General features: G+C 43.2%; 2 protein-coding genes across 2 annotated transcripts; one reads left to right on the top strand and one right to left on the bottom strand.

Moving 5' to 3' along the window:
- Positions 1-15138: 15138 nt before the first annotated feature.
- On the bottom strand, positions 15139-26728 carry BBS12 (Bardet-Biedl syndrome 12). Its single transcript, XM_089672174.1, has 2 exons — positions 26600-26728; positions 15139-17774 (listed from the first exon to the last, which is right to left on the bottom strand). Exon 2 carries the CDS (start codon positions 17745-17747, stop codon positions 15741-15743), a length of 2007 nt encoding a protein of 668 aa, XP_089528300.1. The 5' UTR covers positions 17748-17774; positions 26600-26728; the 3' UTR covers positions 15139-15740.
- Positions 26715-42736, top strand: LOC149467114 (uncharacterized). Its single transcript, XM_089672176.1, has 5 exons — positions 26715-27020; positions 29436-29588; positions 39739-39867; positions 39950-40087; positions 41416-42736. Exons 1-5 carry the CDS (start codon positions 27018-27020, stop codon positions 41503-41505), a joined length of 513 nt encoding a protein of 170 aa, XP_089528302.1. The 5' UTR covers positions 26715-27017; the 3' UTR covers positions 41506-42736.
- Positions 42737-72089: the final 29353 nt, after the last annotated feature.

Genomic DNA, 72089 nt, shown 5'->3' with positions numbered 1-72089 from the left:
GAAGCTGAACGTCCTCCTGTCCAAGTTGCTGGTGCTGCAGTCCCTCCCTTTCCAAGTGGTGGACTCAGCACCTTTCCGAGAAATGATGGCTTGTGCCGAGCCGCGGTGGAGAGTGCCAAGCCGGCATTTCTTCGCCAAAAAGGCAGTGCCAGCCCTGCATTCACATGTAGAAAAGATGGTGGGCCAGTCTTTGAGCATGTCGGTCTCTGCCAAAGTGCACGGCAGCGCCGACGTGTGGAGCTGTAACTACGGTCAGGGACAGTACATGTCATTTACGGCCCACTGGGTGAACGTGGTGCCGGCACAGCCGCACCAGCAACTTGGACAGGTTTTGCCTCCACGTTTGCACGTCCTTGGTCCAGCAAAGATGTCCGCCTCTACCACCTCTTCTTCCGCCGTGTCCTCAGCCGCCACCCCCGTGCCAAGTCCCATTACCCAACCGGCATATCACATGTGCAGGGCGCAACGGTGTCACGCTGTGCTGCACCTGGTATGCCTTGGCGAACGTAGTCACACAGGGGAGGAACTTCTGAGTGTAATGAACAGAGAAATCGACAGATGGCTGTCTCCACGCAAACTGAAAATCGGAACCATGTTGACCGACAACGGAAAGAACATGGTGTCTGCTCTGCGTCAAGGAAGGTTGTGCCATGCGCCATGCATGGCTCACGTGTTCAATCTGGTTGTCAAGCGGTTCCTAAAATCCACCATCCCACTGCAAGACATCCTTAAAATCTCACGTAAACTTTGCATGCATTTCAGCCATTCCTACACCGCAAAGCACACCCTCCTTGAGCTGCAGCGGGAGAACGGAATTCCACAGCATCGCCTGATCTGCGACGTTGCAACAAGGTGGAATTCAACCCTACATATGTTAGACCGCCTTTACGAACTTAGATGTCAGCCATTGGCAGCTCATGCGTGACACCTGCCGCTTGCTCAGGCCCTTTGAGGAGACCACGCTATTCGTGAGTCGGCAGGACTATGGGATGAACGACGTCATTCCTCTGTTGCACGTCCTGGAACAAATGCTGTTAACAATGGCTGGTCAGGGTGCGGTAGACGTGGCGCACAGATCTCAACGCCACATGACCCCTGTGGGGGCAGGACAGGAAGAAGAGGAGGAGGTAGAGGAGGACATTGGTGCTCAGGAATTATTGAGTGAAATGGGTGGTTTTTCCATTCAGCGGACAGGAGTGGAGGAGCAGGAGCATCTGGTAGAGGAGGAGGAGGAGACAGAGGACCCAGACGCACCGTGGCAGTATGCTGTGGAGATGGAGGCAGGGAGTCCCTCGCATTCCTTGGCACAAATGGCCCATAGCATGCTCGGTTGCTTGCTTAGCGACAGCCGAATAATAACCATCAGACAGAGGGATGACTTTTGGCTGTCCACCTTGTTGGACCCTCGCTACCGTTCAAAAATGGTGGCCTTTTTCACACCTGCTGAGGGGGAGGCCAAAATAAAGTACTATAAAAACCACCTATGTAGTCATGCAGTATATAGCCCTATCGGCCACTTTCTGGCATCCAGTTGCTGTAGCCCCCATCACCACACTGTGCCACGGGCCCCTGTACCGCCTTCTTATACTGCTGCCAGATCCATCCTCTGCCATGTGCGTCTTTGTCGTCTGCTCACGCTGCTGGGTTCCAGTTTTAAACCTAGGCCTGTGTATGGCTTCCGAATACTGCTGCCTCCACCGCCACCCTGCGCCATGTGCCTCTGTCGTCTGCTCACGCTGCTGACGGCTTCCGCTTTTTAAACTAGTCCTGTGTATGTCTTCCGAATACTGCTGCCTCCACCGCCACCCTGCGCCATGTGCCACTTTCAGGTCTCCTTACACTGTTGGTGGGTTCCATTTTGTGATAGGGTGCTGTATGGCCTTCCATTGCTGCTGCCTCCACCGCCACCCTGCGCCATGTGCCTCTGTCGTCTGCTCACGCTGCTGACGGCTTCCGCTTTTTAACCGAGGCCTGTGTTTGGCTTCCGAATACTGCTGCATCCACCGCCACCCTGCGCCATGTGTCTCTGTCGTCTGCTCACGCTGCTGACGGCTTCCGCTTTTTAACCTAGGCCTGTGTATGGCCTTCAATTGAAGCTGCTTCTGCTCCGCCACTCTGCCATTGGACTCTTGATAGTCGTCTCCCCACGCTGCTGCTGGGGGGACTTTTTAACATAGGCCTCTGTATGGCCTTCAATTTTAGCTGCTTACGCTCCGCCACGGGCCCCTGTACCGCCTCCTCATGCTGCTGCCAGGCCCGTAATCTGCCATGGGCCCCCGTACCGACTCCTCATGCTGCTGCCAGGCCCGTAATCTGTCATGGGCCCCTGTACCACCTCCTCATGCTGCTGCCAGGTCCAGAGTGTGTCATGGGTCCCTGTACGGCCTCCCATTGCTGCTGTCTCCATCGCCACACTCTGCCATGTGCCACTTTCAGGTCTCCTCACACTGCTGGTGGGTTCCATTTTGTCATAGGGTGCTGTATGGCCTCCCATTGCTGCTGCCTCCACCGCCACACTGTGGCTCCACACTCTGGTTTTGGCCCCGTGACTGCCCAAATGAGTGAAGTGTGCGGTGATTTTAAGATCGACGGCACTCATCTGCATGTCATACTGACTGACAGTATTATTTCTCTTCCCCAGCAGACTTCAAGGGCATTTAAATTAAAGGTACAGTGTTCTGCACTAATATAAAGGCTCTCTGAAGCCTAGAAACACCCTTTTTATAAGTTAAATTCGCAGCGAATATATTCGGCACGAAGCGAATTTAATCGGCGAATTCGGCGAATCAGCCGAACCGAATTTTTGAATAATTCGCTCATCTCTAACAGCTTTTTGCTGCACTATCCCAACTTTTTTGAGATGTGTTGCTGCCCTCAATTTCAAAATAAGTAATTTTTTTCCTAAAATGGTACAATTTCTCAATTTAAACTTGTGTTATGTTTTCTATTGTGAATAAAATATGGGTTTAAGAGATTTGCAAATCATTGCATTCTGTTTTTATGTAGACGTTACACAGAGTCCCAACTTTTTTAGAATCGAGTTTGTAGACTGCATCTACCTACATCGGCAGCAAAACAACATCCGTAACGTCCAGAAGTCAAGTGCTGTATTTCACAACAACATTGTAAAGGTATCTGTTTCCACACTTAATAAATTGGCATATTGCAACAGACCAAAGGACACCAATTGCTTACTGGAACTATTGCTTCCTATCATCATTAATGTCTTAGGGAATTTTCCATATTCTGTGAAAGATGGAAAAACGCTAAACAGAACATACCAGGAAAGATCATAAGTGAGCTGAAACATCGTATTTTCTTTTTTAATGGTGGAGGGCCCAGTGCTATCATCCTTAATGGGTCAGTGACCAAGTAAACCAAGTATATAGCTGGCACTTGCATCATGTTCAGTTCAAAAAGGTATGTGACAGTTCAGATTGCTTTGTGTTTGTTGGTTTTCTTCTATATGTATATCCAAACCAATTTTTCTAAAGCAGAGCTCCAGCCGAAAATAAACCGGTAGGAGAAACTGGTACAAGTGGGAATCAAAAGGTACCACATCCCCATAAGAGTACATACAATTTACGAATTAAAAAAAGGGCATTTTAAGGGTTCCAGAAACCAAAACCACAATATTTATAAAATAAAGCTTTTATTCATAGCAAATAATAAAAGAGATTTTGTCAGATTAAAAAGGTATAAAATCCAAAGCACTTCCATATGGTTTAGTTATGTAGTCAATCCATCTCTACACGTTTTGCCAGACAAATGGATTCTTCAGGATATTTTTGTATACTACACAGTAAACCTCTAGAGTGAAAAAAGCATTATGTATATATATACATATATATATACATATACATACACACACATTCACAATAATTTACAACATATGGAATTTGGTGAAGGGCATATCCCCGAACCAAAAAAGATGTCCATAAGAAATTGTATTGGTAGGGAAGATCTCACCCATTCAGCGTACACCTGACTACAATCCAGGGAAGTACTGTATTTAGTGAGCCACAGGAGAGGCACTAGGGTCACAGAGAACACTCACAGAGCCCAGTTTTCCAAATGGGATGGTGCCCATAAATTAAATAATGAAAACTAAACATACCTCAAAACACAAACCACCGGATCACAAAATCTGGCTAAATAGGACTTTGTAGCACACCTACTGTATTCCAACTGCCTTGAAGGGCCCATGGTAAAGATGCTCAGCATTGCCAATAAAAAATTGTTGTTTTGTATTTTGCTCTGAAAAAGGATTTAAAAATATCTCCATGAGATGGAAGAAAACTGAAAGAAAAAAACTGACCAATAAAACCCAAATACTAATTACTTATAAGGCAAGTTTTGCGGTGCAATGTTTGCTGATGCTTCAGTGAAAGATGGCCACCAACAGGACAACCTTAAATACTCCTCCCATCCCGCTGGCATCTGAACCCCCCCCACCCGAAGTGACGTCACACAATTGCACACAGTGCATCTTGAGCCGTTGTTAACCAAGCCTCAATAGCAGGCATGGAAGCAGGCAGATCATGGGTGGTTATGAATGCCTCTACGCCCTCTGGTAGAAAGGCCAGATGAAACGAAAATACAGAGGATTGCACAACCCCGCTGTAGGCCTAAATTGATATCTCCTCCTGAAGGTGAAAAATAAGAAAAGAGTGCAAATCCAACATGGGGTATGACAGATGATACACCACAAAAAGGGAGGAGAAAAAAAAAGGGAGGAGAAAAAAAAAATGGACCCGGCATAAGAAGGCGCCAGCCAACACCATGAGCATAATCAAGGCTAGGCCAGCAACAGCAATAGCCAAGGGCCACCCGCACTTCCTTGGGCGTCCATATGGCCACCCATTTACCCTTACAGGAAAGAGCTGCTGCAGGCTGAATGTGATTTGATGATGGAAGAAAAATGTAGAGTAAAGCATGGTTAGATCAATAATGAATAAGCACAAAATCCATACACAAAACCATTGTGAAAATCATAGGTACTGATTGCAGGAAAAAACTTGAATGTAAACAAATCCTTAGAATATGTCAGGAATACCCGCAAATACAATGAAAGACAGCAAGGGACATTACAAAAAAGGTATGAAACTAATAACTTCATTCAATCCAAGAAACTTAGTTACTATAAGGGTATAAATCCACTTGGATTCTCGCTGCAACAAATATCGACAAAATAAAATAAAAATAGGAAACAACATGTGCTATTAGTATAAAAACAACTATAAATAAATTCTATAAGTTAAATTGAATCAAGCAGCTGCCACCGAACTGTGCAATCACTCCATGGTGGTAATGGATCTATATCAAATACTGGTGCAGCACTTCCAATATGACATAACAAATCAAATATAATATATCCTCATACCATAACCCTTTATCATAAACAGATCCCCCCAGTATTCAGTATCATTTGTGAATGTGAGTTCTGAAATGGTTTATCTTTGTCAAATTCTTTTTTACATCAGAGAAACCTGACATTTTAATGGGTGTGTAGACTTTTTATGACCTCATCATGCTGGGCAAAGCTTATACGCCATTTTGGAAGGTCAAATATGCTAATAGCATATTGAACTTTTTAACATGTGAGTGGAATTTTAACATGGAAATAAACTAGTGGTCTACACTATCGGATGTTTCTTTGCTTCCTTTTAATATATCTATTCCTGGCAGATCGGTAATGACCAGGTGAATGCTGAAGAGGATCATAGCCTCAAATATAAAAAAAAGCGCAATTGACACTCCTTTTGCAGTGGAGTCCATAATACAAGGTGACTAGATACCCATGAGGTGTGGTGAAGGGCACGGTGGTGTTTATTCAAGCTGAAGGAAGTCATATTGGTGTTTCAAAAAAGGGTTTAAGAGCTATATATGTATTTTTTTGCACATTCACAAATGATACTGAATACTAGAGGGATCTGTTTATGATAAAAGGTTATGGTATGAGGATGTATGATATTTGATTTGTTATGTCATATTGGAAGTGCTTCACCGGTAGTTATTATTTTATCTACAGCACCCCTTCGCTCATGGGAGGAGTACATGTTCCGGTGCAAAGATCAAAGTTATAGTGTAATCCAACGTCTCTTAACTTCTTTTAGGAAATAAATGCAAACGTTTAGTCTTTTTAGTCTTCCCTATATAAAAATGCTTACATAAGCACCTCATAAAGTACACAGAGGGTCATTCAGTAACAAAAGGGAACTAATACTGATCATGGGCAACTTTTTAGCACGGGCGCGATAGCGATCACACCACTGCCCTTGCGAACTAAGACTGAAACTTTGCATAGGTGAAACAACAGTAAATGCAGAACACTGAAAGTGCGTAAAACTAAACGTGGTTCAAAATCAAAACACTTGAGTATGGGTGAGCAGATTTAAGATAATTGCCAATTAACTGATAATCAGTTGATATAGTACTAATGTGCACTTATATGATGGTCGTGTCTGATTGTGAAAGTATTCAATGTCTTGCCATTGGCACATGGACTTGCCAATTCACGACCATTAAATATTATCGAGTTCAGTTGTTAGCTGATAATTATAGCATTGTTGGGCATTGAGAAGTAGCTTGTAGATGTTATCTGTTGATTGGCTCCCTTTTAAGCTAATTAGCATTTTATCCTATTAGCGGTTTTGTCACGTGTTTATATCCTCTCTCTACTATGTAGTTTTAACTGCTTCCCAACCACCCTATAGCAGATATACTGCTACAGGGCGGCACAGGTGCACAAAATCACGTACATATACGCAATTTTGCATTTCCGGGTAGGGGGTGCGCGGCCGTCAATCACTGGGTCTTGGCCAGTGATTACTCGCTGGCGCCCGGTGATTGCCAAGGATCTCTGACGGGGAGGAGAACTGTAAACAATACAGTTCTCCTCCATGTCAGCCCATGCATGGACAAGGTATTGTTGGTTTATCTTTTTGTTAGGCTGAGCTACAGTAGTTTATACATTGCAATGGACAGAAAAGTAATTTACTACCAATCAATTTAATGAGTTTAATTACCTACAGGTAACATTTCCTTTACAACTTGCATAAAGTATGGTGTGCAAGTGTCTGATTTAAAACCAAATTAATCAATTGTTCTGATCAGGGGCGGACTGACCATTTGGAAACTCGGGCGCTGCCCGAGGGCACGGGGTCAGTAGGGGGCCCCATGAGATGCCCCTGGTACCTTTTTCATAGGCTTTTTTGAGTTTGGGCAAGGACACAGGGGCCCCATGATCCCCTATTGCCCGGGAGCCCCATGAGTTGTCAATCTGCCCCTGGTTCTGATGGCTCCTCCTACAACGAGTATTGCTAAATGTAACGGAAATTGCTCAGAGATTGTGCAATCAGATTGTATAGTGTATGGTCAGCTTAAAGTATACCTAAAGGCACATTTTATTTTTTGTTTTGCAAAATGGAGAGGGATTAGAATCTTTGTTTTTATTGCTGTCAGTGCCCCCATTAGGGAGGAGTCATCCTCTCTACTTGTTCTGTTGACCATTATAATTGTGCATTATCCCCAGAACAGTAATAAAGGGGAAATTGTCCAACGGGGACACTACTTCTGTTGGCCTGGGGTCCCCAAGACATATCCTCTCACTTCCTGTTTGGCTATAGGACAGGAAGTGAAAGAAAATATCCACAATGGGACACAGTTGTTTACAAAAAGTCTGACAGGGCTTCTAACCGTCCCTTGGTTTTCCCTTTCTTCTTTCTCTATTGTTAGTGAATGACTCTCTCTCCTCCCTCTCTTCTCTCAAAAAAAGAAAAAAAGATCAAATTTATGAAGTAGTGAAAGGGGATCAATTGATCATGTTTAATTCTGAATAAAGAAGCAGCTTAACACAAACAAGGCAAAACATATTCCCCACCCCACAAAAGAACCCGCATGCAAAAATGTATGAGTGTTGTTATCAGCACGTTGGAATTGTTTCAAACAGAGTAAGCAGACTATAGCAAAGTAAAAAATTGTTAGGCTAAACAAAATACACATTTGTTCTTGCCAACATGAATATAACTATACCTATGAAAAGAAATTAAAAAAAAAAAGAAAAAGAAAAAAAAATGCCAATATCATAAGATTCTTACAAACACTCTAAAACGTACTTAGGCAAAATTTTACATAGCAAACAACATTCTATAAAACGCTTTTACCCAAAAAGCCACTTTTAAAGGGACAATATGCAAAACAAAATGAAGTAAACACATAAAATAAAACAAAAACAAATGTGGACAATATAACAAAATAGATGTTCTGGTGTGGCAGCAGTCAATCTGGTCTTTTCTCTGGCAAAGGAAATCCTACTACTGCAGTCATATAACTTAGGTTAGCATGCTAAACAACTACACACACCCAATGAAGGACATGCCCAGTAAGATCATTTATTCTGAGTCTGCAGGTTTGCACCTATCAAACAACAACAATTTTTCAAATGAGTTGTAGCTCTCAAACATGTACAATAACCCACAGGCTGAATGCCAAAAAATATGTCCCTAAATACACATTCAAATTAATTTAATCTTCAAATACACTTATAGGCATTCTTTTATACTGTGGAAAGTAGTAAATCTGAAATGTCTAGGAGTTTGGATATCCTCAGTGCATAAGACCCAAAAGGGGAAGTTCTGCTTTAAGGACTGCTCCTCATTAAGGATTGGCACCTTTGGGGGGCGGGGAGCGGGTACCCGAATTTGACAGGTACCCGCTCCCACTTTCGGTCCGATCACCTAGGCGAGGTGTCCTCCCTCCTTCCCTGTAGTCTTTTGGGACATGTGACAGGTCCCAGAAGACTACAGGACCATTCATGAAGAGCAGCACTACTCGCGCATGTGCAGTGGGTACCCGGCTGTGAAGCCGCAAGCTATCACAGCTGGGTGCCCACACTGAAGATGCCGGCCTCCTGGAATACAGGACGGCCGGTGAAACGGGCTGCGGGGGGCACACCACGGGACTGAGGCACAGGTAAGTGGCTGTTTTTTAAAAGTCAGCAGCTACAGTTTTTGTAGCTGCTGACTTTTTATTTTTGACAGGGTGAGTGGAACTCTGCTTTAAAGTCCTGGAGAATGCTCAGTGCACTGAGCAGAACACTAGAAATGTTCATTTCCTTGGGTATGCTCAGTGCACATGTATATATGTGTGTAAGAACATATTCTGTAGAGAACATTTGTAAAATAATTCATTAACATGATTTTCATTAATATGCAGATTCCCACATGACAGTAGCCATTAATCAAAAAAATGGAAATGTATAAAGATACACAAAGAATCACATCCATATAGAATATTATCAAGGAAAAATACTTGTGTATGAGATCTGTTTAGATGTTAGTATGCATAATCAGAATGATACCGTAGTAGCTGCTTTATTGTGTTAATATCTATTACTCAGTGCTCTTCTACAAGAGTATAGCCGCTGGCTATCCCCGCTTCAGTCGATCCTGAATACGGCTGCCAGACTCATTCACCTTTCCAACCGCTCCATCTCCGCCACCCCCCTCTGCCAATCCCTCCACTGGCTTCCGATTGCGCAACGGATCAAATTTAAAATCCTAACACTGACGTACAAAGCTGTCCACCATACTGCCCCGTACTTCATCACTGACCTAATATTCAAATACCGCCCAGCACGCACACTCCGCTCCTCACAAGACCTCCTTCTCTCTAGTTCCCTGGTCTCCTCCTCCCATGCCCGCCTCCAGGACTTCTCCAGGGTGTCACCCATCCTCTGGAACTCCCTGCCCCAACCCATCAGATTATCACCTACTCTCCTCTCCTTTAGGCGCACCCTGAAAACCCATCTCTTCAGGGAAGCCTACACCACCCCTTCCTAACCTGCCGACCTCCTCCACTCTTCCTACCACTCCATCCCCCACAGCTATCTCCTCCTGTACCACTATCCCCTCCCTCCTAGATTGTAAGCTCGAAAGAGCAGGGCCCTCAATCCCCTCATGTTTTGCATTGTATTGGTATTGTTCTGTCACATGTTCTGTCCCCCTTTGTAATGTACAGCGCTGAGCGAACTATTGGCGCTTTATAAATACTGTATAATAATAATAATAATATCCTAAATGGTAGACATCTAAATGTATGTTATAATAAACGCCTTAGCGCACAGACACTTCACTCTGGCGATCCCATGATATTTAATATAACGCACATTGAAATTTCACAGAGCAAACTGAAATGACTAGTTTATACTTTGGGCATGCACATTGCTCACAGTACACGGGCACTTACAGTATCTCACAGAAGTGAGTACACCCCTCACATGTTTGTAAATATTTTATTATATATTTTCATGTGACAACACTGAAGAAATGACACTTTGCTACAATGTAAAGTAGTGAGTGTACAGCTTGTATAACAGTGTAAAATTTGCTGTTCCCTCAAAATAACTCAACACACAGCCATTAATGTCTAAACCGCTGGCAACAAAAGTGAGTACACCCCTAAGTGAAAATGTCCAAATTGGGCCCAAAGTGTCAATATTTTGTGTGGCTACCATTATTTTCCAGCACTGTCTCAACCCTCTTGGGCATGGAGTTTACCAGAGCTTCACAGGGTGCCACTGGAGTCCTTTTCCACTCCTCCATGATGACATCATGGAGCTGGTGGATGTTAGAGACCTTGCACTCCTCCACCTTCCGTTTGAGGATGCCCCACAGATGCTCAATAGAGTTTAGGTCTGGAGACATGCTTGGCCAGTCCATCACCTTTACCCTCAGCTTCTTTAGCAAGGCAGTGGTCATCTTGCAGGTGTGTTTGGGGTCATTATGTTGGAATACTGGCCTGCGGCCCAGTCTCCGAAGGGAGGGGATCATGCTCTGCTTCAGTATGTCACAGTACATGTTTAAAAATAATGATAAAATGGTAAAATTATAGACTACTAAAATGGTATTACACAAGATAAATATAAATATAGGTATAGATATGAAGGTAGCACTCGGTATTGGCAACAGTCCCAGGATAGAAATATGTTAAAGTAATTATGAAGCACTATTACTTTAACATACAGTGGGGATCGAAAGTTTGGGCACCCCAGCTAAAAATTTGTATTAATGTGCATAAAGAAGCCAAGGAAAGATGGAAAAATCTCCAAAAGGCATCCAATTACAGATTAGACATTCTTATATGTCAACAAAAGTTAGATTTTATTTCCATCATTTACACTTTCAAAATAACAGAAAACAAAAAATGGCATCTGCAAAAGTTTGGGCACCCTGCAGAATTTATAGCATGCACTGCCCCCTTTGCAAAGCTGAGACCTGCCAGTGTGATGGATTGAACTCAGTCATCGTCTGGGAAGACCAGGTTATGTCAAGCTCAAAGGTTTTAAATGCCCAGACTCATCTGACCTTGCCCCAACAATCAGCACCATGGGTTCTTCTAAGCAGTTGTCTAGAAAACTGAAACTGAAAATAGTTGATGCTCACAAAGCTGGAGAAGGCTATAAGATAGCAAAGCGTTTTCAGATGTCGATATCCTCTGTTCGGAATGTAATTAAGAAATGGCAGTCATCAGGAACAGTGGAAGTTAAAGCAAGATCTGGAAGACCAAGAAAAATATCAGACAGAACAGCTCGCAGGATTGTGAGAAAAACAATTCAAAACCCACGTTTGACTGCACGATCCCTCCAGAAAGATCTGGCAGACACTGGAGTTGTGGTACACTATTCCACTATAAAGAGATACTTGTACAAATATGGTCTTCATGGAAGAGTCATCAGAAGAAAACCTCTTCTATGTCCTCACCACAAAAATCATCGTTTGAACTTTGCAAATGAACATATAGACAAGCCTGATGCATTTTGGAAACAAGTTCTGTGGACCGATGAGGTTAAAATTGAACTTTTTGGCCGGAATGAGCAAAGGTACGTTTGGAGAAGAAGGGGCACAGAATTTAATGAAAAGAACCTCTGTCCAACTGTTAAGCATGGGGTTGGATCAATCATGCTTTGGGGTTGTGTTGCAGTCAGTGGCACAGGGAACATCTCACGACTAGAAGGAAAAATGGATTCAATAAAATTTCAGCAAATTTTGGATGGTAACTTGATGCCATCTGTGAAAAAGCTGAAGTTAAAGAGAGGATGGCTTCTACAAATGGATAATGATCCTAAACACACCTCGAAATCCACGGGGGATTACATCAAGAGGCGTAAACTGAAGGTTTTGCCATGGCCTTCACAATCTCCTGACCTCAACATAATTGAAAATCTATGGATAGACCTTAAAAGAGCAGTGCGTGACAGACAGCCCATAAATCTCAAAGAACTGGAAGACTTTTGTAAGGAAGAATGGGCAAAGATACCTCAAACAAGAATTGAAAGACTCTTGGCTGGCTACAAAAAGCGTTTACAAGCTATGATACTTGCCAAAGGGGGCAGTACAAGATATTAACTCTGCAGGGTGCCCAAACTTTTGCAGATGCCATTTTCTTGTTTTCGGTTATTTTGAAAATGTAAATGATGGAAATAAAATCTAACTTTTGTTGACATATTATAAGAATGTCTAATCTGTAATTTGATGCCTTTTGGAGATTTTTCCATCATTCCTTGGCTTCTTTGTGCACATTAATACAAATTTTTAGCTGGGGTGCCCAAACTTTCGATCCCCACTGTATGTCACAGTACATGTTGGCATTTATAATTCCCTCAATGAACTGTAGCTCCCCAGTGCCGGCAGCACTCATGCAGTCCCAGACCATGACACTCCCACCACCATGCTTGACTGTAGGCAAGACACACTTGTCTTTGTACTCCTCACCTAGTTGCCGCCACTCACACTTGACACCATCTGAACCAAATAAGTTTATCTTGGTCTCATCAGAGCACAGAACATGGTTCCAGTAATTCATGTCCTTAGTCTGCTTGTCTTAAGCAAACTGTTTGCGGGGCTTTCTTATGCATCATCTTTAGAAGAGGCTTCCTTCTGGGACGACAGCCATGCAGACCAATTTGATGCAGTGTGTGGCGTATGGTCTCAGCACTGACAGGCTGACCCCCCACCCCCTTCAACCTTTGCAGCAATGCTAGCAGCACTCATACATCTATTTCCCAAAGACAACCTCTGGATATGACACTGAGTACGTGCACTCAACTTCTTTGGTTGACCTTGGCAAGGCCTGTTCTGAGTGGAACCTGTCCTGTTAAACCACTGTATGGTCTTGGCCACCGTGCTGCAGCTCAGTTTCAGGGTCTTGGCAATCTTCCTATAGCCTAGGCCATCTTTATATAGTGCAACAATTCTTTTTTCAGATCCTCAGAGAGTTATTTACCATGAGGTACCATGTTGAGCTTCCAGTGACCGGTATGAGAAAGTGAGAACGATATAACCTAATTTAACATACTTGCTCCCCATTCTCACCTGAGACCTTGTAACACAAAAGAGTCACATGACACCAGGGAGGGAAAATGGCTAATTGGGCCCAATTTGGACATTTTCACTTAGAGGTGTACTCCAGCTGTTGCCAGCAGTTTAGACATTAATGTCTGTGTGTTGAGTTATTTTGAGGGGACAGCAAATTTTTTTGAGGGGACAGCAAACTGTTATACAATCTGTACACTCACTACTTTACATTGTAGTAAAGTGTCATTTATTCAGTGTTGTCATATGAAAAGATATAATAAAAAATTTACAAAAATGTGCGGGGTGTACTCACTTCTGTGAGATACTGTAAGCGTGAAGTGAGAATCTCTTTACATTTCTGGTTATAGAACTGCTTTTATTAGGCGATTTGTTTTATTTCTTGGACATTCTTACAGCTTTTCGAAACAATTTAGATTTTTTGGAGTGCAAAAGATACTTAAAATCCTGTTAATAATGTTTTCTTTAAGTGGCATTCTTGCTTGTAGTAGGTGAAGATGTTGTAGCGGGTGAACATTTCCTCCTTCGTCAGTAAATGCTTTACTCTCGTCTAAATGTAGTCGAGCGCTATAGTAAATGTCGAAACCTCACATATGTGAGCCTATGCAGCTCCTTTGCCCATGGCGTTAGGCTTTAGTAAATGAACCCCACAATTCCATAGGTTTGACAATTAGCAAAAAAACCTAGGCATGCAAAATGCAATAACAGCAGTTACATCTGCCACAGGGAGTATCACATGATCACTCTTGTATTTTGGGACTGGATTTCACTTTGTTACTATGAATCAAAGCAATTCTGTCCTGGTTCTGGGCACGATTATAGGCCTTTTTGGGGCACGTTTTACTGTAATCTCATTCGCTCAAACATTTTTGTAAAGCCCTGGCCTCAAACTCAAAATCATATTCCTTTGTACAACTCCATTTAATTCTTAGATACTCGCTGTATAAAATACTGGAAACTAAAGAGGAGGGGTGCAAACTAAAAGCATGTAAAATTGTATTCCCTGAGGATCTATAAAAGGGATGGGCCAAGACTACCATCTGAGTTTACAAAAATCTGTATGTCTAAGAAAGTAACAGAGCGTTAATTCATTGTAAAATTCAGATTAAAGGTATTCTGTTCGAGCACTGTCATAAAGCTATATAGCTCGTCCAGGGAGCCCGCGCAGATAAGTAGTATGTCATCATATTACCTTATTGGGTCTTTCCTGCAGATCATCTCTCGATACAAAGTCATGCTACCACTGCCCCAGGTACAGACTGGCATAGGACGGGACACAAGACCCCGTCGCTACACCCAACACCTGGAGGTAGTGAGAGTGTCTGAGCATAAAGATGTTGTGAGTAAGAATAAAGAACAACAGATCTAAGATGAACTAATTTATGGGCTGGCAGGCTGACCCCGTTCAGGTAGGAAGCTCTCCACAACTTGCACCTCATGAGTATGTAGGATTGATTTGTAGAGAGACTCCACGTCAACGGCAACCAGCCAGGCGCCCTCAGGAAAACAAATGCCATCCAAAATTTTGAATACATAAATGGTATCCTTAACGTAATAAGTCAGAGCCCTAACATGTGGACGTACATAATCGTTCACAAGTTGACTAGCCATTTCAGTAAGGCATCCCTTACCAGAGACAATGGGTCTTCCGAAGGGATGGGAAACATTTTTGTGAATTTTCAGTAAAGCATACAAATTGGGAGTTTTGGAGTGTTAGAGATTCAATAACCCCCCGCTAAAAATAACTTAAAAAATGAATAGCCCATTAAGAGATAAAACAAACAAAAACAGCTTTTATTGCAATATTCAACTTTAATTGAGGATTGCGATTCTACGAAGCCAAGCACCTTTCTTTGAATCCCAATGTTTCATTGAGGGCACAGTGCTGCCTATCACAGTATACATTAAGAGCTGATTCCCACATATGCGGTGCGGATTGAAGCTCAGGTTTCACAACTAATTGATACAGCAGCTGCTCACAGGTTCACGTCTTGTTTACATCAGGTTCAGGACAGGATTAAGTCAGGATCTTATCCTGTTCACACATATGCGGTTTAGGAACGGTTCCCATAAAAGTCTATAGCCTGTAATCCGCACTTGAACAGGACTGCACTGCTCAGAAATCAGACATGACTCTTTTTAAAACTGCACTGAATCTGCACCGGCAGTGCGCTGGACATGTGTGAACAGGCACCATAGGAAGCAATGTTTTTTCACGTCATGCAGATTGGAGGTGGTGCAAACCACATCTAATCCGCATATATGTTAATTGTCTCTTAAGGCATTCCTAAACATGTGTCAGGAGAAATGGCTGTTTAATACAACTGCCCATATATACGGACACTAATCACTAAAACATGGCAAACATTACAGAACAAGATGCTCTCCAGTTATAAAGTTCCCTTTTACGGTCTGCTTCTGTGCAGCTGACCCTGTGATGATCTCTGCATCCGACTGAAGAACAATCAGAACCAAATTTAGGGCTCTACGCCATGCTTCCAGCTTTGGGACCACATTATCATACACTCTGGGTCTATGTGATGAGGGAAATTCTTGACTATCAACTAAAACAAGGTTTCTGACATACTCGTTTACAATATATGAAGAGGGAGAAGAAAAATCTCTAATGATCTTTAGTTCATTATTTATAAATGTCATTGCTTCCAGCTCTGAAGAGCATTTGTCCATGTTACAGAGAAGAACAGAAATATATTTAAAGAAACCATCAGCAAGGCACTTATATATATAACCTTTGTAATGTATGGCAGTAGTAGAAAGCCATGATGAGGGATAAGATCCTTTACTGTCCAAACTGAACGTTCCAGCCATTTCCTCAAGTTTTCTAAGATGGTTGAGGCACAACAGTTCAACCGCACCTCCACCAGGAAATACTTTTTGGTCATAAAGGGCATGGTGTAATCTATAAGTGCAGGCCCAAAACTCATCTTCCAGTAATTCCTCTTTTGCTGACCAACTGCAACTTACAACAACTGTGACAAAATTCAAACCTTTTGCCTTGACATTAACAGCAATCTCCTGACCAGATTCTAAAATGGAACTTCCCCGCATGCATATACTTATATTCACATTGCAGCCTATGCTGTTGCTATTGATCTGTGCTAGGTATGTCACAGATTCTGCCCCCGTGCATTCACTAAATGCCAGCAGGACATTTTGTTGTACATGAGGGATAACTAGAACACCCCTACAACTGCACTGTATCATAAACTGTTGACAGACATCACCTCTTACTAAAATTAAATCAATACCAGCATAAATAATTTTCTTACATACAGTATTTATCCAGGAGTGATCACGTTCACTTTTCTCACTACTTTTAAACTCAGCTATTGACCTCACATTTGTTGCCTTGTTGAAACCTACATGCCGATAATTCTCAGTCACGTCTCCATCCACAAGAAGGACTTTCAAAGATTTGTCCTCTAAGTTTTTGACCAAAGCATAATTTTCTGCAGTCACTAAAGTAGTGTACCCCAAGGAAGCATTTGAGAACGCCTCTGATTGACCTTTTAAAAAACAAAGTTCAAGCCACGATGCCTGAAAGAAATTCTTAGTGACAGATTGTGTCTCAGCACTTTCACAGAGATGACGAACGGCCTCTTCCACAAGATTCATGGCTTCCAAACTTCCATGACTTAAAGATCGTGTCAAACCCATTAAAGTATGATTATTGGTGGGAAGTGTTGATCCGGAACTGTGAAAGCCGCTTCTGTTTGAGACTGAGAAGTGTCTGCTATGAGAGAGCCTATTCATTTGACAAGCCTGGCCTCTTAAGAATCCTGTTTGAGTATGAGTAAATTGCATTTGCATCCTGTTTTTAGGCAGGTGATCTGAATGATGAAAACCAGATGTAACAACAGGTTGATCCATGCAGGAAACGGAGTGATTTTTGCTACTTGGAATACAATCATTGCTGTCATCTCTTGCAAGTATCTGATTATTAGAATTTAGGTTAGTTACAAGTACACGCTCAAGTTTTATGTGTAAGGATTCAACTATTTCAATACAAGAGTTAAGTCCTTCTAGCATTATTGAAACAACCAGTGAAACAGGAACTCCTTGATCAAGACATTCCAATACAGCTTTGCTCCAAGCTCCAACAAGAAAAAGCAATGATGTTGTACCAGTTTTGTATGTCTTATGGTGGGCTTGAATAGTTTCATAAAGAAGTTGACCAACTGCACCTGTTAAGTCTAGATTCCCCAAAAGGCGAAAAGCTGAGCAAGTTATAGAACTCTCTTGGGTATCTTGGTCGTATATAAACTTGTATGATTTAAGAGGTCCAAGGAAGGACTTTACTGAAGATGACAGGTCACATAACTCTTTAAGTCCAATGTGAGTTCTGATTGCCATAGTCCCTGTATGGCTTGCAACTTATACCTGTGTTTAAACAGAATACAATTAATAAACACTGTAAATAACCTTTTTCAGTATGTTACAATTGATTTTACAGTTTTTATTATTACTATGATCGTTTTCAGTCCAGACTTTAAAAGTGTCTTCAAGAATAGTGATATTCACTTTTAGCCCCCAGTCACATCAAAGCCGATTTTGAAATCATGAGACTTACAGTGAAGTCGCACAATTTCAAAATCGGATGAGCTGCCGATTTCAGTTGCGATTTGCAAGACATCTGACACAGATGTCTATGCAAATTGCAACAAAAGTAGTGCACGCACTACTTTAGAAATTGGTGGAGCTCCAACCAAGTCGGAACCGCACCGATATGACCACTCTAATAGTGGACAATAGGGTGCATACTTGGCAAATCGCATGCCAAATTGCACCCGATGTGACCGGGATGTAAAGAGCAGAGAAAAGTTTTGTTACCTTTTCGCTCTGTCCCATCCAAAACTCTGTACTTAAGGATTTTGTATTCCTACCCAAGCCCTCTACAATGTTTACACACTTTGTGCCAGCTACTTAACTTGGTTTCCACATGCACAGTAGAACCCTATATAACCCTATAGAGCCATGAGACAAGAGAGAATCCGTGAAATATAGAGGTTTGGAAAGTGAGGGTGTGTTACTTCAGTGGGTGGCAGCAAAAGGGTACACATTAATCTGTCCTACGTGCCTCTTGCACAACAAATGCTATTAACGATTGTCACTGCTCCCATGTAGATACCTCCACAGCCTTTAGTGAAACCATGTGCGTACCAATTTCAATTCGTACCACACTTCATTCTCCATATTTATCAGTGCTTCACGTTACGTGATTTATTGGTTCACCTCTGTCTTGGACCCATATTGCATATAGGTCTTACTGCACTTAATCCTCTCTCGTGGATTGAGTTTGCTCTCCTCACTGGCTCTTGGATTCAGACCCACTTTTGTGTAGGTCCCTTTAAGAGGTTACCCCCTCTGACAATGGTTGAGGATGGTGCTCAAATTTAAAAAAAAAAAAAAAATAAGGGACTACTTATACATTATTACCATAAAGCAGGGCTTGACAAATTTACTTTGAATCTAGGAGCCAGCTAAAAACTTACAAGCCAGGTTTTTTTAGCGTAGCATGGGTTGTCATCACCCAGGGCAAGGCATTGTTTGGGTGGCAAAGCTTCACATGATGTGATTTGCTGCGTGACAATCACGACAAAACCACACCCCGTTTCAGGTGCCATTGAAAAGAATGGCACCTGAACCTGTACTTCGTCATCACAGCAATTCTGCCATGATCCCAAAACACCAAGATGTGAATGGAGCCACCCTGGTTCACACATATGCCATTCTGGATGCATTGTCAAATTCACAGATTCGCAAGGCCGCATGGTGGACTAAATATTATGTATTCCTATTGAGCTGGTTCACACAGATGTGTTTTACATGCAATGTGTTTGAGAGCCATTACAAAGAGGGTCCTGTGCAAATTTGTAGTGAGGTGTTCCAGACTAGTCAGCGATAGAGTAGAGTGGCATGCAGAGATAAGTGTTCAGATAGGATTGCTATTGGGCAGGATTTTTTATATTGAAGTCAATGGGGGGGGCGTTTTTGCATTGAAGTCAATAGGGGGCGTTTTTACATTGAAGACAATGAGACGTGATTTTGCACTGAAGTCAATGAGACGTGATTTTGCACTGAAGTCAATGAGACGTGATTTTGCATTAACCTCCCTGGTGATATTTCCAAGTGTAGCTCAGGGTTAACTTTCAGTACCAGAAGCGGTAACCCCCAGCTACACTCCGGATTGCCCTGCAGCATTGCTCTGGGATCCCTCCAACACTTACCTTGTCCTGTGGTCCGGCGATGTCCCCCCTGCAGCCATCTCCTCCAGCCGATGCCAGCATCCATCTTCCAGATTCCGTTCCCTGTGAGCGTAGGGACGTACGGGGGACAGAACCAGCGGGAATTGTAAAAATTTGACATTCACTCAATACACTAAAATCTTATAGGATTACATTACTGTATCAAACCATTCCACATACATTTTGTCCCTAGTGCTTTGTCCTGTGCCCTGCCTGCATTTTTACTGTTCTTTCTGCCTGGAAACTGAGAAATGTCCATGGCGTCCAAAAAGCGTCCCTTTAGGGCAAAAATAGTTTTAGACCAGCTAGAGAACACCGATAGCAAATTAGAACTACTTGCAGAATTGAGTGATGATTCGTGGGGAAATTCGTCATCAGACACTGAAAACGATTTTGCGACTAAGATCAGTGATGTGCGAACTTGGTGCTCTATTTCATATTTCAGTGTTTTTGGTTTGATTATATTATTGAATTAAATGTATTATTATAATATTTTTTATGATTATTTATATTATAATTTATGACTTTGTGTTTCAAATTTTATCATAACCGGGATGTTTACTAGACTCTTGTTCAGACAGATTTCAGTGAGTTATTCCTAAGAATTACAGGCCTACAATACAAAAGCAACATATTTCCATTGAAAACAATGCACCACTTTGAACACAGAAATGCTGACATAATCAGACCGCTAGGGAGGTTAAAGTTAATAGGGGGCGTTTTTGCATTGAAGTTAATGGAACTCCATTTTGCATTGAAGTCAATGAGGCCCAATTTGCATTGAAGTCAATGGGACACGATTTTGCATTGTAGTAAAACACTACTGCAGTGTCTATATACATTCACAAACAATTACAGTGATTCCAAACTGGAAATGCCATCCCCTGGCTCTGCCTGGAATGTTGTGTCACTGGTTACGTGATTTCTTCAGGGGTTCAGGGTTGAGGTGTGTGCTACACACAGAGTGCAGAGTTCAAAGGCGTGCCACATATAGTGTGCAGGGTTCAGAAATGTACTGCGTACAGACTGCAGGGTTCAGGAGTGCATATCTCACAGGCCAGTTTACACTCCTCTTTCTTAGGACAGGGCTCTCCACCTGAATTCTCACTCTTCCCACCTTCCCTTCCAGAACAGAGCTCTCCTTCCTGTCCAGTACAGAGTGCTTCTCTCCTCCCCTTCCAGTACACATGCTCTCCTCCCTGTCCAGTACACATGCTCTCCTCCACAAAAGAGAAGATACAAGTTACAGTAGAACTGCAGGTTGCAGGACTAGAGTACAGACCCCATCCCCCGTCATCATGTGCAAAGCAGGGAAGGATTTGAGCGCCGCTGCAGAAGAGTGCTTTCACTTGTAAACACAGAAACTGGGCTTCTGTGTTTAATAACCTCCCTAGCGGTCTGATTGTGTCAATATTTCTGTGCTCAAAGCGGTACATTTTTTGCATGGAAATATGTTGTTTTTTTTATTGTAGGCCTGTAATTCTTAGTAATAACTCACTGAAATCTGTCCAAACATCCCGGGTATGATAAAATTTGAAACACAAAATCATAAATAATAAAAAAATATAATAATACAATATAATTCAATAATGCAACCAACCTAAAACCACTGAAATTTGATATATAGCACCATGTTCGCACATCACTGAGCTTAGTCACAAAATCGTTTTCAGTGTCTGATGACGAATTTCCCCACGGATCATTATCACTCAATTCTGCAAGTGGTTCTAATTTACTATCGCTGTTCTCTAGCTGATCTAAAACAGCTTTTGACCTAAAGGGACGCTTTTTGGATGCCATGGACGTTTCTCAGTTTCCATGCAGAAAGAACAGTAAAAATGCAGGAAGGGTACAGGACAAAGCACTCGGGACAAAATGTATGTGAAATGGTTTGATACAGTAATGTAATACTATGAGAATTTAGTGTATTGAGTGAATGTCAAATTTTAAAATTTTTAAAATTTCCCGCTGGTTCTGTCCCCCGTACGTCCCAACGCTCGCAGGGACCAGAACCCGGAAGATGGATGCCGGCATCGGCCGGAGGATATGGCCGGGGACGCTGCAGGGGGGACTTCGCGAGAGCGCAGGACAAGGTAAAAACTGGAGGGGATCCCAGAGCAACGCTGCAGGGTACTGCCGGGTGTAGCTTGGGGTTACCGCTTCTGGTACTGACAGTTAACCCCAGGCTACACTCGGGAATACCGCCAGGGAGGTTAAGTGGCAGTATTGGGTGGAAATGCAAGGGGCCAGCTGCAAAGAAGCACTGCTTCTGACTGCTAAAGTGGCTCCAAAACGTCGCTTCCATGTGATTAATAAAGTTGAACCCGAGATAAATATTGTCTAAATACAAGACGCGTATTCTTACTTCCATCTTGCTGTGCTTTGTGATAGGACACTATTCCTCCTACTGACACTAACGATGGAGCTCTATTCCTCCCACTGACACCAACAATGGGGCACTATTTCTCCCACTGACACCAACAGTGGGGCACTATTTCTCCCACTGACACCAACAGTGGGGCACTATTTCTCCCACTGACACCAACAGTGGGGCACTATTTCTCCCACTGACACCAACAGTGGGGCACTATTTCTCCCACTGACACCAACAGTGGGGCACTATTTCTCCCACTGACACCAACAGTGGGGCACTATTTCTCCCACTGACACCAACAGTGGGGCACTATTTCTCCCACTGACACCAACAGTGGGGCACTATTTCTCCCACTGACACCAACAGTGGGGCACTATTTCTCCCACTGACACCAACAGTGGGGCACTATTTCTCCCACTGACACCAACAGTGGGGCACTATTTCTCCCACTGACACAAACAATGCGCACTATTACACCTCCTACTGACCACAGCTGCTATGTAATTATTTTACTCCCACTGACCACCAAACCTGAGAGATTGTCCACTCATACTTGCCAAGACATTATTTTTCCCATCAGCCACATTCCAGCAACCCAAAGGTCTGAAGAACAGGAAACTGGCCCCTGTAGAGGATAAAAGGGTTTAGCTCTGCTTTAAGGCCAGACACTGCTACTCCCTCTCTGCTTGTGCAGGTTGACCAGTCTTGTATCCCCCCCATAGTTGTCTGCAGGAAGTCTGTAGTGGGTGGGGCTCCTAGGCCCCTCCCACAGCTCTGCTTTCATGTCAATGCTAATAATGGTGTTTGCTACATTGTAGTTCTATTCTTTGTGGTTGTTGGAGAATATATCTAAAAATAAAATGTTGTGCCTGGAGATCAGCTGCCAGTGTGTTAGGCCTGAAGTGGAAGCTGTGCCCAGCATTGTGTGACCACAAGACATGCCAACATATCTTGTTTCCTGTGAGGGCAGTTCGCACCACACGTGACCTTTCCATAAGGCTATGTTCACACTACTGCATGCCAGAAATGTGTGCACAATCACGTGTATTCGCAGCATGTGAGAAACCTGCTGCTGCTGCTGTTTAGCAGACACACGGGGATGCCATTAATTCCTAATGGAGTACCCCACACACTGGAGAAAAAGCCCTGATTTTTGCACATGCGTATGATTCTGCGCTGCACAATTTTCAAAAAGGGTCCAGGAAGTGAGAACCAGGCCTAAAATTCTGTGAAAATACACCCCAGTGGCCATGGCAGGGATGCAATAAAGTGGCCCTATGGGATTGTGAGCCCTGGCATCCCTTGTTATAGTTAACCGCTTCCCGACCCCCCTATAGCAGAACTATTACTACAGGGCGGCTGGGCTGTGCAAAATCACATATATATATATACATACATACATACATACACACACACCCTGTTCCAAATTATTATGCAAATTCTATTTAAGTGTCACAAAGATTAAATATTTTGTTTTTCAGTTTAACTCATGGATGGCATTGTGTGTCAGGGCTCTTTTGATCACTGAAAACAATCTCGGACACCTGTGATAATTAGATTGGCCGGTGAGCCCAATTTAAGGAAAAACTACTAAAGGAGGGTGTTCCACATTATTAAGCAGAACACCATTTTCAAGCAATATTTGGAAGAAAAAGGATCTCTCTGCTGCCAAAAAGAGTGAAATAGTTCAATGCCTTGAACAAGGTATGAAAACATTAGATATTTCATGAAAACGTAAGTGTGATCATCGCACTATTAAGAGATTTGTGGCTGATTCAGAGCACAGATGGGTTCATGCAGATAAAGGCACATTGAGGAAGATTTCTGCCAGATCCATGCATCGGACCAAGAGAGCAGCTGCTAAAATACCATTACATAGCAGCAAACAGATATTTGAAGCTGCTGGTGCCTCTGGAGTCCCACGGACATCAAGGTGTAGAGTCCTCCAGAGTCTTGCAACTGTGCATAAACCTTCTATTCGGCCACCACTAACCAATGCTCACAAGCAGAAACGGCTGCATTGGGCAGAAAAATACATGAAGACTAATTTTCAAACAGTCCTGTTCACTGATGAGTGCTGTGCAACCCTGGATGGTCCAGATGGATGGAGTAGTGGATGGTTGGTGGACGGCCACCCTGTTCCAACAATGTTGCGACGTCAGAAAGGCAGTGGTGGAGTCATGTTTTGGGCAGGAATCATGGGAACAGAGCTTTTGGGTCCCCAAAGGTGTAAAGATGACCTCTGCAAAGTATGTGGAGTTTATGACTGACCACTTTCTTCCCTGGTGCAAAAGGAAGAATTGGCTGAGGGACGTTGGCCGGCAGTGGACTTCAGTCCGCTGTCGGCTGAAAACAGGTCACAGGAGCACAAAACGAACTGCACCCCGGTGATCCACATGAGAAGTAAAGCCAGAAGAGCTTTGGAGATTCTTCTCCTTTAACTAGTTGCTGACCGCTGGTAGCTGAATGACGGCTGCACTGCAGCCGGCCAGCTCTGGGAGGCCGTCATATGACGTCCTCCCAGAACACGCTCTCCTGCGTGCCCCCGGGGGTGCGCACCGGCGATCTCCGTGATTGCTGTGTCCCTGTCAGGAATGGACTGGCCAGCAATAGTGGGACTCAGCTGCCTTATGAGCTGCAGTACCAGGGCTGGCCAGCGGGTGCTCCCAGCAATCAGAGACTCAACCTTGCAGCCAGTCAAACACCTGGAACTAATTATACTGGTGTATTTAAGGGACATTCAGACCTGCAGACTCTGCCTTGGTGTTGTGTTTCTCTTGGGCCCTGTATCCTGTTCCTGTCTGATTCTCTGCTGACCCTGCTCTGATCCCTGGCTTGTCTGACCATTCTCCTCTGCACCACGCTGCCCGCTACCTGCTGAACCTGGCCTGTGACCCCGACCATTCTCCGCTTGCTCCTCCTGTACCTACCTGCCCGACTGATATTGACCCGGCCTGCCTGACGACGCTTGCATTGTATGTACTGTTATCTGTGGGTGGTTGGTTGGTTTGTTTGCACTGTGTTATGTTTTAGTATTGCACTGCGTTTATGTTTGTATGGTTAGTGTTAATAAATTACATTGTTTATAACATATCTGAAGTCTGCGTTTCCCTGTGTCAGTCACAAACCTCTGGTCATACCCGGGAGCCCTGACAGTCCCACAGCCACAGCTGATCACGTGATGTGGTAAAAGGCCAATCACAGCGGCCTTTTACCACGTGATCAGCAGTGTCCAACGACACGCTGTACACCGGGAAATGCAATTGCCGGGTCTCGGCTACACTTTCCTCATGCTGTCAGAGCGTGTGGAAAATAATGCCGAGAACTGGCAGTTGTCAGAGCAGGGATCGGCGCCTAGCAGTGCCACCCACCAGTTCCGCCCACAAGTGCCCAGCAGTGCTGCCCACCTGTGCCGCTAGTCAGTGCTGCCCAGCAGTTGCGCCAGTCAGTGCACAGCAGTGCCGCCTATCAGTACCCATCATCAGTGCCGCCTATCCGTGCTGCCTATCAGTACCCATTATCAGTGCCGCCTATCCGTGCTGCCTATCAGCGCCGCCTATCCTTGCTGCCTATCGGTGCCCATCATCAGTGCCGCCTATCCATGCTGCCTCATTAGTGCCGCCTCATTAGTGCTGCCTATCAGTGCCGCCTATCCGTGCTGCCTATCTGTGCTGCCTCATTAGTGCTAGCTATCCGTTCCCATCATCAGTGCCGCCTATCCGTGCTGCCTCATTAGTGCTGCCTATCAGTGCCCATCATCAGTGCTGCCTATCCGTGCCACCTATCCATGCTGCCTCATTAGTGCTGCCTATCCGTGCCGCCTATCCATGCTGCCTCATTAGTGCTGCCTATCAGTGCCGCCTATCCGTGCTGCCTCGTTAGTGCTGCCTATCAGTGCCGCCTATCCGTGCTGCCTCGTTAGTGCTGCCTATCAGTGCCCATCATCAGTGCCGCCTATCCGTGCTGCCTCAGTGCCACCTATACGTGCCCATCAGTGCCTGCTGCCAATCAGCACCCATCAGTGCTGCCAATCAGTGCAGCCTCATCAACACACATCAGGGAAGGAGAAAAATTACCTGTTTGCAAAATTTTATAATAGAAGCAAAGAAACTTTTTTTTTCACATTTTTTTGCTCTTCTTTTGTTTATAGCGCAAAAAGTAAAACACCCAGCAGGGAGTAAATACCACCAAAAGAAAGTTGTATTTGTGAGGAAAAAAAGATAAAAAAAAAGTCATATGAGTATAATGTTGCATGACCACGTAATTGGCCTGGTAAGAAAGGGGGTAGAAGTGCCTGGTAGACAAGTGGTTAATTACCCTTTTATTTCAGGAGATTTATTATCACCTGAAAAGGGGGGCTCATTGGGGTCTGCAATCCCATGGGGTCTGCTCATTGTAAAAACACTAGGCTGTATAGCACACACAGGTGAAGCTGCCATGTAGTAATGAAATTAAATTCCACAAGTCATGGTTGCCTCCTTCATACAGGACAGCCTCACCACACATTGTGACTACAGGTCCTCGCCTATATCTGTGCATACGATATATGTACCGTACACTATCACATATGAACGCCCCACACTGACCTGTTCAGTACGTTCACTCTGTCTAATCCACTCATCCCAACTGCTTCCTCCATGCTCCGACCACACTCCGCCCCCTATCAGCCAGCAAAGGGGCGGTCTCTGCTTAAACCTAACACATGTAGGAGAAAACAGCTCAGGCCTGCGTGCTGCTGGCTGAGTGGGCGGGGTGTTGCCATGGACACCCTGTAATAAGCGTCTGTTGTGCTAACGTTCATCCTGGTATGGCGGGCACATCGGGCGCCTATTGTTTCCGCACCAAGACGTGAACACGAGGGACGGGGCGGGAGCAAAGCGACAGGCGCCTCCCCAGGGTAAGCGTGTGTTGGGCCCGTATCCCAGTAACAGAGTGTCCCTGCAGCCAGTGCTAGGAGGACTGTCCGATCGTCTGTACATTGGGAGGACGGCTGCTCTACAAGAAATGGTGAGTCTTATCGCCTGCAATGGAAGTACAGGGCACTGATGGCCAGAGCCTGTGTGTGGAGCCTGTTGGATTGCAGCGTCATTATGGCCGTGTACAGGAGCTGCCTCCTCATCTACACTCACATCAGTGGTTACATTGTGACTGCACCCACATCTATGAATGGTTACGTTGCGACTGCACTCACATCTATGAATGGTTACATTGTGACTGCACTCACATCTATGAATGGTTACATTGTGACTGCACTCACATCTATGAATGGTTACGTTGTGACTGCACCCACATGTATGAATGGTTACGTTGTGACTGCACCCACATGTATGAATGGTTACGTTGTGACTGCACCCACATCTATGAATGGTTACGTTGTGACTGCACCCACATGTATGAATGGTTACGTTGCGACTGCACCCACATGTATGAATGGTTACGTTGCGACTGCACCCACATGTATGAATGGTTACGTTGCGACTGCACCCACATCTATGGTTGCGTTGCGACTACACTCACATCAGTGGTTACATTGTGATTATACTCACATCTATGAATGATTACATTCACATCTATGACTACATTGTGACTACATTCACATCTATGATTACATTATGATTACACTGAGATATACGATTACATTATGACTACTCTCTTATCTATGATTATGTTATGATTACAATGAGATCTAAGTTTACATTGTGAATATATTGATTTATGTGATTACATTGAGACCTGTGATTACACTGGCATCAATGGTTATACTGATATCTGTGAATAAAGTATAAACTTAGATCTATGATTATATTATGACTACAATGAGAGCTGGGATCTATGGTTGCATTGAGCTCTATGATTACACTGGGATCTAAGGTTACCTACGATTGGATTGAGAGCTATGATTATACTGCGGTCTATGTATACATTATGGTTACATTGAGATCTATGGTTACATTGAGTTCTACTACTATATCAAGGTCTATGATTACATTATTATTCCATTGAGGTCTTAGATAACACAGGGAACTATGGTTACATCAATATCTACAATTCTATGGGGAGCTGCGATTTCACTGGATTCTGATTTCATTGAGATTACATGATTACACTGAGATCTCTGATTAGAATGAGTTCTTTGATCACACTGCAGTGTACTATCGGCTGTATTTTTATGGCAAACTAATATGAGTAGAAAAAAATATCTTAATATAACTTGTATCTAATTTTATAATTTAAATGTATCTATTTGAAAAAGATGATGCAACCCGACACAAACAGAGGGATATCCGCTGACAGTTTATTATGGCAAGGTATTGATTTCCCCATGTAAACCTGCATCTGATGTATGCTAGGGACTCCTCCAGCTGAACAGTAGTGATCCCTTTCATTATATGCATCTCTATATTCAGGGGATGTGCATGGGTTATTATCAAACACAGGATGTACAGTATTCTAATGTTTTAGAAAAAAAGTTCTGCTGACTGTATTTCTGTAACCCCCTTGTACAGCTACAGCTGCAACCAATCGAGTATGTGTTATTGGTTACGTGTATAGATATTTGTTTTTTTACATAGCTGGTGCTGGCCACATCCTTATCACATTCTAGATAGATAGATATTATATACAGTTCTACTGCAACCTGTGTGTTATCAGAGCTTTTTTAGACACAAAGTATATCTTCCATAGCTAGATGTTACATGTCTATATCTTTAATCCACACCGCATTTTGGGATAATTGTACCTAGGACCCCTGTCTTCATCTGGCTGTGTCTTTGTATGCACACTATGCCCCCCAGCCCCCCCTTGGAAGCCATTCAAGCAAGTCAGTAGTTGCAAAGGATGCTACAGCTGCAACCAATCGAGCTGTCGGTGGAACTTGTTGCCAGGAGTTATTGACCCTCAAGGGATGAGTCATGGAGCAGTTCTTCCCAAGTCAGCAGAGCATCCGTATACCAGTATAAATGAACGTAGCACAGCACTGAGTCAATATGGGATCCTCCTCATCAGTATTTAGTGATTCCCACACCGTTCACCCTCCACGTTTGTTTATTCCACCTGTACGGCCGATGTATCCCGGAATGATGGTAACAATGTTCTCCTATGTTTTACAATGGCTGAGTTCTGGATTGGTTTTATTCACAGCTGCATGGATTCTGTTCTGTTTATTTGATAAGCACAAAACTGGACATTTCTTTGTAGATCAGAGTCTTCAGGTTGCCATCGTTGCCTGTAGAACAAGTTGGGTCTTGTAGCTCCATCAGCTCTGACATGGCGCTCCCAAGCCTAGAAACATATCTTGACAGTCAAGATATAAATGCTTACCTTGTATTAGGAGGGGATGTGTGCGAGTTATAAGCGTCTAGAATATGGATGGTAATTGTGAAATAATAGCTAAATGTTTTCATTTTTTAATTTTTGTCTAAGGCATCAGTGCGAAGACCTGGCCTGGGTGCTGCCCAACGCAAGAAAACTGGAGCAAAACCCGAATTAACAGAAGAACAAAAGCAAGAAATCCGTGAAGCATTTGACTTGTTTGATACAGATGGAACTGGCACAATTGATGTCAAGGAATTAAAGGTAAGCAACAGATTCTCTAAATACAATCTGTCATTGCAGTTTAGAAAGAAGAACTGTGCTCCAGCTAGCCAGAGTTCTTTTATAAATACTAGCTGGTAAACTCCGAGGGAGGCTTTTCTTTGTCAAAATTCCCTATTTGCACAACACAATTAGACACATTTCAAACTGTGTGGCCTCTTTCACACGGTCGGTTGTTCTGCCGCTTGTAAATGCATGTTTTTTTTTTTTTTTATTTTGAAATTCCAACACTCCTGGCACAGAGATCACTTGTGGTTGTAAATTGCGATTACGTGCGTTTACATGCAGGTGCATTTAGCTGCGGTAGTAAATTCTTGCCTCTTCTATAGCAACGGTTTACTTATTTTATCTTTGTACTGCGATTATTATTATTAACTGCGTTTTATGTACAGATAGCTGCGGTACATCGCTCCTGGACGCTGTCAACTTTATTTTTTCTAAACGCATAAAACCATATGTTATGAAAACGTTGCTAACTGCAGTGAATGGAGCCATAGGGATGCATTGTCTGCATTTAGCTGCTGTAAATAGGTTCCCCTAACCGCAGCTAAAAGCTGAAATCTAACTGCCCGTGTGAAAGGGGCCTAATGGACCCCTGTGCCACATTTGCTGGTAAAACGTTCTATGAGGGGATCTTATAAAGCTTTTCTACCACCACCTCAACTTTATATGCCACTTACAAATATTTATAGGGAGATCTGTTTACACATACTGTACATTTACAGCAGTCCCTGCCATCAAGGAGCTTGCAATCTAAGGTCCCTATTTCACATAAACACACTAGGGCCAATTTAGACAGTAGCCAACTAAGTTACTCAAAGGCAATCCATGCAAGAACAGGGAGAACATGCAAACTCCGTGCAGATCGTGTCTTAATCAGAATTCGAACTGGGGGTCACAGTGCTGCAAGTGCTTCAAGCCAATGTGATATCCAGGCTACACTTTAAGAGGTTCAGTTTAATTTTTAAAATGTGTTTTTCAGTTTTGATATTTATACAGGGCGCACCCATGACCCTGATGTTGCAGAGCATTATGGGTTTTATAAAGAGAGTGCAGCAGTAGTTGTTTGCTTTCATACTGTTTCTTCCTAATGGAAAATCTGTATTGCCCCCATACTCCTAGATTGTAGGCTCAAAAGAGCAGGGCCCTCAATCCCCTCATGTTGTGCATTGTATTGGTATTGTTCTGTCACGTGTTCTGTCCCCCTTTGTAATGTACAGCGCTGAGCGAACTATTGGCGCTTTATAAATACTGTATAATAATAATAATATAGAGGAGCGGGAAAGGATTTGATCATTCTACTTACTATTTCAGCTGGTGTGGTTTAAGCTTGGGAGTTTTATTTCAAATAATTTTTATTGAAAGGTTTTAACATATGAACATTATATACAAACAATCACGTGGAATGGTTCACATTTGAATAGTGTAGTACATGGTAATGGTAAAAGAGAATGGATAGTCCCCACCATTTGGCTGGGGAATCTATATATCTTAATCACATTTACATGAGAGGTATACTCATTGTTTTGTGAACCATATTAGGAAACAAGTAAATTGAACTTAGGTAGGAACACTGGGTAGGGGGTAAGGGAAAGGAGGGAAGGCACCATTGCAGCAGGGATAAAATATATTATAACAGTTTATAGTAGTAATCATTTTAGTGAGCAATTGGGGTGGTTTAACCATCGAGACCAATGTACTGTAAATTTGTGGTATGAGGAGTTGTGAAGGGCTGTTCTTCTTTCCATCTCGCATTGGAGATTGATATCAGCTACGAGGCAAGACAGAAGGGGAGAGGCGATAGATCGCCACAATTTGGTAATGTTAGTCTTTGCGGCTGCTAAAATGTGTATGATAATGATGCGTGAGCTTGTAGGAAATTTATCTATTCCGATGTGGAGGAGAGCTAAGGCCGGGTTTGGGGTTGCTGGCGTTCCTGCAATTGAGGAGATTATTTGGAAAACTTTGTTCCAGTAGGACTTGAGGGACTTACATGTCCAGAGTAGATGAAGGAGTGAGCCAGTTTCTCTGCAGTGTCTCCAGCAGGCCTGTGACAGTTGAGGGTAGTAAATGGATAATTTAGCAGGGGTTAGATACCATTCATGGAGAATTTTCAAATATGTTTCCCAATGGGAACTACATTTCGAAGCTTTAAAAGTGGTGGTAAATGATTTTTCCCATGTATGTGGGGTTGTTGGAAGGAGAAGGTTTTTTTTCCCAATTGGTTAGGGATGAAGTATGTGTGATGAATTGCGCTTCAATTAGAAGTGTGTAGAAAGTTGAGATTCCTTTCTTTGGGTATTTAGTCCTATGAAAAAATTGGTGTGCGGTAGCAGGGATTTCTATTTCGAGTGGTATGTTTGTTTTGTGAAGTGAGTGGGTTATTCGTATATAGGTGAATTGTTCCTTGTCAGGATGATGAAATTTCTCTTGAGCGGTCTGGAAAGACACTAGTTTGTGCGTGTTATAAATGTCTTGGATATAATGTATACCAAAAGCTTTCCATGACTTCAGATTTAACAAAGGAGAGATGAAGTGCAGGGATGAAAGTGGAGTAGGGGTTCGTAGGTTGTCCTTTGTGTGATTGAGTGTAAACTAAGAAGTCGTGCCAGGCCGTCAAAGAAGCTTGTATGCTGGGATGTTTATGTAGGAGTTTAGACTGAGCTGTTCGGGGTATAAATAATACGTCTGTTAACGTGTGTGGGAGGTACAAGGAAGTTTCCATAGTGATCCATATTTTTTCAGAAGTAGGGTGCCACCAGAAGAAGAGCTGGTCCAGTAGGACGGCTTGGTAATACGATTTTAGATGAGGGAGACCAGCTCCACCTCTGGAGGGTGGACGTATTAGGAGGTTTGTGGTACATCTGGGTCATTTTGAATTCCATAGGAATTTGTTCAGGATTTTTTGAAGTTTAGAAAAGAAGGTGAGAGGGGCTGGGATAGGAAGTGTGCGAAAAATATAGAGTATTTTTGGTAGTACGCACATTTTGAGGGTTGCTATTCTGCCTAATGTCAACAGCGTGGTTGTGCGTAAGCTTCTGAGCTCCTGTGGGATTGTGTCAAGTAATGGTTTGAAATTAGCCGTGTAAAGTTGGTTAGTATTGGCAGTGAGTTTAATCCCCAGATAAGGGATACTATGTTTTTCCCACTTAAAGGGGAACTGTTTGGAGAGTAGGTTTTGGGTTACGGTGGGCGTATAAAGGTTTAGTATAGATGATTTGGGTTCGTTGAGTTTGTAGTATGAGACTGCTGCGTAGTTGTGGATATGTGTGCGTATAAATTGGAGTGACTTATAGGGGTTTGTGACCATTAGAATAATGTCGTCTGCGAAGAGACTAATTTTGTGTTCGTTTTTAAGAAAATTAATTCTTGTAAAATTAGGGTCATTTCTAAGGTTGGATGCTAGTGGTTCAATGAGTAAGGCAAAAATTATAGGGGAAAGAGGGCAACCTTGCCTGGTTCCATTGGATATGTGGAAAGGTTGTGAAAGTGTGCCGTTGGTAAGTACTCTGGCGGAGGGTTTGGAGTAGAGGGATAGGATCGCCGACAGCAACCAGTCTGTTATTCCATACTTTTGGAGTGTTAGTGTCATGAATTGCCAGTGGATTCGGTCAAATGCTTTTTCCGCATCGAGTGATAGGAGTGAGGGTTGGTTGTCTGATTCAAGATGGTGTAGTAGTGATATAATTCGTCTAGTAGCATCTGGAGCCTGTCTACCAGATATAAATCCCACTTGGTCTGGGTGGATTAGTGTAGGTAGATATGGGAGCAATCGTTGGGCAATTATTTTGGCATATATTTTTAGATCCGTGTTGAGTAATGAGATCGGTCTGTAATTCTGGACTAACTGGGGGTCTTTACCCGGTTTCGGGATCGTGGTGATTATTGATTGTAGCATGTCAAAGGGGAATTCCCCATTAGAGGCTACGTGATTGTATAGGGCAGAGAGGTGTGGCTTAAGGTTAGGTGCGAATGTTTTGTAAAATTCATTAGTGAAGCCATCGTTCCCCGTGATTTGTTCAGGGGTAGTGTATCTATGGTTTTCCCAATCTCTGTAGGTGAGATCGGCCCAGAAAGGGAATCCAGTTGGGATGGGGTAAGCTGGGGGAGATTGGTGCCTTCTAGGAAATTTTCAGTAGAGGGAATTGTTGGTTCGGTTGTATTTCGGGTCATCTTTTATATTGTATAGGTTCTGGTAATAAGACGCAAAAGCGTTGGCTATATCCTGAGGGTTTGACATTGGGGTGTGTGAGGTAGGGTGTTGGATTGTGGACATTTTAGTTTTAAGTCGTTTTTGTTTGATGATTTTAGTGAGGAGAGAGTTTGTTTTATTGCCAAGCGCGTAAAATTTGTTTTTTGGAGATTAGTGTCATAAGTATGGAGTAGGATGGTGCGTAATTTGTTCCTATCCAGGTTTAGGGCCGCGGATGTGGAAGGGTTTGGGTTCTGTTTGTTGATCTCTTCGTTTAAGTGGATGGAGGTCAATAGTTGGTCAATTTATTGGGACCGCTGTTTTTTGATATGGGAATTTAATTGTATGAGGATACCTCTCATGTAGGCTTTGTATGCTGACCAAAGTGTAGTAATAGAAATATCAGGGGTAGTGTTCGTTTCAAAGAAGAGCTTGTCTGCATCTAGTATATGCTTCTGGTTTTCTGGGACTTTCAGGAGTGAGGAATTAAGTCTCCAAATGGGCGGGATTGCCGGACGTCGATTATCGTCCAAGGATATATTAAGCATGGTCTGACCAGGTTATGGTTCCAATATTGGAAGATGACACGTGTTGTAGTGTCCATTTGTCGGTAACGAACATATCAATTCTTGAGTATGAAAGGTGAGGGGGTGAATAGTAGGTATAGTCTCTCTCGGTGCCATGTTGGCATCTCCAGATGTCGTATAGGTCATGGTCATGCAGGAAACGGTTAAAGTCCAAGGTTGGTGGATTTCTTATTGGAAGACGAGTCTATAAGTGGGTTACTCAAGATGTTTAAATCCCCACCAATGATGAGTCTGCCTTGTTTATGATAGGAGATGAGTTTGTAGAGTTTACAGTAGAAATGCATCTGTTTGCTGTTTGGGCCGTATATGTTCACCAGGGTAAAGGTAATGCCATTTATTTGGCATACCAAGATAAGGTAGCGCCCTTGTAGGTCGGCTGTGTTGGAGATGGTGTGGAATGAAAGAGAGTCATTGATGGCAATAATAACTCCATTTTTCTTCTTGGTATTGGTTGCCATAAATAGCTGAGAAAAACGGTGGAGAAATAGCTTGGGTGTCTTTTCTGCAGTAAAGTGGGTTTCTTATATAAAAAGTATGTCCGCTTGAGATTTCCGGGCTTCTCTAGAGAGCATCGATCTCTGAAAGGGGAGTTTAGGCCTCGTACGTTAAGAGATGTGATGGTAACCATTGATAAGTATTTTTTCTGGCAATATGTTTAGTTGGGATGTTGTTTGGGAGAATCTAGGTTCAAGAAGCGTCTCTCTGAGATGGAGAGTAGTAGTATAGCTGCAGGATGGATTAGGCTCGATAGGAGAGGTAGAGTGCGTGTTCCATGAAAATTCAAGGGTTTCAAATCTTGTGTTACAGATGGGTAGCTGATGGTGTCGGGGTGGGAAAAAGGTGGGGATGTAAAGAACCATAAAAAAACAATTGCGTACAATGCAAGTAAACTGTGTAGCTTGTATAGCTACTTCAAAAATGGGGAGTTTGAACGGGCTCTGACCGCCTAAGGGGTCATGCCACTTATAATCTTGTAGATCGAAAGTCATTAGGTCTGGGCCGATCGCCAGAAATTCGGGTATTGGATAGTGACCTTCGGGGAGAGGTATAGAAGTGTTTAAGTGCGGAGTGTGTTGTTACACCCGCTAAGATGCCTCCATGTTCTGGATGGAGCTAGATGCAGTCCCCTGCGGATCTGAAGGTAAGATGTTCCAGGCTTTGAGAAGGTCTAGGCCAGCCTCTAGATTTCTGATAGTAAAGATCCTGCCTTGGTGCCGTACCGATAGTTTTGTGGGGAAACCCCATTGATATGCTATACCATGGTTTCTTAAGGCTTTGGTTACGGATATCATTTTTTTTCCTGTTGAGAAGTGTGGCTTTGGATAAATCTGCATGTAATCGGAGATTTACATGAGATGATGGGAGTGGTGGTGGGTTTCTGCGTTCATGTCGGTGCACTAGGGTAGTAAGTTGGTTTAGTGGTGCGGAGATGTCGTTGTGCAGGGTTTGTCGCAATGACGTAAGCATGTTTTTCATGCATATTTCTGTCAGCGGTTGATCTGACGCAGGAAATGCGTCTATGTCAGGCAGGACTGTATGAGCTGGCTGAGGTGGGAGGTTGAGGGCCTGGTATGAGGGGTCAGGGTCTCGGTCCAGTCGTGGCTGAGATTTGGCTGGGCTGCTAGTCGTGGGGGACAGTGGGGGTGACAACTCACCAGGATATAACGGATGCTGCAGCCTGGGATCCATTTGCTGAGCCCTGTAGTCCTCCTCGTGGCCGCTGCTGACTCCCTGTCTGTCATTATTGCGGGCTCCATCTTGGGATCCCGACATGATGGCCGGGAAGAATTTCGTCAATTTCCCTGGTTGCCCCGGGCTCTTTCTCCTGCGGGGCATGTCTAGTGGGATGCGGGCACACTTCAGCTAGGTGAGTGTGCTTTTTTCTCTCCCTGGGGTCAGTGTGTGTCGCTTCAGTGCTGGCGGATGGACGGAGCTTTCTCTATAGCGCGTCCATCTCCCAGCTTGGGAGTTTTAAACATACATGCAAAACATACAAAGAAGAGGGTCTTGTTTGCTATTACCAGATAGGAAAATTGCAACCAAAACTGTTTTTAATCCCAGTGTTTTCCTAATTTGGTCCCTACCTTTTTAATATGCATGCAGGCTTTTTTTTTTTTTTTTTTTTTTTTTATTCTTTTTCTGGACACAAACATTAATTTTCCTAATATCAAGCTAACGTCCGCTTGTCTGTCACCAGCCTGATATTTGCTTGAACCCCCTTGTAACTATTTATTTTAGTCCTTTGCTCTTTAAAAAAAATTATAATCTACCATTTTTATTTTTATTTTTTTTTACATTTATGCATAGAGGAAAGCACTGCTATCATGATCCCTCAGTATGGGATTCTCCTCTGGCGTGTAGAATGGGGAACAGTTTAGGTTCAGAGAGGTACAATTTGGGAACTACAGGCTATAGCCTGTAGCAAATTGTAGTAAAAATATGAAACCTATGAACTAAAATAAATAAACCCAGCACTACAAAGGACTATGCAATTATTATAAAAAAGTATGTCACCATTAGCACAAAAGTGTAGTTTAACCACACTCAGAACTCAAAGAACAATATAAATCACTGCTGGCACCTTTATTAGTAATCACACATGAAATAAGAGTGTGTCAATTTAAACACCCCAGCTTCAGTGTGAACAAATTTCAATAATTGGTAATCAATGAGTTGCATAGAAAATCCTATTCAATAAAAAAAATCCTTAAGTAGTCCATAAACTTGTGCAAAGAAATGTGCTGCATTTCCTCCCAACACCATACACTTGTGCATCATTTTATTTATTTTTTAATTTTCATATGTGAGTGGCTTTTTTATTAATCGATTTTGGGTTATCTTACTGTACCATTGGAGGATGTTACTTTTTATGTTGTTGAAACTTGGTCCGTGCCACTGTGAAGTTGGAGTGTTTTGAGCACACTTGTATTTCATATGTGACTTCATACCAAACATATGGCTCGTTGCTAACACAGCAGTTGAAAGTACTTTTATAAAATTTATTTATTTATATATATATATATATATATAACACACAGGTTTTCGGTTTACAAATGAAAATCCATTGAAAATAATGCCTTGGTTTACAAATATTTTAATGAATTTTTTTCGCAAGACGAAGTGTATGTTGGTGCCGATTTTTAACTGCAATTGCCAGGTTTTTGTTTTTTTTTTCTTCACTATAGCTCACCGAATTAGCTGTCACTTAAAGGGAACTTTTTTGTTTCTTTTAAGAAACTAAAAGGAAACATTGTTTCTTTTACTCCAGGAAATAAACTAAAAGGAAACTTTCTTCTAGCTGGGGGGGAAAGTGACAGCTGAATCTCTGAGCTATAGTGAAGAAAAAAAAAAAAGCGGTAATTCAATTTAAAAACCGGCACCATAATAAATAAAACAACGTCGTGGGGTCCCCCCCTCCATTCATACCAAGCCCTTCGGGTCTGGTATGGGTTTTGAGGGGAACCCCCAAGACAAAATTTTAAAAAAATTGTGGGGGTCCCCCCCAAGATCCATACCAGACCCTTGTCCGAGCATGCAGGTCAGGAAAGAAGGTGGGTGAGCTGGTGGTGGTGGGGGGTCTGCGGGCTGGGTGCTTTTCGGAATCTGGAAGCCCCCAGATCCCCCCCCCCCCCATGTAAATGAGTATGGGGTACATGGTCCCGCTACTCATTCACAAAAAGTGTAGTGTGAAAAAAGACAGGTCTTTGACAAGTCCTTTTATTAAAAGAAAAAAACGAAAAGAATGCCCCCCGCAGTAGATCCAACGTCAATCATGATGTCCGCCGCCGACCCCCAAAAATTTTTTTTAAAAAAAGGCTCTGCTCCCGACGCTGGCTCCCTCTGTCTGCCTGCTCCGCTGGCTTGACAGTTCTTAAATATGTAAGGGGCGGCGTCACCTGGTGACATCACGTGTGTACCCCACCTCCTTGTGGCGTAATCATGTGATGTCACTGGGTGGCCCCGCTCCTTACATATTTAAGAACTGTCAAGCTAGCTCAGAGGCAGATAGCCGGGAGCCATCGCCGGGAGCGGAACCTTTTTTTTTTTTTTTCTTCTTCTTTTTTTGGGTCGGCGGCGGACATCGTGTTTGACATTGGATCTACTGCGGGGGGGGACATTCTTTTAGTTTATAAAGAATATTTAATAAAGGACTTGTCAAAGACCGTGTCCTGTCTTTATTCACACTACACTTTTTGTCTTTCGTAAATGAGTAGCGGAACCATGTACCCCATACCTTGTTAAAGGGGGCTTCCAGATTCCGATAAGCCCCCAGCCCACAGACCCCACAACCACCGGCCAAGGTTGTGGGGAAGAGGCCCTTGTCCCCAACATCAGGACAAGGTGCTTTTGGGGGGGAGCCCTCCCTGCCCCAAATCACCCCCCACTTGTTGAGGGCATGTGGTTCGGTATGGTTCAGGAGGGGGGAGGGCACTCGCTCGCTTCCCCCACACACCCCCCCCCCCTCCCTCCCCCTGCTGAACAGCTGGACTGCATGCTCTGATAACAGTCTGGTATGGATTTTGGGGGGGACCCCTACGCCATCCTTAAGTTTTTTGCCATGGGAGTTCCCCTCAAAATCCATTCCAGACCTGAAGGGCTTGGTATTGATAGGAGGGGGAACCCCACGCCATTTTTTTTTTTTTTTCTTCTTCTTTTTAATTGTTGGGAATTCTTTCTTTTACATTCAGCTATCCGTGTGGAACCCTGCTGACAGCTGAAATATTAACACATGGTTGTCACTACTAAAATACCACATGACTTGATAAAAATAACTAATGCGGTATTTTAGTAGGGTTTAATTTTTTCTTACTTTGGGGCGGCACAGTGGCTTAGTGGTTAGCACTTCCACCTGGCAGTACTAGGGTCGTTGGTTCGAATCCCAACCATGGCACCACCTGCCTGGAGTTTGCATGTTCCCCCTGTGCCTGCGTGGGTTTCCTCCGGGTACTCCGGTTTCCTCCCACACTCCAAAGACATACAGGTAAGTTAATTGGATCCTGTATAAATTGTCCATAGTATGTGTATATATGAATGAATGTGAGTTAGGGACCTTAGATTGTACACCCTTTGAGGGTTAGGGACTGATGTGAATGTACTAATATATATATATATATATATATATATATATATATATATATATATATATATATAGCACTGCGTAAATTGACGGTGCTATAGAAGTACCTGAAATAAATAAAACCTTCAGAATGGATTAATTGGTTTTCAATGCATTACTATAGGAAACGGCGGTTTACAAATTTTTCGCTATACAAAAAGTCCCGAGGTGTATATGTGTGTGTGTGTAAGTGCTTATTGTTAAATATATTTGATTTAGTATATGTCCTCTTCACAGGTTGCTATGCGTGCCTTGGGTTTTGAGCCAAAGAAAGAAGAAATGAAGAAGATGATCTCTGATATTGATAAGGATGGCTCTGGCACTATTGATTTTGAAGATTTCTTGGCTCTAATGACACAGAAAATGGCAAGTCCTGCAACCATGTTCATTCTGCTTATTATTTCTTTATGTGAGTGAATGCTGACTGTCTTATTCCATTTATTTCCAGAGTGATAAGGACTCTAAAGAGGAAATCATGAAAGCTTTCCGACTGTTTGATGATGATGGCACAGGAAAAATTTCATTCAAAAACTTGAAGAGGGTTGCTAAGGAATTGGGAGAGAACCTTACAGATGAGGAATTGCAGGTATTTTTCAAAATGTTAATTTAAAGCAACCTGGTGTAAGTCGTCTTTCAGGGCAGCACCAGTGTAGCTCCACCCACGTTCTCAGGAAACCGTGGGGTTTATTTACTAAAGCTGTAAAGAAACCAATCAGCTTCCAGGTTTTATTGCTAAAGCTTAATTGATCAATCTGAGGTTAGAAGCTGATTGGCTACCATGCAAAGGTGCACCAGATTCTGAGTGAACCTGCTTTAGTAAATAAACCCCACTTCGACTAAGATCAGGATAAGCACTTGCCCTCCAGAGGATTTACTCCCCTTCCTGACATTGGCATTCTGACACTGGGGGGGACGGACTGACTAACTGTCAATGACATCCCCAGTGACACTAATACAGTGATCAGTGCTAATAAAAAGCACTGACACTTTATTAATGACACAGGGCAGGAAGGGATTAACATCTCGGGCGATCAAAGTGTTAACTGTGTGCTGTGTTTCACTGTGTAAGCACGCTGCTTTGTATTGCTATGCAGAGCAATACAAAGCAGCATGCTGGTGCTGACAGGGGAGAGATCTGTATTGTTTACATACAGACCTCTCCCCCATCAGTGTTCTTTGGCGATCGCCGGGGAATCTCTGGCAGGGACATGGTGATCGACCGCTGTAGCCGTCAATGGCAGCTTGGGTAGGGCGCATGTGCGCCCCCTATCCAGAAATACAAAATCACGTGTACGTGTATATACACATGATTTTGCGCAGCCCTGCCACCCTGTAGCAGTAGTTCTGCTATAGGCCAGTCGGGAAGCTGATAATTTATGTGGCAATGCTAAGTTCTAACCAGTTGTGGGGGTATTGGCGCCATGCAATTTGTTTTCTATTTTTCCCCCTTTTGGTGACCATCCCAGCATCTCCCCTGATGGGTGAGTGGGGGGGGTGTCTTGGAGCCCTCTTCTTCCCTTCCATTTCTTCAAAATGTAAATCCATTTTAATTTAATGTTAATTAAATACCTCACACTACACTTACAAACATGGAATGTTCCAAGGGGTGAAATAAGTGTGCAAAAACACTACTGAATACAACTTGGTAAAAAGTTAATATAATCAGCACATTGCAAAAACAAACCAGCTTAACTGCTCTAATCAGGATAATATTCGTCAACTTTTTCTTTATATAGGGTTAACTGGATACATTTGCTCCAAACCTCTCTATCCTTGCGATCTGTTGCAATCCCCTTTGGAGATCAATATACAGGTGTCTCCAGAGTATACGCAATAATTGCTCTAACTACTAATGAAATGTAACGACTGTTTGTTTTGTAGTGTTGACACTAATTTTAATATTTTGTGTTCTAGGAAATGATTGATGAAGCTGACCGTGATGGGGATGGAGAAATTAATGAACAAGAATTTCTAAGGATCATGAGAAAAACAAGCCTTTATTAGCACATGACGGAGTATGCCAACGACTTACATTATGTGCATAGAGAGCAGAAGGAAAGGAAACTTGTATCATGACATTTTTGGACTGGTATCCAGACGATGATTTTAGTTTCTGCATCTATACTCGGAAATGTGCCACTAAATAAAGCATGGCCATATTTTCTACTGTCAGCTTTTTCAGTAAAGCGTTCTTATTCTTAAAGTGGAACTAAAGTCTGCAATACTCACTTCTCCTTTAACGGTCCTACGTCTTTCGCTCTCTTCTACCCAGCCCTTTTTGTGTTTCGGGTTGCGTCCATCTCCATGAGTCAAAGAAAGATGACGTCACTCCTGTGCATGCAAAGGAGTTCAGCCATCCTGGCATACAGAATTTGCAGTGGAGTGTAAATCGAGCTGCACTTGCACAGCTCCATGTATGTTCTAAGGGAGATTACAAGCAAGTGAGTAGATTTATTTTATTGCAGAAGAAACATTGCATGCCTGTTCTGCAATAAATAGCCTGTCTGCTTGCAGTTTTTGAAACTGAGACTTTAGGTCCGCTTTACATGAAATATCTTTTTAACCAATCATAGTTAATGTGTATCAAGTCAAACCTGTACAAGATGGATTCTGACTGTTGCTCCGGGTTTCTACACTTAAGAACTGGCACTCGAAGCCCAACTCAAAGCAAACTTCTTTTTTTTTTTTTTTTGTATACGATTGGAAAAAGCTAGAATCTTTTCCATATTACAAAACAAAAAGGTTGTGCTGGATATAGGCTTTAAGGATAAGAAATCTACATTGAATGAGACTGTGTGTTTTGCTGTACTTTGCAAATAGTATTTTAAGACAAATAAAATTCCACAGAAAGAAACAGAAGATATTTTGCCCATTGCAACCAACGGGGTTTCAACTTTCATTTTTGATTAACAGTTATGGGCAATATTTACATTTGCTTCTGTTTGTTTTTATGAATGAAGATCATTCACACCTTGCATTACATATGCATAGATACAGAACTGTATGTTAGATATAGTAACTGAATGTATCCATAGAGGATAGTAGATATTTCTCTTGTCTATTTTTTTGAACATTGCTTGTGTATTTTTTTTTTTTCTTTTTCTTTTTCTTTTTTTTTTTGATTTATTGTAATGGATGAATGGCTGATAGGTCATTTTGCTTTGTATAAGTGGCTGTTAAAGTATATTGTAGCATATTGATTAAATATTTTCTAATAAAAATATTTTTATAGATAGTCTGGTTGTGGTGTACTTGAATTAGGAATTGTTTGATTTATTTATTTTATACAAAGTATAATATAGTTTAGGTATTCCTCCAATCACTCTCAAGGCAATGCTGCATCCTTTAGCTTACCTGCATTTCTCTGACCGTTTCCTGTCAATGACTACTGTGTGCCTGCTACAGCTTGTAATTGTTCTTGTGATAGGCACTAGGTAGCGTTGTTCCAGCAAATGAGTAACTAGTGCAGGCCAAGAACCGCTTAGGTGGCACTTACACATATTAGTAAGGCTCCAGATTGAAGTTTTTACAGCAAGCAGGAATGTCCAAGCAGCACCACTCCTGATCTAGAGGTGTATTCAAATGTTACTTGTACAGTTGCAAGAAAAAGTATGTGAACCCCTTGGGATTATGTGGAGTTTTGCATGAATTGGGCATAAAATGTGCTCTGAATGTCATCTAAGTCACAACAATAGAAAAACACAGTCTGCTGAACATAATACTACACAAACATTAGATGTTGCCATGGTTTAATTGCACATAACATGTAAACATTCACAGTGCAGGGAGGAAAAAGTTTGTGAACCTTTGGACTTAATAACTGGTTGACCCTCCTTTTGGCAGCAATAACCTCAACCAAACGTTTCCTGTAGTTGCAGATCAGACCTGCACAACGATCTGGAGTAATTTTGGACCACTCCTCTTCACAAAACTGTTTCAGTGTAGCAATATTCTTGGGATGTCTGGTGTGAATCACTCTCTTAAGGTCATGCCACAGCATTTCAATCGGGTTGAGGTCAGGACTCTGACTGGGCCACTCCAGAAGGCGTATTCTGTGCTGTTGCAGCCATTGTTTTGTTGAATTACTTGTATGCTTTGGGTCATTGTCCTGTTGCATCACCCATCCTCTGCGGAGCTTCAGTTGGCGGACAGATGGTCGTACGTTTTCCTGCAAAATGTCTTGATAAACTCTGGAATTAATTTTCCCATCAATGACAACAATCCCTCCAGGCCCTGAGGCAGCAAAGCAGCCCCAAACCATGATGCTCCCTCCGCCATGTTTTACAGTGGTTTTGATGTTGGTGTGCTGTGCCTTTTTTTTTCTCCACACATAGTGTTGTGTGTTCTTCCCAAACAACTCAATCTTGGTTTCATCTGTCCACAGTATATTTTGCCAGTAGTGCTGTGGAACATCCAGGAGCTCTTTTGCAAACTTTAAACGTGCTGCAATATTCTTTTTGGACAGCAATGGCTTCCTCCGTGGTGTCCTCCCATGTACTCCATTCTTGTTTAATGTTTTCCTTATTGTAGATGTGTCAACAAAAATGTTAGCATGTGCCAGAGATTTCTGTAGGTCTTTAGCTGACACTCTGGGATTCTTCTTTACCTCATGCAGCATTCTATGCTGTGCTCTTGCAGTCATTTTTACAGGACGACCACGCCTAGGGAGAGTAGCAACAGTGCTAAACTTTCTCCATTTGTAGACAGTTTGTCTTACCATGGACACATGGACATCAAGGCTTTTGGAGATACTTTTGTAACCCTTTCCAGCTTCATGCAAGTCAACAATTCTTGATCGTAGGTCTTCTGAGAGCTCTTTTCTGCGAGGCATGGTTCACATCAGACAGTGCTTCTTGAAACCAGTAAACCCAAAACAGGTGTGTGTTTTTTAAGGGCAGGACAGCTGTCAGCAACACATCCAATATCATCACACTGATTGGAGTCAAGGTTGGCTCACTCCTGGCTCCATTTAGCTCTGGGAGAAGTCATTAAGCTAGGGCCTCACATACTTTTTCCTCCCTGCACTGTGAATGTTTACATGTTATGTGCAATTAAACCATGGCAACATCTAATGTTTGGGTAGTATTATGTTCAGCAGACTGTGTTCTTCTATTGTTGTGACTTAGATGACGTTCAGAGCACATTTTATGCCCAATTCATGCAAAACTCCACATAATCCCAAGGGGTTCACATAATTTTTCTTGCAACTGTGAGTTAAGTAACTTAAGTTATTTTAAAACCAATGTTTGAGATTTTAGTTTTTTTTTTTTTTCTCATTATTGAGCAAGCTTTCATTTACCGGAAGCAGTTGATTCAGAATGGCTAGGAAGATTGAATACATATTGACATTTATTCTGAGCATACACACAGCAACTTCAACAACTTTCTAACCAGTGTTTAATTGGAAAAACTATGGAGCCTCATGCGCACTGGCGTTTAGCCCTATTTCATGAGGCTTTGGTATTTAGAAAGGTGTTGATACCCTGTCTGAGAGGCTGACAGCTACTGTGGCTGGACTTGTGTTTAGGGCAGAATGCGCCCAAGGATGAATGCCTGGAATCTAAGACCTCTTACCAGGGGCGGACTGACAACTCATGGGGCCCCTGGGCAGTAAGAGATAAAGGGGCCCCCTGTGTCCCCGCCTACACGACACACACAACACCCCTACCTACATATTGCAGCTCAGCTGCATAGAAGGGGCATTTAAATATTTACTGCAGCAAAGACTGCATAAATGTTCCCAGTTTCTTTCCGTAGAAGCCACTGGGCACTTCCAGGTTAAAAAAATGGCTGCCATGTTGGGGAAGTGAAAGAGGGGTGAGAGAGGAGGAGGAATGAGAGAAAGCGAGGAGGGGTGTGTTTTTTAAATTGCTCTAAAAATTGTGCATGGCTTGAAAGGGGTGTGGTTAAATAGTGTCTGAGATGACTTATAGTGCAGAATGAGGTAATGTTAAATAGGTAATGTACAGCGTGGAGTGGATGACAGGGGGTAGTATATACAGGGAGAGGAGTGCAGAGTGTATGGCAGTGGGTAGTATGTGAAGGATGGTGTCAGTAGTTAATTTTTATTAGTATTATTTTTTTTTTTTTTTTATAAATTTAATGTTTTATTATTTATTTTTATATTTTTTTCTTTCCAAAATGCTTTTGGGTGGCCAGTGGATGGTGTCAGAATATTTTAAGTTTTATTATCTAATTTTTTAAATTATTTTTTACAATTCATTTCTGTATTATTTTTTTCACAATGATTTTGTGGGGGCAGTGGACAGTGTCAGTAGGGAGTGAACAGGGAGCACTAGTATATGTTGGGCTGTCATTAGATTTGGATGAATAAACAGAACCTGTGCCCCCTTATATCGGAAGGAAGGGAATGGATGGAGAGAAGGAAGGAAGAAAGAAAAGGGAGGGAATGGATGGAGGAGGGAAGGAAGGAGGGGTGGGAGGAAAGAATGAAGGGAGGGGATGGAGGAAGAAAGAAAGGGAGAGAATGGATGGAGGAAGGAAGGAATGAAGAAAAGAAAGACAATGGATGAAGAAAGGGGGGGGGGGGAATAAAAGGGAGAGAGGGAGTGGATGAAGAAAGAGGAGGGAGGGAAGGAAGGAGGAGTGGGAGGAAATAATGAAGGGAGGGGATGGAGGAAGGAAGGGAAAGAAGAAAAGGGAGGGAATGGATGGAGAAAGGAAGAAAAGAAAATGGATGAAGGAAAAGGAAGGAAGTTAGGGAGGGAATGGAGGAAGCGAGGGGAGGAAGGAAGGGATTAGATGGAGGGAGGAAGGAAAAAGGAGGGAGGGAATGGATGAAGGAAGGAAGGAGGGGTGGGAGGAAAGAATGAAGGGAGGGGATGGAGGAAGGAAGAAAAGGGAGGGTAGGAATGAAGGAAGGAAAGAAAATGGATGGACAAAGTAATGAAGGAAAAGCAGGGAAGGAAGAAAAGGGAGGTAATAGATGGAGGGAGGGAGGAAGGAATGTTAGGGCGGGAGAGAGAGGAAGGAAGGGGAGGGAAAGGAGGGAAGGAGAGAGGAAAGAAGGGGAGGGAAGGAGAGAAGAAAGGAATACAGGAAGGGAGGGGAGGGAGGAAAGGATGAGGGGAGGGAGGGAGGAAAAACAAGAAGGGAAGGAATGGAGGAAGGAAGGAAGGCAATGGATGAAGGAAGGGGAGAGAAGGAAGGAGGAAAAGGGAATGGATAGAGAAAGGGAGGGAGGAAAGGATAAAGGGAGAGGATGGAGGAAGGAAAAAAAGGGAGGAAGGGAATGGATGGAGGAAGGAAGGAAGGAAATGGATGAAGGGAAGGAAGAAGAGGAAGGAAATGAAAGAAGGGGAGGGAGGAAGGAAATGGAAGGAGGAAAGAATGAAGGGAGAGGGTGGAGGAAAGAAGGAAGGAAGGAAGGACTGAAGGAAGGGGAGGGAGGGGGGAAGGAAGGAATGATTGAAGGACGAGGAGGGAGGGAAGGAAAAAATGAAGGGAGGGGATAGAGGAAGGAATGAAGGGAAGGAAGAAAAGGGAAGGAGGGAATGGATGGAGGAAGGAATGAAGGGGAGGGAAGAAAGGTGAGGGAGGAAGGAAGGAAAAGAAGGGGAGGGGGGAGGGAAGGAAGGGAGCTGATGGTGGAAGAAACAAGAGGGAATGGATGGAGGAAGGGAGGAAGGAAGAAAAGGGAGGGAGAGAAGGGAAGGAAGTAAGAAAATGGAGGAAGGGAATGGATGGATGAAGGGGGAAGGAAGGAAATGAAAGGAGGAGAGGGAGGGAGGAAGAAAATGGAGGAAGGGAGCGAGTGGATGGAGGAAGGAGGGGAGGGAAGGAAGGAAGAAAAGGGAATGGATAGAGAAAGGAAGGGAAGAAAAGGGAGGGGGGGGAATGGATGGAGGAAAGAAGGAAGGAAGGAAATGGAGGAAAGAATGAAGGAAAGGGAGGGAAGGAAGGAAATGGAAGGAGGGTAGGGAGGAAAGAATGAAGGGAGGGAGGAAGGGAGAAAGTATGGAAGGACTGAAGTAAGGGGAGGGAAGGGGGAAAGAAGGAAGGAATGAAGGTAAGGGAGAGAGGGAATGGAGGAAGGAAGTAAATGGATGGATTAATGAATGAAGGAAGGGGAGGGAAGAAAGGAGGGGAGGGAGGGAGGAAGGAAGGAAAGAAGGGGAGGAGCAGGAGGGAGAGTGAAAGAAAGGAAGGGAGAGAGGGAAGGAAGGAAAGAAAGAATGAATGGAGGGAGGAAGAAAAGGGAGGGAGGTAATGTATGGAGGAAGGAATGAAGGAAGGGAGGAAGGAAGAAAAGGGAGGGAGGGAATGGTTGAAGGAAGGAAGAAAAGGGAGGGAATGGATGAAGGAAGGGGAGGGAAGGGAGGGGATAATTGAAGGAAGGAAGGGGGGAATGGATGGAGGAAGGAAGGAATGAAGGAGGGGAGGAAGGAAGGAAATGAAAGGAGGGGAGGGAGGAAGGAAGAAAAGGGAGGGAGGGAATGGATGAAGGAAGGAAGGAATGGATGGAGAAATGATTGAAGGAAGGAAGAAAGGAATGGGAGAGGGGGGGAGAGAGAGAGGGCGGGAGGGAGGGTGAGGGAGAGAGAGAGAGGGAGGGGGGAGAGGGAGAGAGGGGATGAAAAGAGAGAGGGGGAGAGAGAGAGAGCTGACTTGGTACATTCAGAAGCATCACAGAGCTGCTGGCTGATTTGGACAGGGGAGGCAGAGCTGATCCTCTCTTCTCTGCTGTGGAGGATAGGGGGAGGGGCTGGACACTGTCAGATAGAGGATGGGGGGGGGCTGAGGAGCACAGAAGGGGCGCCCAGGAGGGAATTCCAATGCACAGGCAGGGATGATCAGTGCAGGGGAAGGACGGTGACAGCACTTATCTCCCTGCATGGATTTCAACAAGCAGATTGAAGCCTCTCCCTCCCTCAGCTTTCAGCTGCTTCACTGAAATACATGCAGGGAGATCGGTGCTGTCACTGTCCCTCCCCTGCACCGATCACCTCTGACTTTGTTCCTGTTATATATCATCCATGGGGGCGGTCGTGTGTGCAGGGTGTGTGCGTCAGTGAACACCCCGCACCATGGATGATATGCCTATCACCTTCCCACTGCCCACCGGCTCCATCACCAGCACAGTGTCCGGACCTATCATCCGACTCGCTCTGCCACCATGTAAAGTGACAGGTGAGCTACTTCTGGGTTGGGATCTGAGACTGCCTCCTCCTCCACTCCCCACACTGTCACTGAACAGTGATCCTCTCACAGCCCCCTACTGACCCTGGGCCACTGTATTTTGTGACTTCACTGAAGCTTATCTTCCACCGTTATATTGTGCAAATCCCTTCACCAACATTCCTACACTCGCACCTCGTGATTTGACCCAATAAACATCAGGTCTCACCCACTTTTTCCTTTCAACAGGGTATTGTATGCTAAGAGTGATGTTCCCCTCTGCTTGGTCCACGTGTCCTTCAATCCACCTCCATCCTATTGGAAAGGTTGAAAGAACAAAAGGTGCAATATAGATGGGGGACTCCCGAATATTTAATAGGATGGAAACATGGGACTACAGCATACCTTAGGTTTCCAGAAGATATGAAAAATTTTTGTGACAGTTTAAAAATTCAAAGAATGGAAATCCCTGGCTGGGAAGAAGAACAATGGGAAAATAGAGCGAAGAGAAAAGAGGACTGGCAATATGTGGGGGGGGAGGAGGTGGAGGGGAGGGGAGGGGAGAGAGGGATGGAGGAAGAGAAATAGTTTTGTTTTTTTTTTTTCCTCTTTTCTTCTTCTCTCCTTCTATCCCCACTCTATTGCCCTCGTTTCTGATTTTTTTTTTTTTTTCTTTTTTCTGCCTGTGATAAATCCAGGTGGGGCCTGGGAGGTTATGGGGAGGTTAGACAAGGGGAAAGTCGTCCATGGACGGAGTCTTAGCCCAAGGACCAAATCAAAGGTGGACTTTTTAATCCATAAATGATTAGTAGGCAAATGTTAGGCCTAAAAAGAGAGGGGAGGGGAGGGGAGGGGGGAGGGAGGGGGTTAGAAGGGTGGGAAATGGGAGAGGGAGGTTGTTTTTCCTGCAAAATAAAAGATGATATAAAAGCAAGTGAGAAGGGAGAAGGAGAGAGAAATGAAAAATATAGATGGAGGAGAAAAGAGGAAATTTAAGGAAGATGGAAGAGATTCAGTTTATAACATATAATATAAATGGGTTGAACTGCCCCGGGAAAAGATATAGATTATTTAAAGAATTACACCATAGAGATGCCTCAGTGATATTTCTACAGGAGACACATCTTGAGATAAGTTCAAATGTTAGGCTGAGGTCTAGAAACCACCCAACATGGTATTATGCAGATTCCCCGGTTAAAAGAGCAAAAGGGGTAGCAATAGGCCTGGCAAAGAACATTAGGTTCGAGTTGGAAGATAGAAAAACAGATCCAGATGGGAGATTTTTGTTTTTAAGGGGCAAGTTACAGGAGATCGAGTGTACACTGGCCAATGTCTACTGTCCTAATAAAAAACCGGAGGAGTATCTGAAAAAGGTGTTGAGGAAGCTGATGGACTTTAAAAAAGGACGTTTGATCCTGGCAGGGGACTTTAACTTATGTATGGGACCACAAAGGGACGCCACCTCCCATATAAAGACAGAAGGAAGTAAGGCCCTGAAATTATTGAAAAAAGAATTACACATAAGTCAATTGGTAGATGCCTGGAGAATTACACACACGCAAGATAGAGATTATACTTTTTTCTCAAATATGCATAAGAGATATTCAAGACTAGATTATATATTAATAGAACACCAATTAATTGACCACCTGACCCAGGTAGAAATAGAGACAATATCTTTATCAGATCACGCTCCAGTTATTATGAAAATGGAATGGGGGAGAAGGAAAAGTGGAGGGCTGGGATGGAAATTGAATGAGACACTTTTAGTGGAAAAGGAAATAACTCAGAAAATAGGGGAGGAGATCGAACGCTTTTTTAAGGAGAATGAGACAGGGGAGGTGTCAACGGCCACAGTGTGGGAGTCTCACAAAGCTTATATAAGAGGAATATTAATGGCGATTGGGGCAAGAAAGGAAAAAGAAAGAAGGGAGAAAATGAATGAGCTCTTAGAAGAAATAGGTAAATTAGAACAAATACATAAGAATAGAATAACAAAAGAAATAGAGCTGAAGTTAAAAAAACAGAAAGAAGAACTGAAAGAAATGATAGAAGAGGAGAGGAGAAAAGTATATAATAGAGTTTTAAGTGAGAGATATAGATGGGGAGAAAGACCTGGAAAGTATCTGATGAGAGCCCTGAGGAAAAAGAAAAATAGAAATTATATAGAAAAAATAAAAGATGCTAAAGGAAACATGAAACACTCAAATAAAGACATCACCAAAGCCTTCATAGAATATTACAGGAAACTGTACAATATAAGCCCCTTGGAAGGTTCAGAAACTATAGACAGTGAGAAGAATCAGAAAAGAAAGAAATATTTGGAAATGGCTGGGTTACTAAAATTAAGTGAGGATCAACTAAACTCCCTAGATGCAGATATCTCACAGGAAGAAATAAAACTAGCATTGAAGGGGACAGTGTCGGGGAAAAGCCCAGGTCCAGATGGTTATACAGTGAGATACTATAAAAAATTTAGTGAAATCTTAGTACCAAAACTCAAAAACTACATGAATGCACTAGGTGGAGAGATGGAAGTAAGAAGAGAATCATTACAAGCCCAACTCGTGCTCATTCAAAAAGAGGGAAAAGATCCCTCTCAGTGTTCGAGCTATAGACCTATTTCACTATTGAACACAGACACTAAGTTGTACGCAAAGGTCCTAGCAAATAGATTGAAAGAGCTAATGCCTGGATGGATACATGAGGATCAGGTGGGCTTCGTTCCAGGGAGGGAGGGAAAAGATAATGGGGTACGATCATTGATGCTAATCCAAAAGAGTAAAAAGGGAAAAGAACCGGTGGTACTACTGTCTATAGATGCTGAAAAAGCGTTTGATAGGGTAAACTGGAGATTCATGATGGATACTCTGGAAGCCTTGGGAATCAGGCCTAGGATGAGAGAGTGGATAGGAAAGCTGTACAGATACCCCTCGGTGGTTATTGGGGTAAACAGGGAGAGGTCAGAACCCATTGAGATGTCAAACGGAACAAGACAGGGATGCCCATTGTCCCCATTGCTGTATGTTATATCACTAGAACCACTATTGTCAACAATAAGGCTGAATAGAGACATAAAGGGAATCCTGATAGGAGATACAGAACATAAAGTTGCTGCTTTTGCAGATGACTTGTTGTTCTATGTAGGAAACCCCAGGATAACACTTCCAAACTTAATGAAGGCACTAAAGGAGTACGGAGAACTATCAAATTTAAAGATAAATCCAACAAAAACTGAGATTCTAAATATAAACATCTTAAAAAACGAAAAAGAAAGGATACAAAAAGAATTTCCCTTTAAATGGAAAGACAGGGATATAAAATATCTAGGAGTAAAACTTACAGCCTCACATAAACATCTATATAAACTAAACTATATTTCACTGATTAATGAGATTAGAGACGAATTAAAAAGATTGGAGGGAGGAACCCCGACATGGATGGGCCGTATTAATCTGGTAAAAATGGTAATAGTACCAAAAATCATATATAGATATCAAATGATCCCAATTAAACTCCCAGAGATTTTCTTTAAAATAATTAAGAAACTGATAACAAGATACATTTGGAGGAATAAAAAACCAAGACTGTCATACGAACTGCTAAGTAGGAGGAAAGAAAGAGGAGGTTTAGGGCTCCCAGACTTTAAAAGATATTACAAAGCGGTAATATTGGCAAGAACCATAGATTGGATATTTAATAATAAAAAAAGCTGGGTGAGAATAGAGAATGAACTCAGCGGAATAGACTTGGGAAGAATGATATGGGTGCCAACACAGTATAGGGGTTTAAATGACAATGTAAATACATACACTTTGAATGTTTTAAAGATTTGGGATAACTTACACAGAAGTATGAAATGGGCTTTTAATTCCACACTGATTCCACTAAAAAATACAGAGTTTTTTCCCTCAGGCAGAGAAGAAATAGGAGGGAAGTGGTTTAAAAAAGATAAGGTGCAATTAGGAGATATCTTGGTGGGAGATGAAATAGGAGCATTTGGCGAATTGAAAAAAAAAGAGGGAGAGATTTTCACTAAATTAGAAGAATGGCGGTATTTCCAATTGAGGTGTTTTGTTGGAAGTTTGCCAAGACCTTTAAGGACAAGAGACAATTGGAACTTGTTCGAAAAGATATTGGGAACACAAGGTGATGGGAAACACGGGATTGCTAGAGTTTATAAAATACTCACTGAACTAGACACAAACACGAAGCCAACATATATAACAAAATGGGAAATGGATATGGGAGTTGTGATAGATGAGGAAAAGCAGAGGAGAATGTATAGATTAACCCACGAAAATGTCTCTATGAGAGAAGTAGAGATGAACTATAAGTGTTTGACAAGATGGCACATTTCACCAACAGTAGAAAATAAGATGTGTGGAGAGAGTACACCGTTGTGTTGGAGGGGATGTGGAGAAATAGGCACAATATACCATATATGGTGGGGATGCCCAAAAATCCAGATATTCTGGAAAACAATAATCCACTTAATAAGAAAATTGACAGAAATAGACATAAATCTAGATCCAGAAGTATGTATTTTGCACATCACGGATATAACGGTAAATAAATATAAAAATCAGGGATATTGTACTATATAAATGCTGCAAAAGCCCTAATACCCAAGTTCTGGCGGCGAATAGAGGCACCAAAGGAAGAGGACTGGATTGAAAGAGTCGAGCAGATTAAAAAGATGGAAAGGTTGTGCCATACCCAAGAAGATAAGATGGAGGCTTACTATGGGAAATGGGAGAACTGGGAAAAAGCTAGATTATATATGAGGTATAGGAAAGAATAAAGATAACAACAGAAAAATTCCACTTGCTGATATGAGAAGACGCAGAGAAAAGGTAGAATAGGCAGAGGGGATACGGGGTGGGGGGTGGAGGTGGGGGGGAAAGGTAGCATAGAGTATATAAAGTAGAAATGTTGGTTAATATAATACTATAGAATATATTTTTATATATATATATTTATATTGTGATGATGAAATGTAATAAAAATGGAAAATTAATAAATATTTAAAATATATAAAAAAAAAAATCCACCTCCATCCTCAGCAATCCTTCAGTTTATTTGTGTGGAACGCTCAAAAAAGAAACATAGTGCTCTCCGTATATCAAGTACTATTTTTTATTTAAAATCAGCCAAAAAGAATCTTGGACCTTGAAGATGGTGGTACATTGCCACCTAGGGGCGCCTGGGTGCAGCACAGACCAGCACTCTCTCTGTGTGGGACTCCGCCATGTCATGAATGATCCTTCAGCTGAGACAAGGGGTGGCAGAGGGGAGGAGGAAAGGACAAAGGAAGATGCCAGGTGTCTGAGGCCAGAATATCAGCTAAGATGCCGCTCCTCCCAGTGTTCCTCTCAGATTCAGTCCCTTGCTGCAAGCCGGCTGGCAGCTGCTGATCACTGTGGAATTCCAGCCCTTCAATTCCCACTCATCAATGGAGGTGGAGCTGTGCCTGTGGAGGAAGTATTGTCTGACTCTGATGTCTCATGTCTGTGTGAGTGTGACCTGGCCAGCCAGCCATCCATCACATGTGCAATGTGTCAGTGAGTGATGACATCATCACGATCCCACAGCCTCGTCTTCTAGTGCCTGCTGGGTGTAGTGATCTGTGTCAGTGTTGATGGTAGTGTGTTGTGTCGGATCTGTCAATGTGTGGTATCACTCAGTTCAGCGTGTGTGTGTGTGTGTGTGTTGTGTCGGATCTGTCAATGTGTGGTATCACTCAGTTCAGCGTGTGTGTGTGTGTGTGTGTTGTGTCGGATCTGTCAATGTGTGGTATCACTCAGTTCAGCGTGTGTGTGTGTGTTGTGTCGGATCTGTCAATGTGTGGTATCACTCAGTTCAGCGTGTGTGTGTGTGTGTGTGTGTTGTGTCGGATCTGTCAATGTGTGGTATCACTCAGTTCAGCGTGTGTGTGTGTGTGTGTTGTGTCGGATCTGTCAATGTGTGGTATCACTCAGTTCAGCGTGTGTGTGTGTGTTGTGTCGGATCTGTCAATGTGTGGTATCACTCAGTTCAGCGTGTGTGTGTGTGTGTTGTGTCAGATCTGTCAATGTGTGGTATCACTCAGTTCAGCGTGTGTGTGTGTGTGTGTGTGTGTTGTGTCGGATCTGTCAATGTGTGGTATCACTCAGTTCAGCGTGTGTGTGTGTGTGTTGTGTCGGATCTGTCAATGTGTGGTATCACTCAGTTCAGCGTGTGTGTGTGTGTGTGTGTTGTGTCGGATCTGTCAATGTGTGGTATCACTCAGTTCAGCGTGTGTGTGTGTGTGTTGTGTCAGATCTGTCAATGTGTGGTATCACTCAGTTCAGCGTGTGTGTGTGTGTGTGTGTTGTGTCGGATCTGTCAATGTGTGGTATCACTCAGTTCAGCGTGTGTGTGTGTGTGTGTGTGTTGTGTCGGATCTGTCAATGTGTGGTATCACTCAGTTCAGCGTGTGTGTGTGTGTGTGTGTGTTGTGTCGGATCTGTCAATGTGTGGTATCACTCAGTTCAGCGTGTGTGTGTGTGTGTGTGTGTGTTGTGTCGGATCTGTCAATGTGTGGTATCACTCAGTTCAGTGTGTGTGTGTGTGTGTGTGTGTTGTGTCGGATCTGTCAATGTGTGGTATCACTCAGTTCAGCGTGTGTGTGTGTGTGTGTGTGTGTGTGTGTGTTGTGTCGGATCTGTCAATGTGTGGTATCACTCAGTTCAGCGTGTGTGTGTGTGTGTGTGTGTTGTGTCGGATCTGTCAATGTGTGGTATCACTCAGTTCAGCGTGTGTGTGTGTGTGTTGTGTCGGATCTGTCAATGTGTGGTATCACTCAGTTCAGCGTGTGTGTGTGTGTGTGTGTGTTGTGTCGGATCTGTCAATGTGTGGTATCACTCAGTTCAGCGTGTGTGTGTGTGTGTGTGTGTTGTGTCGGATCTGTCAATGTGTGGTATCACTCAGTTCAGCGTGTGTGTGTGTGTGTGTGTTGTGTCGGATCTGTCAATGTGTGGTATCACTCAGTTCAGCGTGTGTGTGTGTTGTGTCGGATCTGTCAATGTGTGGTATCACTCAGTTCAGCGTGTGTGTGTGTGTGTGTGTGTGTGTGTTGTGTCGGATCTGTCAATGTGTGGTATCACTCAGTTCAGCGTGTGTGTGTGTGTTGTGTCGGATCTGTCAATGTGTGGTATCACTCAGTTCAGCGTGTGTGTGTGTGTGTGTGTTGTGTCGGATCTGTCAATGTGTGGTATCACTCAGTTCAGCGTGTGTGTGTGTGTGTGTGTGTGTGTTGTGTCGGATCTGTCAATGTGTGGTATCACTCAGTTCAGCGTGTGTGTGTGTGTGTGTGTTGTGTCGGATCTGTCAATGTGTGGTATCACTCAGTTCAGCGTGTGTGTGTGTGTGTTGTGTCGGATCTGTCAATGTGTGGTATCACTCAGTTCAGCGTGTGTGTGTGTGTTGTGTCTGATCTGTCAATGTGTGGTATCACTCAGTTCAGCGTGTGTGTGTGTGTGTGTTGTGTCGGATCTGTCAATGTGTGGTATCACTCAGTTCAGCGTGTGTGTGTGTGTGTTGTGTCGGATCTGTCAATGTGTGGTATCACTCAGTTCAGCGTGTGTGTGTGTGTTGTGTCAGATCTGTCAATGTGTGGTATCACTCAGTTCAGCGTGTGTGTGTGTGTGTGTGTTGTGTCGGATCTGTCAATGTGTGGTATCACTCAGTTCAGCGTGTGTGTGTGTGTGTGTGTTGTGTCGGATCTGTCAATGTGTGGTATCACTCAGTTCAGTGTGTGTGTGTGTGTGTGTGTGTGTGTTGTGTCGGATCTGTCAATGTGTGGTATCACTCAGTTCAGCGTGTGTGTGTGTGTGTGTGTGTGTGTTGTGTCGGATCTGTCAATGTGTGGTATCACTCAGTTCAGCGTGTGTGTGTGTGTGTGTGTGTGTTGTGTCGGATCTGTCAATGTGTGGTATCACTCAGTTCAGCGTGTGTGTGTGTGTGTGTGTGTTGTGTCGGATCTGTCAATGTGTGGTATCACTCAGTTCAGCGTGTGTGTGTGTGTGTGTGTTGTGTCGGATCTGTCAATGTGTGGTATCACTCAGTTCAGCGTGTGTGTGTGTGTGTGTTGTGTCGGATCTGTCAATGTGTGGTATCACTCAGTTCAGCGTGTGTGTGTGTGTGTGTGTGTTGTGTCGGATCTGTCAATGTGTGGTATCACTCAGTTCAGCGTGTGTGTGTGTTGTGTCGGATCTGTCAATGTGTGGTATCACTCAGTTCAGCGTGTGTGTGTGTGTGTGTGTGTGTGTGTTGTGTCGGATCTGTCAATGTGTGGTATCACTCAGTTCAGCGTGTGTGTGTGTGTGTGTGTGTGTGTGTTGTGTCGGATCTGTCAATGTGTGGTATCACTCAGTTCAGCGTGTGTGTGTGTGTGTGTGTTGTGTCGGATCTGTCAATGTGTGGTATCACTCAGTTCAGCGTGTGTGTGTGTGTGTGTGTGTGTGTTGTGTCGGATCTGTCAATGTGTGGTATCACTCAGTTCAGCGTGTGTGTGTGTGTGTGTGTTGTGTCGGATCTGTCAATGTGTGGTATCACTCAGTTCAGCGTGTGTGTGTGTGTGTGTGTTGTGTCGGATCTGTCAATGTGTGGTATCACTCAGTTCAGCGTGTGTGTGTGTGTTGTGTCGGATCTGTCAATGTGTGGTATCACTCAGTTCAGCGTGTGTGTGTGTGTGTGTGTTGTGTCGGATCTGTCAATGTGTGGTATCACTCAGTTCAGCGTGTGTGTGTGTGTGTGTGTTGTGTCGGATCTGTCAATGTGTGGTATCACTCAGTTCAGCGTGTGTGTGTGTGTGTGTGTGTGTTGTGTCGGATCTGTCAATGTGTGGTATCACTCAGTTCAGCGTGTGTGTGTGTGTGTGTGTGTGTTGTGTCGGATCTGTCAATGTGTGGTATCACTCAGTTCAGCGTGTGTGTGTGTGTGTTGTGTCGGATCTGTCAATGTGTGGTATCACTCAGTTCAGCGTGTGTGTGTGTGTGTGTGTGTTGTGTCGGATCTGTCAATGTGTGGTATCACTCAGTTCAGCGTGTGTGTGTGTGTGTGTGTGTTGTGTCGGATCTGTCAATGTGTGGTATCACTCAGTTCAGCGTGTGTGTGTGTGTGTGTGTGTGTTGTGTCGGATCTGTCAATGTGTGGTATCACTCAGTTCAGTGTGTGTGTGTGTGTGTGTGTGTTGTGTCGGATCTGTCAATGTGTGGTATCACTCAGTTCAGCGTGTGTGTGTGTGTGTGTGTGTGTGTTGTGTCGGATCTGTCAATGTGTGGTATCACTCAGTTCAGCGTGTGTGTGTGTGTGTGTGTGTTGTGTCGGATCTGTCAATGTGTGGTATCACTCAGTTCAGCGTGTGTGTGTGTGTGTTGTGTCGGATCTGTCAATGTGTGGTATCACTCAGTTCAGCGTGTGTGTGTGTGTGTGTGTGTTGTGTCGGATCTGTCAATGTGTGGTATCACTCAGTTCAGCGTGTGTGTGTGTGTGTGTGTGTTGTGTCGGATCTGTCAATGTGTGGTATCACTCAGTTCAGCGTGTGTGTGTGTGTGTGTGTTGTGTCGGATCTGTCAATGTGTGGTATCACTCAGTTCAGCGTGTGTGTGTGTTGTGTCGGATCTGTCAATGTGTGGTATCACTCAGTTCAGCGTGTGTGTGTGTGTGTGTGTGTGTGTGTTGTGTCGGATCTGTCAATGTGTGGTATCACTCAGTTCAGCGTGTGTGTGTGTGTTGTGTCGGATCTGTCAATGTGTGGTATCACTCAGTTCAGCGTGTGTGTGTGTGTGTGTGTTGTGTCGGATCTGTCAATGTGTGGTATCACTCAGTTCAGCGTGTGTGTGTGTGTGTGTGTGTGTGTTGTGTCGGATCTGTCAATGTGTGGTATCACTCAGTTCAGCGTGTGTGTGTGTGTGTGTGTTGTGTCGGATCTGTCAATGTGTGGTATCACTCAGTTCAGCGTGTGTGTGTGTGTGTTGTGTCGGATCTGTCAATGTGTGGTATCACTCAGTTCAGCGTGTGTGTGTGTGTGTGTGTTGTGTCTGATCTGTCAATGTGTGGTATCACTCAGTTCAGCGTGTGTGTGTGTGTGTGTTGTGTCGGATCTGTCAATGTGTGGTATCACTCAGTTCAGCGTGTGTGTGTGTGTGTTGTGTCGGATCTGTCAATGTGTGGTATCACTCAGTTCAGCGTGTGTGTGTGTGTTGTGTCAGATCTGTCAATGTGTGGTATCACTCAGTTCAGCGTGTGTGTGTGTGTGTGTGTTGTGTCGGATCTGTCAATGTGTGGTATCACTCAGTTCAGCGTGTGTGTGTGTGTGTGTGTTGTTTCGGATCTGTCAATGTGTGGTATCACTCAGTTCAGTGTGTGTGTGTGTGTGTGTGTGTGTGTTGTGTCGGATCTGTCAATGTGTGGTATCACTCAGTTCAGCGTGTGTGTGTGTGTGTGTGTGTGTTGTGTCGGATCTGTCAATGTGTGGTATCACTCAGTTCAGCGTGTGTGTGTGTGTGTGTGTGTGTTGTGTCGGATCTGTCAATGTGTGGTATCACTCAGTTCAGCGTGTGTGTGTGTGTGTGTGTGTTGTGTCGGATCTGTCAATGTGTGGTATCACTCAGTTCAGCGTGTGTGTGTGTGTGTGTGTTGTGTCGGATCTGTCAATGTGTGGTATCACTCAGTTCAGCGTGTGTGTGTGTGTGTGTGTGTGTGTTGTGTCGGATCTGTCAATGTGTGGTATCACTCAGTTCAGCGTGTGTGTGTGTGTGTGTGTGTTGTGTCGGATCTGTCAATGTGTGGTATCACTCAGTTCAGCGTGTGTGTGTGTTGTGTCGGATCTGTCAATGTGTGGTATCACTCAGTTCAGCGTGTGTGTGTGTGTGTGTGTGTGTGTGTTGTGTCGGATCTGTCAATGTGTGGTATCACTCAGTTCAGCGTGTGTGTGTGTGTGTGTGTGTGTGTGTTGTGTCGGATCTGTCAATGTGTGGTATCACTCAGTTCAGCGTGTGTGTGTGTGTGTGTGTTGTGTCGGATCTGTCAATGTGTGGTATCACTCAGTTCAGCGTGTGTGTGTGTGTGTGTGTGTGTGTGTTGTGTCGGATCTGTCAATGTGTGGTATCACTCAGTTCAGCGTGTGTGTGTGTGTGTGTGTTGTGTCGGATCTGTCAATGTGTGGTATCACTCAGTTCAGCGTGTGTGTGTGTGTGTGTGTTGTGTCGGATCTGTCAATGTGTGGTATCACTCAGTTCAGCGTGTGTGTGTGTGTTGTGTCGGATCTGTCAATGTGTGGTATCACTCAGTTCAGCGTGTGTGTGTGTGTGTGTGTTGTGTCGGATCTGTCAATGTGTGGTATCACTCAGTTCAGCGTGTGTGTGTGTGTGTGTGTTGTGTCGGATCTGTCAATGTGTGGTATCACTCAGTTCAGCGTGTGTGTGTGTGTGTGTGTGTGTTGTGTCGGATCTGTCAATGTGTGGTATCACTCAGTTCAGCGTGTGTGTGTGTGTGTGTGTGTGTTGTGTCGGATCTGTCAATGTGTGGTATCACTCAGTTCAGCGTGTGTGTGTGTGTGTGTGTGTTGTGTCGGATCTGTCAATGTGTGGTATCACTCAGTTCAGCGTGTGTGTGTGTGTGTGTGTGTTGTGTCGGATCTGTCAATGTGTGGTATCACTCAGTTCAGCGTGTGTGTGTGTGTGTGTGTTGTGTCGGATCTGTCAATGTGTGGTATCACTCAGTTCAGCGTGTGTGTGTGTGTGTGTGTGTGTGTTGTGTCGGATCTGTCAATGTGTGGTATCACTCAGTTCAGCGTGTGTGTGTGTGTGTGTGTGTTGTGTCGGATCTGTCAATGTGTGGTATCACTCAGTTCAGCGTGTGTGTGTGTTGTGTCGGATCTGTCAATGTGTGGTATCACTCAGTTCAGCGTGTGTGTGTGTGTGTGTTGTGTCGGATCTGTCAATGTGTGGTATCACTCAGTTCAGCGTGTGTGTGTGTGTGTGTGTGTGTGTGTGTGTGTGTTGTGTCGGATCTGTCAATGTGTGGTATCACTCAGTTCAGCGTGTGTGTGTGTGTGTGTGTTGTGTCGGATCTGTCAATGTGTGGTATCACTCAGTTCAGCGTGTGTGTGTGTGTGTGTGTTGTGTCGGATCTGTCAATGTGTGGTATCACTCAGTTCAGCGTGTGTGTGTGTGTGTTGTGTCGGATCTGTCAATGTGTGGTATCACTCAGTTCAGCGTGTGTGTGTGTGTGTTGTGTCGGATCTGTCAATGTGTGGTATCACTCAGTTCAGCGTGTGTGTGTGTGTGTGTGTTGTGTCGGATCTGTCAATGTGTGGTATCACTCAGTTCAGCGTGTGTGTGTGTGTTGTGTCGGATCTGTCAATGTGTGGTATCACTCAGTTCAGCGTGTGTGTGTGTGTGTGTGTGTGTTGTGTCGGATCTGTCAATGTGTGGTATCACTCAGTTCAGCGTGTGTGTGTGTGTGTGTGTGTGTGTGTTGTGTCGGATCTGTCAATGTGTGGTATCACTCAGTTCAGCGTGTGTGTGTGTGTGTTGTGTCGGATCTGTCAATGTGTGGTATCACTCAGTTCAGCGTGTGTGTGTGTGTGTGTGTGTTGTGTCGGATCTGTCAATGTGTGGTATCACTCAGTTCAGCGTGTGTGTGTGTGTGTGTGTTGTGTCGGATCTGTCAATGTGTGGTATCACTCAGTTCAGCGTGTGTGTGTGTGTGTGTGTGTGTGTTGTGTCGGATCTGTCAATGTGTGGTATCACTCAGTTCAGCGTGTGTGTGTGTGTGTGTGTGTGTGTGTTGTGTCGGATCTGTCAATGTGTGGTATCACTCAGTTCAGCGTGTGTGTGTGTGTGTGTGTGTGTGTTGTGTCGGATCTGTCAATGTGTGGTATCACTCAGTTCAGCGTGTGTGTGTGTGTGTGTGTGTTGTGTCGGATCTGTCAATGTGTGGTATCACTCAGTTCAGCGTGTGTGTGTGTGTGTGTGTTGTGTCGGATCTGTCAATGTGTGGTATCACTCAGTTCAGCGTGTGTGTGTGTGTGTGTTGTGTCGGATCTGTCAATGTGTGGTATCACTCAGTTCAGCGTGTGTGTGTGTGTGTGTGTTGTGTCGGATCTGTCAATGTGTGGTATCACTCAGTTCAGCGTGTGTGTGTGTGTGTGTTGTGTCGGATCTGTCAATGTGTGGTATCACTCAGTTCAGCGTGTGTGTGTGTGTGTTGTGTCGGATCTGTCAATGTGTGGTATCACTCAGTTCAGCGTGTGTGTGTGTGTGTGTGTGTGTGTTGTGTCGGATCTGTCAATGTGTGGTATCACTCAGTTCAGCGTGTGTGTGTGTGTGTGTGTGTGTTGTGTCGGATCTGTCAATGTGTGGTATCACTCAGTTCAGCGTGTGTGTGTGTGTGTGTTGTGTCGGATCTGTCAATGTGTGGTATCACTCAGTTCAGCGTGTGTGTGTGTGTGTGTGTTGTGTCGGATCTGTCAATGTGTGGTATCACTCAGTTCAGCTTGTGTGTGTGTGTGTGTGTGTGTGTGTTGTGTCGGATCTGTCAATGTGTGGTATCACTCAGTTCAGCGTGTGTGTGTGTGTGTGTGTGTGTGTTGCTGTCACAGCGTTTTATCTCCCCCCACTGCCTGGGGAATTCCAGCCTGGCATCTGTGTGGATCCATTATTCTCCACTCACTGCAACTGTCAGCCTGCCACTGCCGGCCACAGATACAGTCCATCTGTGACACTGATTTTGTCTTTAATATTGGTGCTGGTGGCATCTTATGGTGCTTAGTTTGGCAAATTAAAAGAAATTTAGCAGTTTCATGATTTGTTGATTTAATACTTTCTACTGTTTTTAAAATTTTTTACTTTTATTTTTTTTTGGGGGGGGGGGGGGCGCAAGTAGTTGGTCTTGCCTTGGGTGAAAAATAGTCTAGCACCTGCCCTGCTTCAAAGGTATTTGTAATAATATTAAAGTATTCCCACTACATACAGTATGTTCTAACAAGGGATTGGACCATTGTGATAGTCATGTACATTGTATTATGTTTAGAGTGATTGGGAGCTTTATGCAGCAAATGATGAACGTTTGTATACTGTATAAAAAAATCTGAAAATCTGGTGAAATGACAGGAGAAAATAAATATATTTCATTAAATAGAATTTTTGTGTTTTTATCCATATTTTGGCTTCTGTGCATTACTGTTGTTAGACTACTGATCAAAAAAGGTAGAGACTACTCCAAACTGACTATTATAGTTTTTTACATTCCTCCAATACTACGTGCCTGGACCACTACTCATTTAACACATTAATTCATTTATTTATTTCCTTTAATGAATTGACTTTAATGCCGCTTTATTTGGTATTTACTAAGTATTTTTGTTTATGGAGGTAAATACCGTATAAAGGGATAGTGAATTGACTCTTTCAGTATTGCATGTGATATTTGGGAAAAATGTGTCAGGTCACCTAATTACCGCATACAATCTGCTTTATTGAATGAAGCCCAGTATGTTTGAATAGAATTTTTATTGTTATAGTTCCTCAGCTGAAATCTAACTATATGCTTATTATTTTTGTTTTTTTATAGTATTATTTTAAGGTACATTTTATGATGTTACAACTGATATATGAATGTTATGTTAAATTTTTTGGAGAAGGGGAGGATTGTTTTTGGTGTATGTGGTGTTTCTTTTTCTGTAAAGCATTATAAAAGACACATTTTTTTTTTCTTGAAAAAGATAAGACATATCTATGGAGAATATAGATGAACAGATAGTGATTTTGCCGGTTCTGCTTGTCATTGTCTTGCCTAAAGCTAGCCATTCAAGTGTAGATTTTTGGATGAGAATTTTCGTAAGAAAAGTTGTATGAAAATTCTTTGTACATTCAATGAATGGACGAATGTCATTCCAAAATTGTCTTTTGATTTTAAAATTAATGTAATTTCTGAACGATAACCACATACACAGGCCAAAAATGTGCTTGATAAAGAAAGGTTTTTTGCTTCCTGCCCCTTCGAATGTTCCCGTCACTGCTGTCGAAAATGAGCATCAATTTGGCCGCACTAACGATTAGAAAATCAAACAAATATTCTTGAAAGGAAAATTCTCGAACAAAAATCTATATGTGTATGGCCAGCTTTAGAGTCATGTTTTTGTCTTATTTCTGTTTTGTTGATACATCCCCAAACTAATCACCAGGGGGAGCTTGAGGGCATTGTCATGTCTAGGAAGCATGTCTATGAAATATTACAAATATTTTAGCTGGAAGTATGGCTATACCGTAGTTCATGATAATGCTACATCAATAAATGTTAATTAGTGTTTATTGTATTAGAACTGAAAAAATGTCCTTTTGTATATTTGTGGTCAAAGTGGTACTTTCCCAAGACCCCAAGATAACACTGTTATCAAAAATAATTTTCCGAGTTTAAAACCTTTTATCTGTGCAACCAAGCACAACCAATAAATGAAACCTGTACTACTTGAAAGGCATGGCTTAGAATTTCAAATGACAGCTAGCTACCACTACTAGCGCCCAAATAGACTCTAAATAGTTGTTAACAAGATGGTGTCTATGCAACAGACTGCTTTTTGTGTTCTCCAATTTTGCAAGACTGAGTCCGTAATAACTGTGCAGCATACAGTTCTACACCATTGCGGGATTGATCCACCAGTGGCAAAGAACATTCATCGTTTGTATAAACAATTTGAAGAATCGGGGTTTAGGTAAGGGGGAGAGTCCAGGGCAACCATGCATTTCAGAGGAAAATGTGCAACAAATTCAAAAGGCTTTTCAGCGAAGCCCACACAAATCCACTCGTCTATCTAGCCAAGAACTTTCGATCCCTCATACAACTGTTTGGCGTGTGTTAAGATGATGTTTGCTTCTGAGGCCATACTGAGGTGCAAGCTCTGCATGTAAGTGACAGAAAAAAACGTTTAGATTTCTGTCATATGCTCTTAGATAACATGGAGAAAGACAGATTCTTACCGCAGTTGATTGTTAGTAATAAAGCAATGTTTCAATTCTAGATGGTAAAGTTTCGCTTCACAATGTTCATATATGGGGACTTGAGAAGCCACACAAACTTGTACAGCATGAGTGAGATTCAAGAGAAATTATGTGTTTTGTGCAGTTTTGTTTACAAAGAATTATGACCCTTTCTTTTTTGAGGGAATGTTACAAGACATTCCTATCTTGAAATTCTGAAGCACTGGCTTTTCCCATAACTTGTTGAAGACTGAAGATTTAATTTTTCAGCAAGACCATTACAGTGACGTCTGTGGAAGAAGATACTCTCAGATGCATTGGGGATGAATTCATCTATCATCTTGATGCTTTCCGTGCAGCATGTGCAGGGCACATAGAGCATTTATAACTTGGTGAATGAAACCTGAGGACTTACCTAATAGTTTGATGTTGTGGAGGTGAAGTCAACAAGATTTGGACAGTGATTGGATTTGGGGCTGAAAGGACAGATGGGAGTCTAGGATTACACCTAGTACCCTGGCATGAGGGGGGGGACTGATGATTGTGTTGTTGATGTTGATGGAGAAGTTAGGCGAGGGGACATGGACTGGGGGGAATACTAAGAGCTCAGTTTTGGAAAGATTGAGTTTGAGGAAGTGGAGTGACATCCATGCCGATATGTCACTTAGTAGGTTAGTAATGCGAGAGGAGACTGAAGGGGTGGGGGATAGAAAGATAAATTTGTGTGTCATCAGCATAGAGATGGTACTTAAAGCCATGGGAGTTTATCAAGTGACCAAGGGAGGAGGTGTAGATGGAGAAGAGAAGGGGTCCAAGGACAGAACCTTGAGGGACCCCTACAGAAAGAGGGAGTGAAGAGGAGGAGGCAGTGTTATAGGTAACGCTGAAGAAGGGCTGCGATAAGTAGGAGGAGAACCAGGAGAGAGCAGAGTCTCTGAGGCCAAGAGAGTGGAGTTTTTTGAGGAGGAGGAGATGGTAAACAGTATCAAAAGCTGCAGAGAGGTCAAGTAGTAAGAGTATGGAGTAGTGGCCATTGGTTTTAGCAGTTATTAGACCATTAGTGAGTTTTAGTAGGGCAGTTTCAGTGGAGTGTAGTGAGCGAAAGCCAGACTGTAAAGGGTCAAGAAGGTTGTTGTCGGTGAGGTGGGAGCTCAGGGGAATGTAGACTATGCGTTCTAGGAGTTTAGAGGTAAATGGCAGCAGGGAGATGGGTCTTAAGTTGTTCAGGTTGGTGGGGTCCAGGGAGGGCTTTTTAACTATGGGAGTGATGTGCGCATGCTTTAGAGGGGAGGGGAAGGCACTAGTAGAGAGGGAAAGATTGAAGATGTGAGTGAGGGAGCATAGGATGGAAGAAGAGGGTAACCGTAGTAGTTGTGAGGGGACAGGATCCAGGGTGCAGGTAGTGAGATGGGCTTCTGAGAAAACCTTAGTGAGCTCTTCAGGAGTAGCAAGGTCAAAAGAGGAAAGTGTTGAGGGAGGTTTAGTATAAGATATTCTAAGTGGGATGGATGTCTGTGCAGTGGCAATGCCCCTACGAATTGTGTCAATCTTGTTTTTGAAATGATAAGCAATCTTGTGAGCAGTGAGTGAGGTACTGGGTGGAGGTGGAGGTGGAGAAAGTAGAGAGTTAAAAGTAGAGAAGAGACGACGAGGACTGGATGACAAGGTATTAATAAGAGTGACAAAGTAGGCTTGTTTGGCAGCATGAAGGGAGGCATTGTATGTTAGGAAAGCAGATTTATATAGGGTGAATGCTTGTTGAGATTTGGTGTTACGCCGCAATCACTCCAGCACACGGCTATGTCATTTAAGATTTCTGGTGTCGTCAGTCTGCCAAGGTTGTAACGGTCGGGGCCTGATGCTTCATGTTGTTAGAGGAGCAAGTGAGTCTAATGCGGATGAAAGCGAACTGCTGTAGACAGCAGTGGCCAGGTCAGGGCAGGACAGGGGAGAGATTCTGTCATAGAGTTGGTCAGCTGCAGAGTGGAAAGGAGCAGGGTTCAAGTTGTGAAGGTTTCTGCGGGTAATTGTTTGCTGTTTGGAGGGATAGGTGTTTGAAGACGAGGAGACTGTGAGGGTGATGAGATTGTGATCAGAGAGAGGAAAGGGGGTGTTTGTGAGGTTGTAGGGAGTGCAAAGATGGAAGAAAACAAGGTCTAATGTATTCCCATCAGAGTGAGTGGAGGACTGTATACATTGTGCTAACGCAAAAGATGAGGTTAGGTTGAAGAATTGAGATGTAGCCGGGTTGTTGACATTAATAGGGATGTTACAATCTCCAAGAATGATAGTGGGTAGTTCAGAGGAGAGAAAGTAGGGTAGCCAGGCGGAGAAATCATCAAGAAAGCGGGACACGGGTCCAGGAGGCCAATAGATCACTGCAATCCTCAGAGAAATGGGAGAAAACAGCCGGATGCAGTGAGTTTTGAAAGAAGAGAAGGATAGAGAGGGAGGATTAGGGAGGACTTGAAAGGTGCTCAGTGGGGATAGAAGCAAACCAACTCCACCTCCTTTCCAACCACTGGGTCTGGGTGAGTGGGTCCAGAGGAGGCCTCCATAGGAAAGTGCTGTGGGAGAAGCAGAATCTGCTGCTTGAAGCCAGTTTTCTGTAATTGCTAGTAGGTTAAGGGAGCAGGAGACAAAAAGGTCATGGACAGAGGTGAGCTTATAACTATTTGTAATCGGGTCATTCTTTTTGAAACACACTGTACTTGTTTACTGTGAGCTGGAGCTTGACTGCAATTTGTTAGTGCATCTAAATCTGCTAGACATTTTAACACTCCCTTCTTCCCAAACTGACAATGTTGCTGACCAAAGGTCTCTCTGTTGCTCCTCCATCCAGAGTGTAGGAACTCTAATACAAGAGCTGTGTTACTGGCCAGATCACAGGTGAAAACAGAGAGAAAAAAGCCTAAAAAAAAAGAAAACTAATTCACATATAAGAGCTGGTAAGCTGATATGTTTAGACGTACCTTGGTTTACGAATTTAATGCATTCTCCAGGATGTTTCATATTGCGAAAAATTCGTAAACCAAAACATGGTCTCCCATAGGAATGCATTGAAAACCAATTAATCCGTTCCGGAGGTCAGAAAAAAGTAAAAAAAAAGTCTTTTATCTGGTCAAAACTCTTTATAAAGTGCACTTTAAAGGCATAAATACTGTACAGGAACATGATTAAAAATTAATTCGTAAATGAAATGAAAACCAATTAATCCATTCCGGAGGTCAGAAAAAAATAAAAAAAAGTCTTATCTGTTCAAAACTCTTTATGAAGTGCATTTTAAAAGCATAAATACTGTACAGGGACATGATTAAAAAAAATGTATTAATGCACTGAAAACCAATTAATCCATTCTTGAGGTCAGAAAAAAGTCAAAAAAATCTTAGCTGTTTAAAACTCTTTATAAAGTGTACTTTAAGGTCACGGGGCCGGTGCTATAAACCTCCCAGGCACAATGCATCCTGGGGAAACTTGCTTCGTATTGGGAAAACAATTTGAAAACCGAGACATTATTTTCAATGAATTTTTATTCGTAAACTGAAAATTACATTGACTAAGGCATTCGTAAACCGAGGTACGCCTGTATTTCATTTTCAGTTTTGGGTTTAAAACCACTTTAATGGTTTAGTATGCCTGCAGCTGGTTGGCAGGTGTTGCAGTGTTGTGCCCGAACATGGGCAGTGTCTAGACCAGTCTTTCTCAAAAGGGTTGACACCTGAGGTTGTCAGGGGTGCTGCAACATTCTGGTAGAGAAAAGCATGTAAATCACCCCAAGCTCCTGCTCCTCTGCCAAATTGTACATCAGCACAGGAGGAACATGGTTAGGAAAGTGAAAGCGGTGAAAGGAGGACAGGGCACTTTTTAAACACTTCAAGTCCAGACACTTTTACCTTCCAGTTCAGGCCAAGTTTCAGCTTTCACACTTTGAGTGACAATTACTCAGACATGCAACACTGTACCCAAATGCAAGTTTTATCATTTTTTTGAGACAGATAAAGCTTTCTTTTGGTGGTATTTAATCACCACTGATTTTTTTGCTATATAAACAAAAACTACCAAAACGTTTGAAAAAAGTGTTATAAGATTTTGCAAATAAATATTCCTTCTTCATAAAATTAGGCCAAAATGTATTCTGCTTCATTTTTTAGTACAAATGAGCCAAAACAGTTTATATTATTTAGTTTGTGTGAAAGTTATAAAATCTACAAACTTTGATATATACAGTATACATATCTTTGAAAATTGATCAGTCCTGATGTACTGACTGCTTATCTCATTTCTTGAGACTATAATGCCAGGACAGTACTTATACCTGCCAAATGACCCCTTTTTGGAAAATAGACAGTCCAAGGTATTTAATAAGGGACATGGTAAGTTTTTTGAAGCTGTAATTTTTTTGTCACAGTTTTTTTTTTGTAAAATAAAGAAATTAAATAAAAGCTGTCACAAGCTATTTCTCACACAGAGCATAGGCATACTTGCAATTACACCCCAAAATACATTCTGCTATGCCTCCTGAGTGTGGGAATATGACATTTGTGAGACTTTTTCACAGCCTAGATGCATAGAAGAGTCCAAAATCCAAACAGCACCTTCAGGGGTTCCAGGGGCATATATTATGCATCTAATTTCCTGACTACCTATCACATTTTTGGAGGCCCTGGAGCACCAAGACAGTGGAAGCACCCAAAAAATGACCCCATTTTGGAAAGCAAATGCTCCAAGGTAGTTTTTGAAATACATAAGAAGTCTTTTGAAAATGTATTTTTTTGCCACAGGTTTTTGGAAAATGTAGAAATGAAGATGAAAGATCTGGCGGTGATCAGGATACTGGTATAGAATATGGAGGTGATCAGAACGCTGGTATGGTGGTGGTCAGGATGCTGGTATGGACAATGGCGATGATTAGGATGCTGCTATGGGGTATGGCGGTGATCAGGACATTGGTATGATGTATGGCGGTGATCAGGACGCTGGTATGGTGTATGTTGGTGATTAGGATGCTGGTATGGGTTATGATGATGATCTGAATGCTGGTAAGGATTATGGCGATGATCAGGACACTGGTAAGGGTTATGGTGATCAAGATGCTGGTATGGTGTATGGCGATGATCAGGACGCTGGTATGGGTTATGGCAGTAGTCAGAATGCTGGTATGGGTTATGGCGGTGATCAGGACACTGGTATGGCATATGATGGTGATCAGGGCGCTGGTATGATGAATGGCAATGATCATGGTGCTGGTATGGTGTATTGTGGTGATCAGGATGCTGGCATTGGGTATGGTAGTGATCATCATGCTGGTATGGAATATTGTGGTGATCAGGATGCTGTTATGGCATATTGTGGGGATCAGGACACTGGTATGCTGGTATGAGGTATGGCGTAATAAGGGCACTGGTATAACAAATGGCAGTGATTGCGGCACTGGTATGGTGGTGATCAGGATGCTGGCATGGGGTATGGTAGTGATCATCATGCTGGTATGGAATATTGTGGTGATCAGGATGCTGTTATGGCATATTGTGGGGATCAGGACACTGGTATGAGGTATGGCGTAATAAGGGCACTGGTATGACAAATGGCAGTGATTGTGGCACTGGTATGGCGGTGATCAGGATATTGGCATGGTGTATGGTGGTGTTACTATGGAACAGGTGCTCACTGGACCAGGTGACGGGCTGGCTGCACTCTTTATTTGTATTATGCTGGGGGCAGTGATCAGAGACACTAGGGCAGGCTGACACTGCAGTCTGTGAGTGTACATGCAGTGTGAGAGGCTGCTGTACATTCACAGGCTGCAGCCAAGGTTCTCTCTGCTCTCACAGCTGAGAAGCAATGTTTAGATCCGGTTTCCATTGAATACTATGTGATTGGACAAAGCAATCACATGGCACAAGTCATGGTAATGTGATCCTCTGTGTCCAAGGATCACACGGATCACCAGGCTCCCAGATGCACTCTGTGTCGCGAAAGAGCCGCCGATTTGAGCTGAACTACAAGTACATTAACCCGCATCAACGCTGCTTCCCGTCTGCCGTTCATAGACTGTGGGCAGACAGGAAGCGGTTTAAAAGACTGTGTGCATGCTTATATGTCTGCAAGTATATGTGTGTGTGTATGTGGTTTATATGCATGTGTATGTATGTAAGTTATTTAATTCCTGACACCTAATATTGTACTACTGGAACTTCTTTTTTGAGGCTCCCCCATAATAGCGGCAAGGACTGCTTACTATCCTAAAAAAATCCATGCTCAGATCACTTTTCAAAGGCATTTGACAAGCGATGAAGATATGTCGCCTTCTCAATGCCTTTTTTTTTTAACCCCCTAAATAGAGCATCACTATACCACAACTGTGTGCAATACAGTTGCAGCGTGGCCCCATTCACCTGGAGGTGTACTTCCTGCCCTGGCCACAGAATGTGTACGACCCTACCTGCTGCCTCTGCAGCTAAAGGGAGAGCAGTTGGGGATGGTAAAAATTCAGCTCAACCATGTGGTTTTTACCCCCACCCCCCAATGATACCCCTGTTTGTCTGCTAAAGGGAAGCAAGTTTGTCTGCGTATGAGGAATGTGCATGATTTTGCACACATTCCCCGACATTCAGTAATATGAACCAAGTCTTAGACTGTGGTGCCTGGAGACTGAAAATACTTTTCAAGGGCGCCCTGAATGGAAAAAAGTTGAAAAACACTTATCGCAGTTCAGACATTGCCCTTAAAATACAGACCATCTAGTGTCCATCTGAACAAGCACTGCATGAGCTACAAGAACTACATTTTTTAATAATTATTTGGTTTATAATTCATTCATATCCCTACCTGCTCTAGTGGGATATTTAGTCAGTTAAAAAATTCAACAAATGTTTAACAGATGGTACAGCTAAAGAAAATTGCATACTTTATTACTTTAAAGCTGAAATCCAGGAATTCAGCTACTTGTGCTGTCATACTATGAGTTAGGTCCAACGAAGTGCATGACACCTCTTGAACTTACCTCCTTTATTTACATCTGACAGTTTTACTGAGCTCTGGGAGTACAACTATCACTATACTCCTGGGGCTCTGACAGTCACTGCTTTCTCATACAGCAGCAGGCCTGACTGCTCCTCCCCCATGCTGTTCATTGACAGCCTTGTGTTTTGTGAATGAGTTCACATAATACAAAGCTCTGTCAGATTGGAGCAGGGAAGGGTTGGGCACAGCGGCTACATGTCACTCTGCAGCTGCAGTAGCTGGGACCAGAAGGTCCAGCATTGGAATGCTTGAAGTATATAGCAATAGCTATGTTCCTAAAATACAAATTGTAAATTAAAGAGATATGTTCATGAGTTGGCATGCACCTCATTGGGCTTAACTCCTAGTAATCCAGCACATTCTACAAAGTGGCTGAATTCCTGGAGTTCAGCTTTAAAATGTATTTATATTTTAGCATGT

This window comes from Staurois parvus, unplaced genomic scaffold, assembly GCF_062004578.1.
Source record: "Staurois parvus isolate SC_StPar_1 unplaced genomic scaffold, SC_StPar_1.0 ptg000122l, whole genome shotgun sequence".
NCBI lineage: Eukaryota > Metazoa > Chordata > Amphibia > Anura > Ranidae > Staurois > Staurois parvus.
The sequence above is the reverse complement of the archived record's forward strand: the minus strand, read 5'-3'. Positions and strand labels throughout refer to the sequence as shown.

Coding starts and splice junctions, on each gene's coding strand:
- LOC149467114 (XM_089672176.1), top strand. Junction 29,589..39,738: donor TTGATGTCAAGGAATTAAAG/GTAAGCAACAGA, acceptor TCCTCTTCACAG/GTTGCTATGCGTGCCTTGGG. Junction 40,088..41,415: donor TTACAGATGAGGAATTGCAG/GTATTTTTCAAA, acceptor TTTGTGTTCTAG/GAAATGATTGATGAAGCTGA.
- BBS12 (XM_089672174.1), bottom strand. CDS start 17,747: ATGGCAATCAGAACTCACATTGGACTTAAAGAGTTATGTGACCTGTCA.